The 70,712-nt window shown below is 38.7% G+C and overlaps 4 protein-coding genes across 5 annotated transcripts in view; 1 reads left to right on the top strand and 3 right to left on the bottom strand.

Annotated features, from left to right (window-relative positions):
* Positions 1-5,207, bottom strand: part of LOC108166745 (bile salt-activated lipase-like) — a 7,286-nt gene extending 2,079 nt beyond the window's left edge. The window contains exons 1-8 of the mRNA XM_081613575.1: positions 5,103-5,207; positions 4,793-4,940; positions 2,186-2,305; positions 1,920-2,117; positions 1,713-1,843; positions 898-1,005; positions 690-804; positions 1-88 (exon numbers count right to left, since the gene is read on the bottom strand). The exon at positions 1-88 is cut by the window's left edge and continues 99 nt beyond it. Coding sequence (XP_081469701.1) covers positions 1-88; positions 690-804; positions 898-1,005; positions 1,713-1,843; positions 1,920-2,117; positions 2,186-2,305; positions 4,793-4,940; positions 5,103-5,165 — 971 coding nt within the window. The 5' untranslated portion in view covers positions 5,166-5,207. The remainder of the gene's footprint in view (positions 89-689; positions 805-897; positions 1,006-1,712; positions 1,844-1,919; positions 2,118-2,185; positions 2,306-4,792; positions 4,941-5,102) is intronic.
* Positions 5,208-6,405: 1,198 nt separating this feature from the next.
* On the bottom strand, positions 6,406-15,328 carry gtf3c5 (general transcription factor IIIC, polypeptide 5). 2 transcript variants are annotated; one of them, XM_081613576.1, is made up of 12 exons: positions 15,227-15,328; positions 12,275-12,492; positions 11,110-11,308; positions 10,824-11,034; positions 10,263-10,443; positions 10,041-10,145; positions 9,192-9,306; positions 8,248-8,328; positions 7,887-7,975; positions 7,728-7,810; positions 7,518-7,660; positions 6,406-6,696 (listed from the first exon to the last, which is right to left on the bottom strand). In XM_081613576.1, exons 1-12 carry the CDS (start codon positions 15,258-15,260, stop codon positions 6,488-6,490), a joined length of 1,668 nt encoding a protein of 555 aa, XP_081469702.1. In that variant the 5' UTR covers positions 15,261-15,328; the 3' UTR covers positions 6,406-6,487. The 2 variants fall into 2 exon arrangements, with proteins under 2 accessions (XP_081469702.1, XP_081469703.1); XM_081613577.1 differs by having other exon boundaries at positions 15,236-15,275.
* Positions 15,329-25,667: 10,339 nt separating this feature from the next.
* On the bottom strand, positions 25,668-32,138 carry gfi1b (growth factor independent 1B transcription repressor). Its single transcript, XM_008424660.3, has 7 exons — positions 31,967-32,138; positions 31,596-31,699; positions 30,922-31,098; positions 29,156-29,385; positions 28,794-28,931; positions 27,672-27,837; positions 25,668-26,636 (listed from the first exon to the last, which is right to left on the bottom strand). Exons 2-7 carry the CDS (start codon positions 31,690-31,692, stop codon positions 26,458-26,460), a joined length of 987 nt encoding a protein of 328 aa, XP_008422882.1. The 5' UTR covers positions 31,693-31,699; positions 31,967-32,138; the 3' UTR covers positions 25,668-26,457.
* A 4,277-nt stretch (positions 32,139-36,415) lies between these two features.
* On the top strand, positions 36,416-57,454 carry tsc1b (TSC complex subunit 1b). Its single transcript, XM_008424661.2, has 22 exons — positions 36,416-36,744; positions 40,522-40,734; positions 40,810-40,913; positions 41,059-41,211; positions 41,805-41,949; positions 42,020-42,174; positions 42,647-42,720; positions 42,808-42,986; positions 43,491-43,615; positions 44,518-44,683; positions 44,765-44,886; positions 45,278-45,371; positions 46,310-46,417; positions 46,984-47,599; positions 48,464-48,507; positions 51,025-51,191; positions 52,224-52,406; positions 52,484-52,594; positions 53,162-53,284; positions 54,254-54,441; positions 54,524-54,694; positions 55,428-57,454. The coding sequence occupies exons 2-22, from the start codon at positions 40,626-40,628 to the stop codon at positions 56,020-56,022; spliced, it is 3,732 nt and encodes a 1,243-aa protein (XP_008422883.2). The 5' UTR covers positions 36,416-36,744; positions 40,522-40,625; the 3' UTR covers positions 56,023-57,454.
* The last annotated feature ends 13,258 nt before the right edge of the window (positions 57,455-70,712 follow it).

Raw genomic sequence — 70,712 nt, 5'->3', positions numbered from 1 at the left:
GCGGCGTTGTGGAACAGGTTGGACGGGTCGTCGGGCAGGAAGTCGCCGTCAACCACAGGCATAAGAGCCAGGTTGTAGATAAAAGGATCTGACCGGCAGACACTGACTCACATTAATCTGATTTAACAGCAAAACATATTTGCTTCAAATATAAGAGACACTGATTTTCACCTCAAGTTTCCTTTTTATACTTCACTAAGAAAGTTTTTTTATATTGGAAAAAAAGATGCTTAAAATCATTAATCAAAGTTATTTATCTTCAATTGACAAAAGATTTTTCAACAAATGGGTCAAATTTGCTACAGTGTTAGAAGTTCTGCTAACATTAGAAGCTACTCTGACATTGTATTAGTGGAAATTAGCCAGTGCTAAAGCTAATGCTAAAGCGCTAAATTGAACCATTTTGACACCAACCTCAAGTCAATGAATTGTGTTACCACTTAGATTTATTTGTGTTCAGAAAATGATTCTTTTGAACAAACCATTCACTCGTGGTTCCAGTCAGTAAAACTTCAACAAACATGTTGAACTTTATTCAAATGAAAGCTTATAAAGCAGCCAAGTAAATTAGCGCTTTCGAATTTATTTATAAAATGAATTTAGGCGAAGCTAAGTGTTTTCAAAGTTAGCTAGAATGCTAAAGTGCCACTGTTAGTGCATTAGCAGATTAGAAGCAGAGTGGAGCTTACCATCAGCAGAGCTGGTCAAAGAGACGCTTCCTGCGTTAGTGAGAATCTTTGGATCGGTCATCTTCAGACAGTCGGCCATTCTGCTATCAGTGGGGCAGTTGACTTTCAGAGCAACCTGGAGAAAAAGCTCTGCAAATGTCACATTGCTGATGTTTTACAGTACGCATTTTAACTGACCCCTAAAACATGGATAATAGGAGCCATGTACCTCTTCGGCATACTTGCGAGGGTTTCTGTTGATAGCCCAAGGACAAAGGGCGACGCCGCTTTGGGAGATGGCTCTCCTAATAAGTCCCTTGTTGTGAGGGGTGAGTGTCTGTCACAGAAACAGGAAGCACATTTATTAACATCCTTTCAAAGTAATTCAGAAAAGCTTTTAGTAGTGATGGACATCGCTAACTAAAAAGTTAGTTGTTAGTGGAACTCATTAGTATTAGTTCCACTAACGCTAAAGTGTTACACTCGGACGGTATTCAGCAGAAGCTAACTCTAAAGTGCTAAATTCAACCATGTTGAGTTTTACTAGCTCTGTTGCTGATTTAGCCTGGCTAACCATGGCAGGGTTGCAAATATGAGTTTTTAAATGTGTTTGTATTTTTCTATATACTTGCCAGTTGCTCAATAACATTTGTTAAAAAAAAAAAACGAGACAGCATGAGAGGAAATGGAACTGCTGTGTAAACAGTCTTCACCCCCTTCAAAATAAGAGCATGAATATAAACATGAACTACTTGAAGAAGTCCTAACAGTCAATAACCAAAACTTCTAAACACACATCGAACTTTATTCAACTGAACGTTTATGAAACAACCAAGTTAATTAGCGCTTTAGAATTTATCTGGAAATATTAACTTAGGGGAAGCTAAGTGCACTAAACAAAAAATTAGCTCTGCTATAAGCACGTTAGCATATTGACAGTGGTAGTGTGCCCACCAGTGGCTTTTATCCATTTAATATAACATCTGTTATACAAGTGTTTATGTTCTTAAAAATCTGCTGAATGGTACAGCTTGAACCTCTGACCTGGAAGCTAACACCGGCTCCTCCGGCGGACTCTCCAAAGACGGTGATGTTGCTGGGGTCTCCTCCAAATGAGCGGATGTTTCTGTGCACCCATGCAATGGCGGCCTGCTGGTCCCACAGCCCATAATTTCCTAAATGAGATCCGACAAGGTGAAGATTGCACAAAGTAATCAAGGTACCAACTGGATCTTTTTAAAGGGTTCCTACCAGGAAGAGTAGAGTCTCCAGCACTCAGGAAGCCAAGGGTTCCCACACGGTATCCCAATGTCACAACGATAACATCTCCTCTCTCTGCCAGTTCCTGTCCGCTGTAGAGATAGTTTCCCATGAAGTTCATTCCAAATGACTCACCAAACATGAAAGCTCCACCGTAGATCCAGACCATGACGGGCATGTTGGAGGCCACTGGAAAAAAACTAGACTCAGTTGTGGTCTAAATTTTATCACCTCCAGAGGTAAATGTAGATATTTACATGAGCCAAGGTGAGGAACCCAGACGTTCAGGTAAAGACAGTCCTCGTTGCCAGAGACGGTGGTCATGTAAGGGTCCAGTTGAAGGCATTTGTCCTTGAACTGGGTGGCCTTAAGTGTACCTGATTATTCACATCACAACACAAGGTGGCATTTTAACTGTTTAACTAGTAGAAAATAATTCAATCAAATGGCAGCAACTCAATGCATTCATGCATCAAAATGTGAAGACCTGATGAAATTCAAAGGGCTCGTTATCATTTCTCAGTTATATTTACTTGAGTAAACTTTTTTGGGAAAAAAATACTTTTAGGAGTAGTATTACTACACTGTTCATTTTACTTTTACTTGAGTAATATTTGTATAAAGTTTCACTACTTTTTAATCAATTATTTTCTAATTATGGCATAATTTTGTATTTTATTTTCAGAATTTTAGTCTTTAAAATACCAGAATTTGGACATAATTCTACATATTTGTCTGATGACTATTTTTAAAACATTAAATCAGATGTTCTGGCGCTCAGTACAGTTGCCTTTTTAACCAGATACTTTTTTACTCTCACTTGAGTCATTTTTTGAACGGCTAAGTTTTACTCCTACTTGAGTAAAAATATGTTTAAGTAGTGCTACTCTTACTTTTTTAATTTTCTGCAACACACCTCGTCAGTGATATTTTTGGTGAACGTAAAGAAAGATCGAAAGTGCATCTTGGGAAGCTGAGATATCTAGCTAAAATGCTACTTGACACGCTATTGGCTGCCGTTTACAAAGCAGCCAATCCAGTAGCGCCATTCATTTTCCTTCGCACTGATTGGCTGAATATAAGGAAGACAATGGACCTTACCACAGGGGCCGCGTTTCATTGGCTAATGCCCATTTTACGTCACAGCGCAGCTACCACATGCATGACCGTCTCACAAACACAAGCTACAGTAGTAAATACATGCATTAGCATGTATTTACATTGTGGACTAGCAGACCGACAGAAAGTTTTTGCGTCAGGACTCGAAAAAGAATGGTTCTCCACCGTCAGTGGGGTATCTGTACAGGCGATGTCAGGTATCCTGATCGTATTTGTGGAACTAAAATTCACAGATTTCCAAAATCTGAAACGGAAAGCCTTGCTTGGATCAAAGCTTGTGCACGACAGCATTTACAGCTCAACCGTCATAGGATCAATAAGAACAAAGTGTCTGCTGGTGTAATTATTATTGATTTGCTTTCTTTGTGTTTAGTGAATGAAAAAAATAAAGTCAATAATAAACACATCCATTATGAAAACCTTTTAGCCAAGTACAGCATAATGGCAGTACCGATACAACTTCTACACCCTGAAGCCTGTCTTTTACAGCCTTACGTTAGCTGAACAGATCAATATGCAATGTGTACCGTATCTGACATACATTAAAGATTTCATTTCACCTGAAAAGGCTTTTTACTAAACTGTAATCGTGTTAGCCACGCCACGTTAGCATCAGGCCTAGGCACACTCAAACATTTGCCAACAGAAATCACTGATTCAAAAGTAACCCTGAAAACCACGAATGCCCGACTTACCCAGCCTTGCAAGAACAACAGGCATCAGTGATCTTGTCCACAGCTATATTTATGCTGAAGGTGTGAGAATCTGCTGTTTTTCTCATCAACCGGTAGCATCTAGCTGTGACGCGCACAATGTTGGAGGCATTGCAGGGCTAAAACACCTTGATGTCGTCCAAAAAAGATGACATGAACTTGTTGGTTCCCTTGTCGTGGCTGATATTTGATGAAAATCTGGCAGAAATGCTAAACTAATCAACTCAGAAATACTCTGCAGAGAATCAGTCGAAATGAAAGACGCCATGTTTACACATAGAAACTAAGCACCGCGAGGCTTTGTTTGTGAGACATGCAGCCACTGGGGATTTTAGAGGGCGTTTCTGGGCGGAGCTTGGTAAGGTCCATTGACGTTAGCTTCAGCGGTAGTGCTAACCATAGAACTGCTAAGACGTCCTTATTAATTAATCCATATCAAGTTATATTTGGTGTGTAAGCTACTAAAAATAGGCAGTTAAAAGTTTTTTTAGAAGGATTCTCAAATATTAACGGATTTTAGCTTTTCATGGGCGAATGTAGTCCTTAATTTCCATGAACATCGAGCGATCTTATTACCTTTAATTTTGTAGTGGCTAGTATCACATCTATCCAGTGATTTTAAGATAAAACCACATTTTGTTTTTCCCAAATACAGCAGCCATTTTCCAAAAACAAGTGACCACAATCCTGTTTCTATTGCTGGGAATGGGCTAAATTGTTTTCAATTGTGCCCAAAAAGAACTTGCAAATGGGAAAAAAAAAATCTATTTGGTTAAATAAATAAAATTTTGCATGTTTACTTTATTGCTAAGGAGGTAAAAATAAAATTATTCTAATTATATATAATATATATATGTCAAAATAAGTGTATAATTGCATAATTTAAATAAATTACACCTCTCCCACTACATATCCAATTTAAAATAATCAAAAGTGAATACATTTATGTAGCGTCCTGGAAGTAAACAGACTTATCCGGCTGTTTTGAACCTCTGTCCTGGTTGTTATGGATGCTGTGTTAGGGTCACCCACCGCTCCAGCCTGGGTGTTGCTTTGGCTTCTCAAACCTTCCAGGGATGTCAGCGAAGGGAATGCCTTTAAAAACGTCCATGTAGCGAAAGAAGCCCAGGAGAAGGTTTTGACCCGACACCAACCCTCCCTCGGTGGACACAACCCCGAGCTGCAAGGGTTACAAACGGAAACTAAGACTGATTAATTTTAGGCTTAAATAAGTCCTTTTTGATAGAAAAACAAGAAATATTAGAAGCAATAGAAGAATCTCTTTATCTCTAGACAATTCTGAATCTGTTGGTGTAAGTTTTGCTTTCTGAGAAGGACTTACAGAGGTGGCAGAGCTGACCTCCAGCAGAACAGAAAGAGCAACCAAAACCCCGAGAACCGCCATCAGGAATAAAACCCTGAAAACCAGGATGATTGTCAGAGTCGCTCTTTTAAATAGCATCTGTCACGTGCAGAAATGGCAGATAATCATTAACCAGCTCGTGTGTGCATGAGTTTTCTTCAGATAAATATTACACTTCACATAAAGAAAAAACAGTCGTCATGTAAAGTTTAATGTCAGTTTTTCAACTTGATTGAAAATTGACTTTAGCATAACTATAAATTTGCTACTTTCTTCAACTTCCACATCAGGAAAAGATCCAGAGTATGACATCAGTTTCTCAAAGCGAGCCAATTTTTTTTTCCAAGTGACCAATTCATGGAAATTTACTTATGCAATGAAATAAACTAAAAACAGGCAGGCGAAGGCTACGTTTTAGACGCGCTGCACCTTTAAATGAACTCATGAACACAAATCCTCAAGGATAAATAAAAAATAATTCAGACATGAAGATTCAGAGACACATAAAAACAATTACAAAATCAGTCTTCCATCACCTGAAGAACATTCTAGGTTTAAACAAACAAGATATATAGGAAAAAATGTTTATCTTTAGTTGAACTAACGACATCAGTGTCATTTTTAATCAAAAACAGAAAAAATACTGAGAATGTGTTTTTGTGTGAGATTAGATTATTGCCTATGATAAACTGATTCAGAAAAACAAAGGAATTTAATGTAATCACATTGGTGTCTTCACAGATCTGCCTAAAAACCAGGCAGCTTGATCCAGATCGCTGCTGCTGCTGTTCTCTCTAAAACCGGGAAGATCGAGAACATCACGCAATTTTAAAGTCCCTGGAGCTCAAATACACTTTAAAATACTTCTGTTAGCTTATAAACCACTGAATGGCTTACACCAAAGTACATTTAAGATCGGTTAACCGTTGTAATTTTTCTGTGTTTCGCCTCGCAGCGCATCAGTAGTTTTTGGTTGAGCGTTTATTTTCACCACAGAACCGCATGAAGCGCATTTTGCATCCTGCATCAGGCTTTGTTTGGACCAAGGTCCGACGGACGTTCGATCAATAGATTGGAACTAATTTTAATCTAGTGAACCATTAATCGACAATTATTAGTCGATTGTTTGGGATCACAGATTCAGGATGCCTCCTCTGGAAGTTTTCCAGGTTGGAGAATAATCTGGAAAGAGATTCCTAGATTTTCCTTTTGGACCACCGAACTGCAACCTGATCTCCAATGAGAGGAAGATCTTACAAGTGAAGACTCAGCAGCTCAAAGCTTTAGAAGAAATTGATTTATTTATTTACATTCAGCACAACAAAAAACGAACTTTTTACAGAAATGGACGCCAGATTGTTTCGTCACATATAATCCAGGATTTCTGTCTCCATCTCATTTTCACTTCCTTCCGAAGGCTGAAACTCATCATCCTCGTTTTCCTCTTCGTCTTCTTTGTTGTCACCCTCCTCCTCTTCTTCATCGTCCTCTTCCTCATCCCCTCCTTTTGGATCTTTCACCGTGTATTTTAAATGTCCTCTCCGTCGTCTTTTGGGGAACCTGTCTCGCTTTTCTGAAGAGGAAAAGGATTGAAAATGAACTGAAGGAAAAAAAAAAATCATCTTTAAAGGTGACCTATTATGCTTCCATGAACATGTTAGGGCAGATCTACGGGTGAAAAAAAAACATGCTCATTACATTTTTTCTTTTTTACACAAAATCATTCTTAGTAAGATTTCAGTCTGCTCAGTTCTGCTTGTTTTAGGGCGTCTTGTCACTTTAAATCCAAAGTGACAAGCTGCTTCTGGCCACGCCCCCCCCGACTCAACATTTACATTCACACGTGAAAATGACTGCAAACAGATGCAAAATTGTACAACTGTACATCTTTGAAAAGCAGAAGTGGAGCCTCCTGCACAACCAGGAAGAGTGAAGCAGGCCGTTCCTGGTTTCTGGCAACCATTGTTCAGCACATACAGCAGTAAAATCAGCTGACCAAATGTTCTAGAGCTCAGCCCGGGTTGCTAGGTGATGGGCGAAACTCTGCTGGGGTTGCTAGGCAACAGCGCAGCGCTCATGGAATTTACTGAACAACTGGAAGGTTTTTCAAACGGCTGATTTTCCAGAAACCAAAAAACATGTTTGTTTGTTTTTAAGCACATGGGCTGGTTTTAGAAGCAATAGAAAGTAGTAGAAGTAGAATGGAAGAATAAAAGTATCTCAGATGTTGATTTAAAAATGCAACCATGTATAAATCACTGTACACAACAGAAAAATCTACATGAGGATCACATAAACTCAACTGTAGGTGGGATTTCTCACTATGATCAAAGCTGTAACGTTTGATCCAGTGGATTATGAAAGAAGGAAACACACTGAAGGTGTTTTTCATACCTGGTTTCTTCTCCTTGACCACCTTCTTGATCATAGTGGAGATGATGTCTCTCAGCTTGTCCGTGGTGCCGACGACACACCAGCCGTCGCGCTCGTCACACTCCTGCTCCTCGCCGTCGTTCTGGCTTATCGCCTCTCTGATGCTGGGGAAGCAGAACCGTTAGCAAACGTCGGTGACAGCGGGACAGAGTTCTAGAGACGCCCAGTTACCCGTCCACGTCCAAATCACAAAGCTGGTAGAACATCTGTCTGTGTGGAGGCAGCAAACCGTCTCTGAAGATGTACGCAGACTCCTGCACAAGCAGAGGAGGTCGATTCAGAGCAAAATGCTGGAAATTTTTAATTTTCTTGGTGTTGTTGTTCACCGACCTTCAGCTGGAAGGAGACGGGAGGCGGGTCGCGACTGGTACTGGGACCTTCTGGGGCGGGAATATCCAACAGGCTGGCAGCCGGAGGAGCTTAGGAAAAGATTAGTGGCAGCTTTAGTTTCAAGAAGATATCACTGTGAAGATCATTCTGTTCCTTAGCATGAAATAGGGCTGCAGAGTAAATCAAATCAATATATGCTGCGATAGACGTGATCGATATCAATAGATAACACAACTGAGAGAATATTCACGCCAAATATTTCAATGTAACCCCTTAATAATGACATGTAATGCTTGTATCACAAGTTTTTCAGCTCTACAACCAAAACGCTGAAACAAATTTGCATGAATCCCATTGAAACCTGTTTTGTTCAGCGTGGTCGGCAGGCTGTAGCTCAGGGTGCTCCTCTTGGCTTTCACCGGTATGTTGGGCGGAGTGTAGCCTTAAAAACAAGAACAACATGGTGAAAACGTGACCCGCCACAAACAGTTGGCCAGCATTCAGCATCTGGCAGGCGAGACAAAAAAACATGGAGGTAGTCCAGGTAACGGGAACAAACCGAAGAAAACAAGCCAATACCAGCAGAAACTGGTTTTAGGATGAATCAATAAACCTGTAAATCTATGATGTCATTTTTAAGCACTCAACCCCATAGAAAACCTGCCAAAAGTAAAAAAAAAAGATCAAATATCCAGCCAGGATGTTTGACTAGATTTGAGCCTGTGAGATTTAGAGAAAACGATTACAATTCATTGAGACAATTTGTTGTTTATAGGGCTGAAATGATTAATTGGATTAATTGAGATTGTTTGGTTATTGAAATAATCAATTTAGTAATCGATTAATCGTTAACATGAGTATTCAAACTCAATAAAGATTATTTGCTGAAAACAAAAGCACATTCAGAGCAGAACTTAAGCCAAAATACTGTGTATTACATATATGTATATATTTAGCATATAAGGTAACAAAACCTTAAACGTAAATATGCTTCAGCCAAAACTTCACCTGCTTCAGTTTTAGACATTAAAATTTTTTTCTTCATTCAAAAATGAATTTATTTATTTGCATCTTTTAAGAAAAAAAAACTATTAAGTGATGAATTAAAAAATATGTAGTGTCATTTTTTATATCTGATTAATCATCAGAATAATTGATACATTAATCGATTAATCATTACTTGCAGCCCAAATATTCTTCCAGATTAGGAAAAGATGGGTTCCAATAAACCCTGAACATCACCAGATTATTAATGATGTTGTTACTTCATCAGGAACCTGGTGGCTGATGTTTGGTTCCTCTCACCGTATTTGGAGCTGACCCGGATCCTAAAGTCCAGCATCTGGTATTTCTTGGACTCGGTGGTCTTTCTGGGGTCGTAGCCGAGCCGAACCCACAGGCTCCTCCAGGGTCCGGTCACCTGGAGAAAAAACACCTGGAGGTTAGAAACTGACACAATCCTGTTAAGGCCTGTAATTCCTGTCCATATGTGCCATATTTTTTCCTTCCACTAAACCTTCCATTTATTTGATTTGATTCTGTCTGGATAGCAAAGAGCTTTTGAGCGTGTTTATGAGTCTGCTGGAGTTTGACACAAATTAAATTTTTAAATTGATCTTTATTTGTAGTAATAACTTTCTGAGATTCAGAAATAATGTTGGAAGATTAACTTCCTAGATTTAATCATGGAAATAAATTTACCTTTAAATTATTGTGTTGTTTATCGATATGCAGGAGTGGTTGAAGTATTTTGTTCAGACTCTTAACAGCAGAAAGTATTTCATGAAATTAAAACAGACAAAAGAAAGAAAAGGGAGGAGGAAGAAAAGACAAAAGATAGAAAAGATAAAAGATAAAAAAGAGGACAAAAGAAATAAGGAAGAACGAGGAAAAGGAAAGAAGAAAATGGAAGGAAGGGAAAAAGAGAACAGAAAGAAGAAAAAACATGAAAAATGAAACAAAAACACGGACAAGAAAACGAAGGAAGAAAAAGACAGACGGAGGAAGAAGAAAATAAAAAACAACAAGAAGAAAGAGGAAAAAAGAAACAACTGGAGGCCCAGCAGTTATTTGGCTTCTAGTTGTGAAGCAACGCTGCTCTGCGGTCTCCAGGTTGCCGCCCCGGTTGCGTTGCCTGCAGGACGTGCTGCTCACCATGTAGTAGGCGTAGACGGGCAGCAGCAGCTTGAGCTTGTCCGGGTGGAGGTCCAGGTTGGCCTTGAGGGCGTTGCGGGACCAGATGGGCCGACTCTCAAACATCTGAGCAGCAAAATGTTTCCCAGAGATTAGATAAAACCAAACCGTTCAACACTGCAAACAGAATCAGACGCTCCAACTTTCCAGTCGGGCCGGCCGTGTTTTCAGCTGAACAAATACCTTCTTGACCTTCTCCTCGCTCTTCAGGTCCTGCTCCTTCACGCACAGCCGGCCCCAGTTGACCCGCGCCGCCTCCAGGCACTCGGTGGGAACGGCGGGGTCCGTGAAGCTGACGAAGATGGCGTTGTGAGGGCGCCGGGCGCGGTTCAGACCGATGAAGTTCTTACTGACGGGCAGAGGGCTGCAAACGCAACACAGGAAAACATTCACAAAACAAATCAAACTCCCTCGCTAACCTACGGAAGAGGGTCAGGGCCACTGACTGATAATATCAGGAAAGTCAGAATTTGGAGGAAAAACAATCTGAGATTAACGTTGGAATTACAAGAAAAAAAAGTACAAAAAATAAAATAAAACTGAATTCTGGTGGGGAATCAGAATTGTGAGAAAATAAGTTGGAATTCTAAGAAAATTAAACCAAAATTCTGAAAAAAAAATAAAAATAATAATAATTCTGAGAAAAAAAGAATCTGAATTCTTTGGTTGAAGTCAAAATTCTGTTAGTTTTTTTTAGTGGCACTAATCCTCTTGCGTATTCTCCCAGGCTTCAGGTCGACCTACAGCGACGACGACAGCTTCTGAACGGCGTCGGGTCGGTAGAAGTAATCCACCGGACTGTCGAGGCGTGAGAAAATGGCCGGGGGCAGGAAGTAAGGAACGTCCTGCGCGAAGAACGCCTGATTCTCCGCTTTACGGAGGATGATTTTGTCGTACAGAGACACGTTTTTTCCATTCTGGGAATCCACAGCAAGGCACTGGAAGTCTACCATCCCTGCAGAGCAAAAACACGGTTTCATTTTCTGTTCATTTAACAAATGAGACGCAGTGAAGCGGGTTCAGGCTTCACCCTGGAACTTGTACGTGGTTCCTATGATTCCCATGATGTCCATCTGGATCTGAGCGTCTGTGGGGTCTTTCTTTCGGACCCGCCGTCGCACCCTGAGGAGGAGGTTGCTCGACGGGAGCCGGTTCCCACACATAGAGTGGCAGAAGGGGTCACGGGGTCGGAAACGCATCTCCAGTCGCCTGCTGGGGTCACTGAACGTCTGTGGGAAAACCAGGAATACGAGCTCAATAATCAATAATCATATTTGGGAACCACAATGACAAAATAAACTTTTCGACGTAAGAAAAGAAGAGAAAAGAAAAAAACATGAGGACATAGTTTTAAAGGAGTGTATTAGCGCTGTCAATCATCCTCATGTACTCGATACTAAATGGTCCAATGGTGGAGAAACAACTTAGTCATTGGTGGCCATGCTAGCTAGGATTAGCTTTAGCTTTAATATATTAAAGCTGAAGTGACATGCTTCAGCTTTAATATATTCTGAGGTGGGTAGAAAACCCAAATACTATTCTCAAGTAAGAGGAGAACTACTTCAACATAAGTTTACTCAAGTATAAGTACAAAGTAGCCATCCAAGAAATTACTCGAGTAAAAAACTATCTGATATAAAGTCTACCGAATAACTGATCAAGTTAAAAATTACATCATCAGATGGACCAAAATATAAAGTGGATTTTTTTTATTTCAAGGGCGAAAATGACAATAATTCATAACAGTAACAAAATATAACAAAAATATGCAAGAGAAATTTTTCCAAATGAGTTTCTTTCAGGAAAAAAGAAAAACTTCTGAAAACTGCAGGTGTGCGTTTGTATCTGGTGCATTTTGTTTAAAACATGTTTGTTCTTCAATCAGTGGGTAAAAAAAATCCAGAAATTTTACTCAGGTAAGAGCAGAAATTAAAAAAAAATACTCAGCAGTATAGTAAAAATACTCCTACAGTACATCTTTTCAGACCAGTTACGCAAGTAAATGTAACCGAGTAAAAGTAACTGGTTACTAACTTACTACCCAATTCTGCTGAAATACTGACCCGCTTTTCTATATTTTCTGTTCCCCCCATGACAAAACATATCGTCCCCGTTTCAATATTTCCTCTCTTTTAGAAAGATAAAAAGTAGATTGTCTTTCTGAACTCCAAAGGAGAACAGTTGGTTCCGCTTACTTTCGTCACCGTGTGTTCTCCTCCCAGAGTCTCCAGCATCCTCTCCACGCTGGTCACCATCGCGGGATACTCCACGCACACCAGCATCTTGTTCCGCAGCTCCACGGCGGACGAGCCGCCCGGCGTGGCCCCTCCGCTCCGGCCGGACAGGCTCAGCTCTTTCAGGGTAAAGTTTAGCATCACGTCCCTCTGATCTACAGCTCCCGCAGTCGCCATTGCTACCGTTAGAAGCGAGCGAAAACGAGTGAGAAATGTTCACACTCACACCGTACGCGGACGGTGAACAAAATAAGCTCGGGCGGAAACAAGTTCCGGGTGTAAAAGGTTCCGCTTCCATTTCCGGAGCCAAATTCTCTGATTCACTAAAAGGTATGAAATTAAAATAAACAAATAAATCGAAATAGCTGGCTAGCAGCTTTCGAAGACGCGTATGTTGGTTTGAAATTTTTATACAAAGAAGTACAAGATTAAATCAAAAAGCAAAAGAAATTAGTCAATTAACTTCTGGTTAACTAATTTTGTATTGTTTTCATTTTTCCACAACCTTTTAGAGTTGACGTTGCATAAATATTGCAAAATATTGCATTCTCTATTTTACTGTATTTTCTTTTGTATATTTCTATTTTCCTGTCATTCTACAAAAAAAACCCCATACCCATCTTTTTTTTATTTCTAGCAGTATTTTAGTTATTGATATTTTAATTTAAGAAACAGTAATGTATTTTTTGTGGGTTTAACATACACTTTCAAAACTAAAAATTAAACATGTATAATTCAATTTCAAAATAAGATTAATTGTTTAGTATTTTTAAAATATTCAGACTATAATTAGTAAATAATAAATTAATCAAAAATTATTTAGTTTCGATGCCAGCTAATAACAATGACAAACAACTGATTCTTTATTTTGTAAAATAGCTGAACATAATAATAATAAAAAACATAAAGGAAAACGTTTATGGATTCATTAAGGAATTTCTTTTTTGTATTATTAAATACAAGATTTTTTCTTTTAAAACACTTTCTGTATAATGACCTAAGTCTACAGCACAACCACCTGAAGCAACCAGAGGCTTATTTAAATATAATTTTAGAAATTATTTCATTAATAATTGCTCTGGCTTTATTTATAGATTTTTGAAGGTTTTAATATTTTTGCTGCATTTTCACTCGCTTAAAGTTCAATTCTTGTACCAGAGGGGAAAAAAAAGGGGGAATAAAATCAAGCTTTTAAATCTGTTACTATAAGAATGATGTTGTTGCTTTGCCGTTTCTGGCCACATGGGGGCAGCATTCTCAAAACTATCGCGAGACAACACCTGTCTGTATGAGATTTTTTTTGTTTTGTTTTTTTAAAAGCTTACACTTTGCCAACCTGTTCTTTAAAAATTCTTTATGCAAATACTTTAGATTTGTAGCTGGGCGCTTCAGCTGCGCTCAAGTAATCTGAGAAATCCTGTGTTTTAAAAAGGATCTGAATAAACAAGATTTTTCCACAGTCGCGCCCTGGAACTGTCAACAGATTATCATCCCATGAGGAAGAAACAGAGACGCTTCGCTCGTCTGAGTGTTTACAGAGTGATCTAAGATGCTGCTGGATATTCATCGTCACTTTATTTATTTTAGTTCAAGTTTGTGTTCTTCTACAGACATCATACATCAATGCTGTGCTATTATTTTTAACTCTGAAATGAAGAAAAATCCAGCATTGATTTGATTTAGTTGTAGCAATTAGTAAAAACAGATCAAATGTTACTGACCTGCTACAGTCATTTTTAAAAGTGTGGTTTCTGTTTGAGGAAATGAACCTGATTTTCATTACAAAGACAAACCCAGCTGTAAAAAAAAAAAAGCAACATTTGGAAAGTTAATTTGTGCTGCTTGCATTGAATTTAAGAGCTAAAAAAGTAGTGGAGTGCTGCTTATTATTATTTTTTGACTTGCGCGACTAAGCCAGTAAAAAACTGAATGGATGGACTGAAGCTTAAAAGTTGCATCTAAATGAAATGAATGGAACTGGTCCTTATTATGCATAAAGTAGAATAAGTACTACTATACTATTCTATTTTACATCAAGATTTATTATTTATTGATGTAGAATAAGTCATCTTGCTGAAAAAGTCAAATTAAATTTAAATTATTTTTCTCTTAATTCAAGTGTATTCAATATTTGCACTAGAAACTTGACAAAAATTAATGTGAAACATTTTCGTTTTAGAAATTTAGAGGCAAATTACTGGTGCTAAAATCATGAGGTGTACTTAATTATTTACAAATGCTTTGAAATTTTCTATCTGAGAAGAAATAAAAACACTTTTTTGGGGATTATTGAGCCACTATTAGTGCTGATTATTAACTCAAATGCTTTTTATATTGTGACCAATAAATAACACTAGAAACGGCAATGCTAATTGCTACATCAAGTAAAAGTAAAACGTACAGCATAATAAAAATACTCCTGAAACTATTTTTTCCCCCAAAAAAGTTACTGTTAACTGATAGGGATGCAAGTTATCGATTTATGAGTTAATCCAAAGTTGATTGCTCTTATAAATCGACTAACGATGAATTCATAAGCGGCCATTTTCTCAACAATACGTGAGCAGACCGTCTTTCCAAAACATGAAGGGCAACATCTTTAATAGGCTGAATTAAAAAGAAGAGTCTTTAAAACAAATGTGTGTCTGTTATTAAATGCTAACTAAATAAACAAACATTTTGTGGTTTTCTCACATTATTAAACTTAAACAGCCCTCAAAATCAACTTGTCCTTATTGGTTTCATGTTTTTTCTATCATATTACGCTTTCCTGTCATCACATCCTCGCCTTTGTAGCTAAAAACAATTTTTTATTTGAGACGTTGACGCAGCTCGGCTGACTGAGCGCTTTAAGGTGATAAATTAAGAGGTCGAGTGTTTATATGTCAAAATAAGTTGTGAAATGAATCTTACATCCCTCACCAGACTCGGTTCTCTTCCCCGCCATCTTTGTTCTACGTATCAAAGTATCAGCCACATCAACGGCTTTGCTTAGGGATGACCAGCGGCGCCCTCTGCTGGATGGCGGTCAAATTACAACACTGAAGGGCGATCCAAGCCAGGACAAAATCAACTCAAGGGTACTTGTTGACAAAAAAAAAATCATTGTTTTTCATTTAACTAAAACTAAAAGTTTTATCGAGAAATTTCTTTCTGCTTAACAATAAACTAAGCATGAAATATTTTAGCTAAACAAAAAAATTGTCTGATTTTTTTGTAAAAAAAGAACAAGAATCATTGTAGATCCAAAACTTCAAATACTTTACGCATTATTTCTTTATGAAAGAAAGGCAACCACTTTTCTCATTTATTTTGGGCTCGACTGAAGAAAAGATTTAGTCTATTTTCAGCAATTAAAAAAACTTTATTTGAAAAATAATTGTAGTAGTTTTGTCCTAACTGAATTAAAAAAGGTCTTTGTCTTTCTGCATCAACCACATGAGATGGTAAGACACATTTATTTCAGTCCGGCGCTAATGCACTTATGGTTAGGACCAGATTCTGAGCCAGGGGTGTCCAAAGTGTGGCCCGGGGGCCATTTGTTGCCCTTGGAATGAGTTTATGTGGCCCCTCTCTGCAGTTGAAAAATGGTGCAAATTTGTCTCTCATGCATTTGGAGCTGATGCACATGAGATGGATGCTTTTTGTAATTGTTTCAGGTTGAGTTTATATCTTAAATGGAAAATATGTAACACAAAATAATTTTTCTTTCATTAGCATGAAGTCATACCACGAACATCCAGCAACGTTTTACTCTGAAACACACTTGGTCAGCACACAACAAACGTTTTGAAATAAAATTCTTATTTTTATTGCTCGAAATTAACCAAAAACATTGTACAGACCAACAAAATAGAAAATAATTATCTCAAAACGCAAAATAAAGATAAACGTTAAGGCATATTTCATGCTAATGTTGGTTTTGGAAAATAAATTAAAAAAATAAAATGAACTTGTTAATTTTATTGTTGTGTAGGTAAAGAAAATGAATTCACAATGATATTATTTTTGTGTTTTTAGACTTGGCCTCTGAGAACTTTCAACTTGGAGGTTTTGGCCCTCAGTGCAGAAAGTTTGGACATCATTAGTTAATCATTTGGAACTAATTTCAGTCCACTAAACCAGCGGTGTCAAACTCATTTTTATTCAAAAATCTGAATGTTCTTAGTTTGACACATACAATAAGCCATTAATCAGCATAACTAAGTAAATGTAACTAGTTACTACCCAGTTCCAGTAAAGCGCTGACAGAAAGCCCAGCTGATTGTCACTGGCAATCTGTTTGCGCAGTGGTGAAGATTTGCTCGATCTTTTTCGTCTTCCCTCTTTGTCTCGGTTGTCATCCGACATTCACAGACGTCCTCGTCCCGCGGCGTTTGGTCGCTATCTGCCTGCTCCTCCCCGTCTCGCTGCTGCTGCAGCCGTTGCAGCGTGGAGAGGCCATGATAAGGTTATCAGGCAGCCTGGACCGGCAGCTGCCGCCCGATGATTTCAACCCTCTGCTTTCACTCATTTCTTTGACTTCCCTCGTCACGCTCCGCTCTTTCTTCTCAGCAGCTGGGGTTTTTTTTTTTATCAGTTGAGGAGGAAATCTGCATTTGGATGCATGACTTCGAAGTTTGAGACTCAACATTTGAAGGCAAATGGATTACTGTGTTGACCTGCAGGGCCGGAGTTAGAAGGAACTGGGGGCCTTGGGCTGGAAACTGTTTGGTGCCTCATCCTCTAAAGCAGAGGTGCCAAACTTATTTTAATTTTGGGCAACATCAAGATCATGTGATGGGATATTCGGGACACATTAAGGAAATTAAAAATACTAATAAAATTACAAGAGCAAAGTCATGAAATTACAAGAAAAAAGTAATGTTACAAGAACAAACTTGTACAATGATACGTTTATTTTATTTTTGCAATACTGCAAGAATGAAGTCATAGTATTACAAGAATTAAGTCTTTCTCATAATATTATGACTTTATTCTCGTATGAATTCTTCAATTTTTTTGACTTTGTAACATTTTTATGGTTTTATGAGTTAACTGCATCTTCTACGGTCCAAAGAAACACTTTGGCTGCCAGTCAAGCTAAATAAAATATGTTTAGAGCCACAAATGTAAAAAAAATAAATAAATTTAAAAAAAAACAACTTTTTGCACAATTCTATTTTTATAGGTTATTCCCTCCAAAAGTTACAATAACTTTCAAATACTTGAGCATTTTTTATGATGGAAAAATCCCAAAATGTTAATAATAATTCACCTGAAATGGTTCTAGACTCTTATATGAAGTATAATGTCTAAATTAGTTTTTTTTTTAATTAATTAGCTCTGCACATTAATCAATATTACCATAATTCACGGCAGTGTAAATATGTAGGAATTAGCACACTATCTAACCATAAGTAAGCACAAAAAACACAACACCTCATTATAAAATTCACAGGTCAGAACATAATACACATAGTTTTATTTAAATATGTCTGGAAAAAAATATCTGTGGGCCGCCCCCAAAATTTGGAGCCCTGGGTTACTGCCCTTGTCAGCATTTTCTAAAGTTATCTGTTCCCATAGTTTACTGGTGAAAAACACTGGCTTTGAAATCACTTTATAACTGGAAAATTTTGAAAAAAAAAACCATTTATGCTATAGATCAGTGTTTCTCAACCTTTTTTGGGCCAGCGCCCCCCTAGCCCTTATCCAGGTCCCTCACCGCCCCCCACCAAAAAATTTGTAGACTACTTTGCACTGACAATTATTTTATTATTAATGTTACTATCATTATTGTAGATGTTTTGAATCGGCGCACCGATTATGTTTCCCGTACACTTCAGCGCGCCTTACGCTGCTTCACCTCGCGCACATAACGGGGTAAATGTAGCGCGCGGGAGGGGGGCATATGTTTCTACGTTTCTTCGTGGGGGGGTGCCGATTTATGTTTTCGCATCCACCTGAATGATGTGTATTGCGCCCCATGACACTTCAACATTATTATTTTACCTTTTATCTGGAAATAGTGTCTGTTTATTCTTGCCATAAAGTCCTCTGTATTAATTATTGCTCTTGCCATAAAGGTCTTGCCATACCAGTTTATTCCTCCGAATTTACTTTAGTTTCTTAATTTATTCTTGCATTTTGTTCTTCATTCATTTCCATTTAGTTTCATTTGATTAATATTATCCTCTCTCGGTTTACTGCTATGTCCACTTTAGTTTCTTTCCTGTTGCTAGATTTATTTTATCGTTTATTGACCATCAGTAATTTTCACTCATCACCTGCTGCGCCGCCTAATTGTCATGTTTTTCACATCATGTGTTGATTTTTTCGCTGTTCTGCGTCGGATTCTCTGTTTTTATGCCATAATTCACATCTAGTTCGTCGCTCCGTTTTGCCCGCTTCTCGTGTTTCAGAGTTTTGCGCAATGTGCTCAGCGGGTTTTTTTTGTTGTTGTTTTTTTTTTAACTCCCTAAGGTGCAGGGCGGTCGGGAAACATATCGATGGGGAAAAGGCAGACTTTTAAAACAACGGAAACAATTTCGGTATTCTGATTATTGAAATTTAAAAGTGCTGTGGTACCGTTGTTCTATCAAACCCGTTTCATGTCGGACCACTTACAGCTCCGGTGTTAACGCTATAAAATGAACGCTCTCTATCAAGGTATCACTCATGGAGGGATTTCTTTATTTAAATGGGTTCATTTTTCAGAGGGATACAAAGTCGTGATTTTAGTAATTACATGTTTATAAGAGCGATTTTCTGTTGTCCTTCCATGGTAGCAGGCAGCTTTCAAACGAAAATAAAACACTTTTTAATATAAGTTGCTGCTTTGACATGATCACAGAACTGCCAAAACATATGTAGCTACATAATTACCAGACAAAGTGAATCACAGCAGCGTCATCAGCAGGTGTAACGCTGAACTGATGCGGAGCGGAGCCATGAAGCTACAAACACTGAATAGAAGAAGAGCTGCCATCGATACCGTTGCAGCCAAGCATGATTTAATGTTACACAAGACAGTTTTACCAAGTTGCTCAAAGTCTAAACTGGTATTGTTGTGCATTTAAGGTGTAAAGTTTACCTTCGACCAAACGCCCCCCAAAGGCATCCCAGCGCCCCCCTTTTTGTAAAAATGTCCGCCAGCGCCCCCTGCCGTCCTCTGAACGCCCCCTGGGGGGCCGCCCACGTTGAGAACCGCTACAGATGAAAATTAAAAAACATTTTATTTTGTTTTTGAAACAGAAGAATAAGAGAGATCGATTGGCTGCTATTCCTGAGATACTCGTAGTGAAATCATCATCTGTATTTGTACTGATTTGGTCGAAATGTAGCATGCAATATGCAAAGCAGAACACAAAATGCAAAATATTCAAAGGCCTGGAAAAAACCCTGCGCCTTCATGTCTTAGATTTAGCAACTCTCCCAGATGAATCATAACAGGTTAGCTAATTTGGATGCAAAGCAATGGAGGCGCCAAAACAACCACAAATGAATGCGATGAAGTGTGGAGGAACTCTGGTTTGTCTGGTTTCCTCAGGTAGTTTGATGTTAACCACATCAGTCTGCAGAAAGATTAACACAGAGTGTCGACTTACAACCACAGGCTTCGCTTTTTGATTGGATTTTATGTGGTAAACCACATAATACATTACTGAAAAATGGAATGAAAACTGTAACAGACATCTATAGTCAGCCCCCTTCCCTCTGACACCCCTAAAAGAAAATCTATACGCTGTTAAAAAAGACCCCAAAACAAAACATAACTATTTTTCCTGTGTTTTCATGTCAATGCTAGTGAGATATACTGTAAAAATACATAATATTTTAGTTTTCAAATACCAGAAATGTTTGTGAATGTACCAGGAGATAAACTGCTAAAACACAGAACATTTCAGATTTGGGTTAACAGAAATGTGAATAAGTTAAACAAACTCTTAAATAACAGTTAGTATGCATTTTAGAGTTGTTCCTATAGAGCAGCCATATTGGATTTTGAGGTCACGGTTGGTTAGGAAACTGACTTTCCAAGTTCAGACATGTTCTGTTCTTGTTCTTATTTTTTGACTTGGAATTTCAACTTCCAAGAACTCAGAGAAAACAGCTGGTTGAAGCAACACAACTTAAAAAAAAAAGTTTACCAACAAAATGTAAGTCTAGTTTTTAAGATTTTGGATATATTTAATGCCACTTTTATATAATTGTTTTTAAGTACATCTAATTGCCCCAATTTGTTTAAAAAACACGACTAATTAGAGTTTTATTCAATTTTATCTTAATGCCATGACGCAGCTTTAAAGACAGGTGTAAACGTTGAAAGAAAACACGTTAAGAGAGGTTGATGGTTTTTGTTTTTGTTGACTCCTAATGCTCAGTCAGGCGTGGACATTAGCTAGCGTCACTTAGCCGTCACCACAGGACTTATCTGCAGCAAGGCAGGACTGCAGGCCTGCATCACGCCCCGTACTGACAGCAGTGATCGCGCTGCGTCTTCCTGGCGTCACTCACACAGAGGAAATCTGCAGACACTTACTTTTTCTGTTCAGGAGTGATGCTGGCATTTCATTAAACATTGAAAAAAACAAAGCCGTTTTGTTGTTTGTCTCAATTTATCTGTAAAATTTCAATTATTTGTGTCTTTATGTGTAGATAATTTGACCGTATTTTGAATAGTGTAAAGTATTATTGGTTTGGTTTCAAGTGCAGATATCTTGGTACACTTGAAATGAGACAAAAGTAACTTTTCAGTCTTGTTCGACTGGCAAATTATTTAACTTAAAATATGGTAAAAATGTTATAAGTGAAATAATCTGCCAGAACATTTTCATCAATTATTAAGGAATTATTTACATAAACTCTGACATCTTGCTGAAAGTTACTTGTAAGTTAGTTTTGTCTTATTTCAAGTGCAGAGTTCCGTTTGGGTTGCTAGGTAACGGGCTGGCCTTCCCTGGGGATGCTAGGTAACGGGCTGGCCTTCCCTGGGGTTGCTAGGTAACGGCGCAGTTCCTGCTGGTTTGTTGCATTACAATCCAGAGGTTTTCGAAACATTTCATTCAAAATCGACTTTGTGTTTTCTGTTTTTAGAGGCAGTTGACACAAAAATGTAAGTATAAAAACGTGAATTTTGTAAATATAGATGAAAAATCACTTAAACTTATAACATGGGTAAAATGTCTTGTTATAAGTGAAATAATCTGCCAGTGGAACTAGAACATTTTCATCAATATTAAGGAATAATTTACTTGAAACTCAAGTAAAAGTAAAAAGTAGCCATCCAAGAAAATAAGGGTAAAAAAGTACCTGATCAAATTATCGTTTAATATTTAGAAATTACATCATCAGATTGACCAAAATATCAAGTATAAAGTGGAAATTTTGGCATTTTAAGGACCAAAAATTATAATAATTTATGTAAGTAACAAAAATTAACAATAACATTTTTCCAAATCAATTTCTTTCAATATAAAACTTCAGAAACTTTAACAGAAACTGCAGGTGTGTGTCTGTGTCTGGTGGAGTTTGGGCTAAAACATGTTTTGTTTTTCATTACGTGGGTAGAAAATCCAGAAATTTCACTCAAGTAAGAGTAGAAATATTTCATAATAAAATAAAAATACTCTTAAAAGTTAATTTTTTTCAATAAAGTTACACAAGTAAATGTAAGTAGTTACTTCCCAACTCTGCTTGTGAGGCAGTTTTCTCTTATTTCTAGCGTATTTATATATTTGCAGTTGAATCTCTAAAACTCCTTGGTGAGATTTTGTCTGGTTTGACGACAGGAGCTTTAAAACGGTAAACAGTGATTCGGATTCCCAGCCATGAATCTCTCCGGCAGGGAGAACGGCTCCCAGCCTGGACTCCATGAATGCATCACTGATGCCTGGGGCGTTTGCTCAGACACCCTTCACATCCTGCACGGCTTCCAGAGTACTGGCTGCGGCTCATTTGCATGGAGATTTGCAAAACAAATCCAGAACATCCTGCTCTATCTCTTTACTTGTTTCTGCCAGATAGTTTGCACACTTTGCAAAACTTTGGCTGTGTGTTTTATATTTCTGCTCCAGCTGGTCTGTAAGGAGAATAATATAGCTCCATCCATTGCATACATTTTCTGGAAAAACAACACAGAAAGCAAGACTTTAAACTGTATAACCTAAAAAAAGAAATGTTTTTAACCCACTGCGTACTCAGCAGGAATGGCTCGGGGAACAGTTTCCTTCGGTTTTTCCCGTTTTTCCCCAGGCAACCCCCGGCAGCCGCGGCCCGCCCCTTCCAGGACTCACGTCCTGTTTGCTCAGTCCCACCCTGGAGGATCTTAGGCTTTTGTTCTGCTGCTCACCTGTGCACCGTTTTGATTTGCTCCGTCTCCTCACACTGGGGTTCTGCAGCCGCAGTATGTCTAACTGTTCCCAAGGATTAAACCCTGACCCTGTCGCCTCTATTTGCCAACAAATTTTGCATACAGAGACCTCAGATTTGTTTGTCAGACGGTCCGTTCTCAGGAATACTCTGATTTCTGCAGCTATGGTTTGCAGTCCGTGTAAACTCTTTCAGATTAGATTTGCAGAAGACTGGACTTTCTTCTTCAGTGTTGGACAAAACTCAAATATTTTACATTTACAACACACACGCATCCATTTTGAATTTGTAAGCTTGCAAGACACAGCCTAACAATTAAATAAAGGTTGATTTCATTCAAAATTTGGAAAAATATACAGAATTATTGGCTGTTTGTGGGATAAATGCAGCTTCTGCATGCGAGAATCAGTGAATTGTTTAAAAGTAATATTTTCCAAAGACAGATTGTGAATTTGCATAATTTCTCTGTGTTCTTTTATTTATCTGGAGGAAATCAGTTTTGTGTTGTGCTGTGCGAAGGCCTCAGAGGTTTGCAGTTACCTGAAGTGGCAAGAAGAAAGTCATGGAAGAAAAGAAAAACGAGTTGTTTGGTCAAATAAGGTCAGTTTGGACCACAAATATGTGGAAGAACACTTCAAAAACACAAAATCTTGCTAAGTATTTTTTTTGGGTCTAGTTTCTTTAAATATGATAAAACTAAATTACAAGTCAATTTCCACTTAGATATAAGAGCTTGTTTTTAAGTCAATAATTCCTTAATATTGATGAAAAGTTCCACCGGCAGATAATTTCACTTATAGCAAGAAATTTTACCCACATTATAAGTTATAAGCACTTTTACATCCATATTAAGGAATGTTTACTTATAGGGTACTGATTATGCAAAATTGACATTTTGCATGTTTTTGTACTTCCATTTTGGTTCCTCCTGCTTCTAAAAACAAGCCAAGTGTTTGTATATATATATATTTTTAAAAACTCTCCGCCATTTTTGGGTAGGACCTTTATGTTTTTTGGTGTCTGGAGAATGAGTTGTTTCAAAAACCTGAGTGATGTAACGTCACAAATCATCAGGCACTGACCCTTCACCTAGTGACTCCAGAGAAGCTCAACCCGTTACCTAGCAACCCCAGCAGAATTCCACCTGTTACCTAGCAACACAAACTGAACTCCAGGACGTTTGGTCAGCTGGTTTTACTGCTGTATCAATTCAGTTCAAATTCAGAAATATTTTATTGATTGTTGTAATCCACATTAATATAATAAGAGTTATTGTAGATGGTGATTGCCGATGAGGAAAGATCTCCTGTAGCAGTTTGTATGACAGTGAGTCTGAAGAAGCCTCTGACTGAACACACCCCGTTTTTCTAATACAGATTCATGAAGAGGATGGTTACTGCTGTATGCGCTGTACAACGGCTGCTGGAAAACACAAGTGTATTGTTGTTGACTAACAATCAGAAACAACTTGCTGCATTCTGGTTGGTTGTGCAGGAGGTTCCACTTCTGCTCTTCAAAGATGTACAGCTGTATGATATATATCTGTTTGCAGCCATTTTAACGTGTGAGTGTGAATGTTGAGTTTGTGGGTGTGGCCAGTGGCAGCTTATTAAAGTGACAGAAGGCCTTAAAATAGCTCAAATCTCATTATGTTCTCATTATTTTGTGCAAAAACAGTAACAAACAGCAAGAAAAATGAGCTTAGTTAGTTTTGTCTTATTTCCACTTGACTAAGACATTCGCACTAGAAACTAGACTAAGAGTACCTGTTAACATGTTTTTTCAGTGCGAGGCGTTCTGTGGATTTACTGACTCGTCCCTGTTGAAAGGTGAGCGTCGTTTCTGCGCCGTCCTCCTCGTCAGATTTAAAGGCCGTTCCTGATGATCTGATTTGCCTCCAGCAGCTTTGGTGTTTGAGGAAGGCGGCATTTGTCGCCGTTTGTTTGTTGTAAGTAAATCCAACAGACTGGAAGGGTGGGGCGGCAGTTAACTCAAGTAATCAATCCCTTTTCCACATTCACACGCACACGCACACACACACACACACACACACACACACACACACACACACACACACACACACACACACACACACACACACTCAATAATCCTTGTTTCCCAATTAAACCAAACGCAGAATTCATGAGCTTTCCTCCGATTTGACTTCTGCTTTTTCATGTTTTTGAAGCCATTCCTGAACGCTTCCCCAACTTTCCCTTCCTGCTGCTTTCTAGTCCACTATCAGGCGCTGCGCGTGGATTTGCATGACGCTCCAGGTGTGTTATTTGACTGCAGGATCTCTCTGGTCACGCAACTGATTTTCACACGACTTAACAGTCCTGTAGGAACCCCACATCCTGCTTTAGACGAGACCGTGGCGCAAAAACAAACAAAAAAAACAAGTGTGTGGTTATGAAACACGGATTATTATCAAAAAAGAAAAGCAAAGATTTCACAGGATTGCAATTTATATCAAATCGTTTATTATCCCCAACAACCTGAATCATTCAAACACTGCAAAAATACAAAATACTACCAAGTATGTTTGTGTAATTTCTAGTTCAAGTACACGTAAAATAAGACAAGATTAACTTAACATTTTCAGTAAGATGATAACTTATTCAAGTAAATAATTCTGTAATATTGATTATAAAAATGATTAGCTCCACTAGCAGATTGCTACATTGTTCCAATATTATATGTGAAATAATCTGAAAGTGGAACTTGTAATTTTTTATCAACATTGCAGAATTATTTACTTAAATAAGCTCTTGTATCTTGCTAAAAAAATTTACTTTTAAGTTACTTGCAACCAGAATTGAGTAAAGTAGAACTACTTCAACATATTTAACCCAACTACTCAAGTTAAAGTAAAAAAGTATTTAGTAAAAAGTTACTCAAGTACTGAGTAACTGATCAGATTATGAGTCACTTAATATTTAGAAATTACATCATCAGACGGGTCAAAACACAAAGTTAAGTGGAAATTTTAACTTTTTGGTATTTTAAGAACCAAAATGACAATAATTCATATAGGTAACAAAAAAATAACAAAATCAGACAAAATATTTGTATCCAAATCAGTTTTCTTTCAATAAAAAAACTTATGAAACTTTAACAGAAACTGCAGGTGTGTGTCTGTTTATGGTGAATCTTTGGTTAAAACATGTTTGTTTTTCATTCAGTGGGTAGAAAATCCAGAAGGTTTACTCAAATAAGAGTAGAAATACTTCATAATACAATTATTCAAGTAAAAGTGAAAAGTACAGCATAATAAAAAGTTTTTTTTTCAAAAAAGTTACTCGAGTAAATGTAACTAATTACTCCCTAACTCTGTTCAAAGTGAAATAATCTAAATAATCTTTTTCTATAAGTTAAAATGTTTTATTTCACATGTTAAGGAATAATTGACTCAAAACCAGCTCCTATTCCCTGTAAATTTTGTCTTATTTCAAGTGCAGATTTTCAAAGAGTTCCGTTGGGGTTGCTAGGTAACAGGGCCAGTCTTCCCTGGGGTTGCTAGGTAACGGCTGATTTGTAACATTAGGTATTTGAATTGAAACTAGACTACAAAACTTGGTAATATTTTGTTGTTGTTTTTTTTTTGTTGCAGTGACCAGAAAATAAATACAAAATTATACAAATTTTTCACATTTATACAGACATTTGATTTTAAAGATGGATTCCTATATATTACGTTTCAGTTTGCCTGAAGGAGTCCTGCCATCCCAGACACACCTGACGCTCGTTGTTTTAATAGAAATCTAATATGTACAAACATTCGGGCGCCTTCACTTCATGCCGTGCTGACTCTCGTGGTGCCGCCGCAGATCCACCTTTCTCTGGAAGCCCTTTGAGCAAACGTCGCACCCAAACGGTTTGAATCCCGTGTGCTTCCTGCTGTGGGTGATCAGGTTGGAGCTCTGGCTGAACGCTTTGCCGCAAACCTGGCACTTGTGCGGCTTTTCGCCTGCGAAAATAAAAAAAATATTTCACTTTTTGTTTTGTTTTTTTCACCCTTGACTGATTTGATTTTTCCTTTAGCTGCGAAAAAATCAGAGTTGCTTAAAAACAGCATCAGATGTTTTCACCTCACAGGTAAAGTTTCTATTAGCGACCAATCGAGAAGAATCGCGCCATTGTTCAGATTTGTAGAAGCCATGCTGTCAACAAATGTCAACTGAACAGACTTCCTTTTATAGAGCGCGGCGCGAAGCAGGAAAACCAGACATGCAAATTGACGGGATATTTGTTTAAACTTCTTTTTCTGATTTATCAGCAGCTTTATAACCTCTGGAAACAAATCCTCCATGCTGCACCTGGAAAGTAACTGATATCATCAAGCAGATCTCTGGACAGAAACGAAACCCCAAACTGGAAATTTAATTAAAGCTGCAAATCCAGTGTGGATGAACGACGGAGTGTTAAGGCTAGACTAACAAAAAATTACAAATACAATAACAAAAATATTTTATCATAATTTTATGACTTTATTCTATTATTTCAACTTTTTTCTCATCCAACTTTATTCTTGTAATCTTTTTAAATAACTTTATGTATTGTGTTCTGTCCTGTGAATTGTACAGTCCTAAATATTACATATGATCTGAATAAATACAAAAAAACTATTTTCAAATGATAAATTAACTTATTGTAAAATCACAAAACCTGTTGTTTTAGCTACAGATGAATCTACAAATAATCAAAAGTTCACTAAAAGATTTGTGTCTTATTGAATTTTAGGCAATAAATTGTTTATTTTCTCATTTTAAAAAAGGATTTAAAAAATATATTTCTAATATTAAACTAAAAATCAGCGGTGTGATCTTTTTTTTTATCTGATTCATCGTCGGAATAATCGATTAGTAAAGTAATCGTTAACTGCAGCCCTGAAAAGTCTAATATTTTTAAAATGTTACACTTTTTCAAACAGCTGATAACTGAATGGTTGATGCTGTAGCAGGTTAAGTCCAGAACGGAGTGGGAGGATCTCTGCTGTAAGTACCTGTGTGGATGTACGTGTGCTTCTTCATGTCCGACTTCTGATGGAAGCGTTTCCCGCAGTACTGACAGGGGTACGGTCTGGTGTCGGAGTGGATGAGCAGGTGTGTGGACAGCGTGGAGGAGCGCTTGAAGGATTTACCGCACATCTTGCACTCAAAGCTTTTTTCCTGAACGTACAATAAAATTAAACAATTCAGCCCCATTTGATAGTTTTTATAAGTAATAAACTGCGATCTTTTAAAAGTAGAACTGCCGTCCTTTAAGGATTTATCCTGACTCCTAATGACACAAGGTTTTTTCCATAAATCATCTGAAATTCCTCATGCAAATGTCTCTGTATTAGATTCAAAACATTACGTTTTCATGCTAACTACTATTAGCAATACAAGCTAATAATACATTTCTAATCATTTTATGAATAAAAACACAAAAGAAACATGTTAACAAGTGGAGATTTCAGCACAAATACTGTACTGTACTGTACTTTATTACAGTAAAATTCTGGCAACCACAACTGCTGGTATTTGACAATAAATTACAGATTTCTTTTCTTTTTTTACAGCGTATAGCTGGATAAAACTCAGATTAGCTGGGTGAGCTTTGACTTTCCCAGTCTGTTCTTGTTTTTCACTGAAAAATCAGATTTTCTTGTACAAAGAAAATGCACTATTACTATTCAAGGCCAGGCTTATAGGTATTAGTAGCACTTTTAAAACCCGTATCCCACTGTACAACCTCTACTTGTGATTTTTATAGTGCTATGCATAATTGAATATTTTAATTAATGTTTAAATATGCCATTGTTGTTTATGCTAACTTTTGTTAGCAGCACAAAACAATATTATGGTATTTATCTGATTTTAACACAAACAAACATTGTACAACTATGTTGATGACAGTATGGTAAATGATATGAAAACAATCAGAAGTGTAAATAAACGGCCTTTCACCATTATTTGGCAGCCATATTGAATTTTCACTTTCGATGGGGTTTAAAATATATTTTTCAGACTTAAATCAATAATTTCTCAAATGAATGAACTATGGCAACAAACTACTGTTTTCTCGGTTTTACAAGTTTACAATTTTTACGAAATCTGAAGTAATGTGTGTTTTTGTTTACCTGGGAGTGAACGTTCATGTGCTGCTCCAGGCTCACGGCGTGCCCAAAGGTTTTCCTACAGATGCTGCAACCAAAAGGTCTCATTCCGCTGTGCGACCGCCTGACATGAACCTCCAGTCCATGGGAGGTTGAGAACACCTGAACAACAAAAAACAGCAAAAACAACCTGTAAATTAAAGGCAAATGTTGATTTCATTTGTTAACAGAAAACATTTACTCAAACCCCCGAGCCGCACTTTGGACACCACTGGGTGGAATAATTTGTACAAAGCGAGGTTGGTTTTGATTGGCCCTAATTTTAATAAATGAAATCATCATTTTAAATATTGACATTCCACGCAGTGATGAGAAAAGCTGCCTACTTTGTCACAGGTGATGCAGTGGTAGGTGTTGGAGGTGGGGGAGTAGTGCGTGCTGCAGTCCAGCGGCTGCTGCAGCGGCGGACTGCGGCTGATGTGGCCGCCGTACAGGCTGCTGGCGTGCTGCAGCACCGTGGGGCTGAAGCTCAGCTGCTGCAGCTCGTAGGACGACGACACCGGCTCCCAGGCGTACGAAGGCTTGTAGTAAGGTGGGAACTCGGCCATGTGGGGCTCTAACACAGGGAGAACAAGTTGAGTGGTGAAATGTTCTGCTTCCCTTAACAGGTTAGGACACAAAACATGTTCATTACAGTTTGTGCGCAAAGTCATTCTTTGATAATGAGATTTCAGCGTTCCAGCAGCCATTGTACAGCACAGAGCAGTAAAACCAACTGACCAACCATACCGGAGTTCCGCTTGGGTTGCTAGGTAGCAGGCTGGGGTTGCTAGGTAACGGCGCAGTGCCTGTGGATTTTTGACGTTGCATTCTGGAGGTTTTTTGAAATGGCTCATTTCCTGACACCAAAAACAATTAACTTATTGCCAAAAAAACTGCTGAGTGTTTTCCTTAGAAAGCAGTTGAGAACTAGATGGAAGTACAAAACGTGTACATAGTTTCAAATTTATTCTTTAAAAAATGGGACATTGGGTGTCATATAGCATTTACATGCAAATATATGAGATTATAGCCAAGTGACTAATTTTCATATCTAGTTCCACTGGCAGGATGATGATAATGTGAAGTTTAATGGGAAGAAAAGAAGAACAAGCAGAATCAGACCACTGCACAAAAACACCTTTTCACTGAACTCTGATCCAGAACCGCACAGCATTCTGGGAGATGTAGGCGTACATACTTATAGCCGCTCAACCTCTCAGCCAGCTAAGCTAGTTTGGTGCAATCAACTAACTCACTCACTCTTTGGTTACCTAGCAACAACCGGCTGGATAACAAGTAGCAGTTTCAGGTTTCGCCATAACTGCTTAAAACTAAACAATAACTGCCGATAAAACAGGAAAGGTCTCGCAATCAGTTTGGCAGCATTTCACATATTTAAAACACAAAAACTACTCAATACATAGTTTTCATGGGACGTCACACTTCCGTGAACTTTGTAACTGACAGCCATCTTGCCAGTCGGTTGCTATGGAGTTGCCATGACAACGATAAACAAGCCTCAAGCTTAGAGCTAGCTCTTGACTCGTTCCTATCTAACTTACAAACAATACAATACATTACAACTACTTGAGTACTCTACAGATATCTGTGTAATACTAAGATAAATATCAGAGATAATTACTGTTGTACTGGCGAACTAGCAAAATCAGCTTAGCTGATGTAGCTTTTATCTGCTAGCTAACACCGAAATGTAGCCAACGTGTTTGTTACTTCATGTACTTTGCCAATCACCAGAACCTTGTAAATCTGAAGAGTTCGTACATCCTTTACAAATCCGTTTAAACGTTGATTGTATGATTGTATTTTGTACTCAAGCTTTGTGTTAAATAGGCTGCTAACTGTATCATAGTGTGAAAACATTTCCGTTTTATACGGGTCAAATCTCTCCCAAAGTGGTCAAGAATGTCCACATATTTTCTTTTTGTTGATCTCAAGCCGCTATGCTTTACGCTGTGTTTGCCTACTAAGATGGCGCGGACCACTTCCAGTTAATACTTATTTGGAACTATGCATATGATTATCGATATCAACATATATGAAACGCTTAAAAAGTCCGGACACAGGCCCTGTGTCTGGTTGAGGTACCGACCTGTCAGGTAGTAGGGGTGAGCGGGGGCCAGCGGCGGGCTGGCCGGCTCTGGGTGAGCAGGTAACGGACACTGCGGCTCTGAATCCTCCGGAGGGGAGCACCGGTCTGCGGACAGGGAGGGCCCCTCAGACAGGGGCTCCTCTGATGAGTCTGTGCTCTGCAGCTGCGACGGGACTTCTGATAAATGCACAAGAAATAAACAAAACAATTGAGCACATTGCAAACAGCTTCAATTTTTAATGCGTGCATCCATCCATTTTCTTGACACCCTTGTCCCTTAGTGGGGTCTGGAGGTGCTGGTGCTAATGTTCCGGGCGAGAGGCGGGGTCACCTGGACAGGTCGCCAGTCTGTCACAGGGCAACACAGAGACACACAGGACACACAACCATGCACACACACACTCATACCTAGGGGCAATTTGGAGAGACCAATTAACCTGACAGTCATGTTTTTGGACTGTGGGAGGAAACCGGAGAACCTGGAGAAAACCCACCATGCACAGGGAGAACATGCAAACTCCATGCAGAAGAACCTTCTTGCTGCAAGACAACAGCTCTACCAACTGCGCCACTCTGCAGCCCCTTTAACGCGTGCAACATTTAAGCAAATATCATTTATTTAGCGAAGAAAAAAATGACGCATTTTCCATTTAAATTTACAGATAAAGTCTTACCCTGGCCTTCAGACTCCGCCGGCTGCTCCTCTTCATAAGTGCGATGGATGTTATAAGAGGCGCATCGTTTGTTCTTCACCAGAAATGACCGCGGCATGTTGATTCTGCGTCGCAAAATTAGCACACAGAACGTTTTCTATTTGTTTTTTTTTTAATGTAGCTTTCTAAAATGTCATTATAATGTTAAATAAATATTTAAGTTACACATTAGAATATGTTTTTTAAGATTTTATAATTGGTTTGAGGTAAAATGCAACTTTGAAGAAGTTTTTATTCTTGTTCACCAAAAACAATTAAAGATATTGTTGTTAACTGCCTGCTTGCGTTATTATACAATTTATGAAAATGTGCAACAGTTGGCACCGACTCACCGTTAATTGAGCCCGAATTAAAACAACGATAATAAACTTTATAGATCCAAAATGCGTCGCAAGGGGAAAAAAAGAAAGAAGGAAACACAGAGAAAGAAATCCGTTTCCTAAAAGTTGCAGAAGCGTTAAAGCAGAGTAAGAAACATCATCAGCGCTCGCAGCTCGCTCTTTTTTTCCCCTCCCTGATTTTCAATCAGATAACTTCGCAGGGGAATCTGACTGTGGTTTCAGCCAATGAAAAGGCCAAGCTGCAGGTGGAAATTTGCTTAGAAAAACAGCGGCCTTCGGAACAGTTATACAAAACAGCCGCGACTGCATGAGGGGGAGATACTTTTTTTTTTTAATTACACAACAGCACGTTAAATATGCGAAATATGCAACAAAATTTTTTTTTTAAATTAATCCTGCGTAATTAATTAAAATGCAGAAACAAGGACAACAAAAACTTTACTTCAACTTTTTAAAGAAATCCCTAACGCTTTCTGTTTGGCTTACTGGATTTACACAAAGTAAAGTAAAATAAAGTAAAGTAACGTTGTGTGTAAGATTTACGAGTCTTAAGCTTCCACATATGTAACTTTAGCGCCTCCAAAGATACACACACCAAACCAGTCTGCTTATCCAAGCACGGCTAACTGGTGGTTGCTATGGCGACACAGAAACACAATTTATTCAGTCAATTAAGTGAAAAGTAAATTTTAATAATAATAACAAGCACAACCATCATCATCTTCCTCTTCTTAGTCATCATTATTATTTGTGAGAGTTTCGGTGTAAGAAAGACAAAATGAAGTTTGAGTGCAAGAGCGACATCTAGTGGAGAAAAACATCAAAGTGTCATATAATATAATATAATATAATATAATATAATATAATATAATATAATATAATATAATATAATATAATATAATATAATATAATATAATAAATTAGAATGTTACTGCAAATATCGCAATGTTTATTTCAGTAACTCTATTATTCAGTGAAGCAGATTATTTACACACATTTGATGTCTTTAACCATTTATTTCTGTTAATTAATTATGATGAGTTTATGCTGCGGTTAATGAAAATACAGCATTAGACAAATGTGGCGATGTAATGCTGCCATCATGTGAACCTGATGTGATGCACATTGTTTTAGTCTCAGTCTAGATCAGTGTTTCTCAACCTTTTTTGGGCCAGCGCCCCCCCAGCCTTTATCCAGGTCCCTCACCGCCCCCCACCAAAGAATTTGCAGGCTACTTTGCACTGACTATTATTATACCATTAATATTACTATCACTATTGTAGATGTTTTGATTTTTATACTTGTTTCTGTATTTATCATCAAAAATTATTTCCCAGAGAACAAAAAAGTCATGGGAATAGAAATTATTTTCACAGGCATCTATGAAAAATGCAATGAACATTCAAGTTAAAATCTGTAGGCCTAACAGCAGCCAATCAGAGTGGAAAATTATTCTTATTTTGTGCCATTTTCTAGTTGTTAAATATTCCACAAAATGACCAGATAAAAGATGAACAACATGCCGGTTTAAACTTTGAACTATTTGCAAACGACTGAGCTCTGCATCATTAAAACATGGATAGAACTGTAACTACATTAATCATAGCTCTTCTTCTCTTCAGTGTTTGTCAGTTTCTGGTGGTGCAGCTCTGTGCTGCCTTCAGGAGAATGGGACATCAGAGTATCATCCATAAAACTTCACCCACATGGCATTTATTGTGCAAACCAGAGCTTTCAGTGGAAAAACAAAAGTTCCAGTTCCTTTTAATGCCATACAAATATGAGCCAGAAACATGGATTATATCTTTATATAGACCTGTCTATTGATTTATAGATTCATAGTTTTACTGGACAGAAATTACAAAGAACAAATCTGGTTCTTAATCAAATCCTAATGAGTCAAATTGAAAGTGTCATGGAGTCATCAGCCTCATGACATTAAAAGTGACCTGAAAAATAACATTGAAGAAATAAATATATCAAATCTAATTAAAAACATAAGTGATAAGTTATTTACTGTTATGGGCTGTAAGATATATTTATTCTCAGTACTAGATGTGGTCTCAACAAACCTATGACATTTCAACAATATTATTTTGCCTTTTATCTGGAAATAGTGTCTGTTTATTCTTGCCATACAGTCTTCTGTATTATTTATTGCTCGAAAGGTCTTGCCATACCAGTTTATTCCTCTGTGTTTACTTTAGTTTCTTAGTTCATTCTTGCATTTTGTTCTTTATTCATTTCCATTTAGTTTCCTTTGATTCGTATTATCCTCTCTTGGTTTATTGCTATGTCCACTTTAGTTTCTTTCCTGTTGCTAGATATATTTTATCCATCAGTAATCTTCACTCATCACCTGCCGCGCCTCCTAATCATCATGTGTTTCACATCATGTGTTGATTTTTCACTGTTCAGCGTCGGATTCTCTATTTTTATGTCATAATTCACATCTAGTTCGTCGCTCCGTTTAATGTCCCGCTTCTCCTGTTCGGAGTTTTGCGCAATGTGTGTGTCATTTTTTATTCCTAGCCATACAGTCTCTATATTAATTATTGCTCTAAAGGTCTTGCCATACAAGTTTATTCCTCTGCATTTACTTTAGTTTCTTAGTTTATTTTTGAATTTTGTTCTTCATTCATTTCCATTTAGTTTTATTTGACTAGTTTTATCCTCTCTTGGTTTATTGCTATGTCCACTTTAGTTTTTTTTTCCTGTTGATAGATTTATTTTATCGTTTATTGACGGTCATCATCAGTAATCTCATCACCTGCTGCGCCTTCTAATCATCATGTGTTTCACATCATGTGTTGATTTTTCACTGTTCAGCATCGGATTCTCTGTTTTTATGCCATAATTCACATCTAGTTCGTCGCTCCGTTTTATGTCCCGCTTCTCCTGTTTCAGAGTTTTGCTCAATGTGCGCGTCTTTCTTTTTTTTTTAACCCCCTAAGGTGCAGGGCGGTCGGGAAACATATCGATGGGGAAAAGGCAGACTGACATAAACCTTTTAAAACAACGGAAACAATTTCTGCATTCTAATTATTGAAATTTAAAAGTGCTGTGTTGTTCTTTCACCCCCGTTTTATACCGGACCACTTACAGCACCGGTGTTAATGCTATAAAATGAACGCTCTCTATCGTGGTATCACCCATGGAGGGATTTCTTTATTTCTTTATTTAAATGGGTTCATTTTTCAGAGGGATACTCAGTGAGGGTATCGTGATTTTAGCTACCAGTAGCAGGAGAACGGAGCTGCGCCAAGAAGCTAACAGAAGCTACAAACACTGAATAGAAGAAGAGCTGCCATCGATACAGTTGCAGCCAAGCATGTTTTAATGTTACACAATACAGTTTTACCAAGTTGCTCAAAGTCTAAACTGGCATTGTTGTGCATTTAAGGTGTAAAGTTTACCTTCGACCAAACGCCCCCCAAAGGCATCCCAGCGCCCCCCTTTTGTAAAAATGTCCGCCAGCGCCCCCTGCCGTCCTCTGAACGCCCCTTGGGGGGCGGTAGCGCCCACGTTGAGAACCGCTAGTCTAAAGTTTAATTAAGAGTTCATGGTGAGATTAGTCAAATCTGGCTTAATTTCAGCGAATAAGAAGAACTGAAAAATATTTCAGTCTCTGTGTGCAAAAATGATGGAGACAAAAACTGGCAGCTGTAAAATAAACATAAGGTGTTTTTATTTAAGGTCCATTATATATAAGCATTAGGATTGGTATTCTGACTTTAAAATCAGAACTGTAGTTTTGTTATGAAATTTAAAATTTTATTATCAGAATTCTGACTTTATTATAAGATTTAAATCAAAAAGATTTTGAACTTGAATCTCAAAATTTTGACTTTAATCTCACAGAATTCTAACTTTATTATCAAATTTCAAACTTTAATATCAGACTTTTTTTGCTTTAATCTCCGAATTATGACTTTAATCTATGAGAAATCAGACTTTAATCTCAAAATTCTCAGAATTCTAACATTATTATTATTAAAATTTCAAACATTATTATCAAAATTCTGAGTTTAATCCATGAGAAATCGGACTTTAATCTCAGAATTCCGATTTTAATCTCATAATTCTACATTTGTTATTAAAATTTCAAACATTATTAACAGAATTCTGACTTTAGTCTATGAGAATTCAGACCGTTAATCTCAAAATTAAGACTTATCTCAGAGTTATGATATTTTGTTCTCGGAATTAAAACTTTAATATCAAATTTCAAACTTTATTATTATAATTCTGACTTTAATCTCACAATCCCGACTTTAATTTTAGAATTTTGACATCAAAATTTCAGAATTTTTTTTCTACAGTGGAAATAATGATCTTCTGTCACACAAACAAAACCCACACAGACGTGTTTCTGTAAAATCTTATTTAATTTGTTTAAAAAAAAAAAAAAAAAAAAAACTAAATCGCGCGTGCGCTCTTCGCATGTGGGTCACGCGAAACCGCATTACACACAGTTCAGCCCTTCACCAGCAGCGATGGGAAAACAAACTTTAACTGCGCGTCAGAGATAAGAATCAGCCGCTATCCGTGTGGAAGCTCGAGCGGAGTGTCGGCTGTCGGGATTAGGATGATGTTCAGAAGCTGTCCCGGTTCGGTGCTGGTGGAAAAGCGGCAGCATTGAGGCGCAGAGGCGCTCGGAGTTGCGGGATTAGTTCGCTCGCAGCCTGACAGCGGAGGCTGACTGCGGTGGGATGGGCTGTGAGGTGTTCAAGATGGCGGCGCCCTGTGGAGTGAATCTACTCTAACAGGTAAACAGCTCCACTTATTTATGAATAATCCGGTTTGTTATCAGCGGGCTCCAGCTCGGATGTTGCGTTGGGTTCAAACCGAACCGATCTGGCCGCTGTAGGTCGAACCGAGCCGGACTGACATGGGGAATAAATGTTGTTCGGAGTGTGGGTCGCTGCTCCCAGCTAACGTTAGCTGTCGGCGCTGGGTTGACTTGTGTTTTTTTCCCCCAACGGGACAGACCTGGTGATGGATAGAGTTGATGTTTCAGAGATTACATCTTGATTTTATCTCTGTGATGTATTTTTTGTGAAATCGCTGCTCGGCGTGTCACGGAAAAGAAGTGTTCGTGTTTTAGAAGCGGGTAAAGTAAAGCCAAGCCTGCCCATTGTTCTCTGCGAGTTGTTTACGACAAGCAGCAGCAGCAGCAGCAGTCAGTGGTCAGTCTTCATGCAGCAGCTGCTCCTCTCCCTTTCTGACTGAACCATGTTGCATTTAATGCATCCCAATGCTTGGCTTTACCTTAATCATGCAACCAGCTAGCAGTAAATATTCACGGATTTTTGTTGCTGTTGGTTTCTTCGAGTTAAACCCATCAGGATGTTTTTGCTAGAGCCTGCAAAAGAATTCAAAATCCAGTGCGTTTTCAATTCGTTTCAACAATTATTAATTTATTTTTAAGGGAGGGGGAAAATGCTGTAAACTCGTATGATTTAAGTGTCTTTGGTAGCAGTCAGTGTTGCAACAAATCCAAAGACACTTCTGACTGAAGATTTTCTGTATGACAGTCTCATGACATGCTAACAACTCAGTATCCCAACAGAGACAGTATTTAACGGTATCATGGCCTGAATGACATCATCAGCTGTTGGGAAGCTCTGCTTATCCACCTCATTTGCTTTTGCTTCTCCCCTTTAAACGTCTGTTTGGTTTTATGCTTGTTGGTTTGAACTTCCTCTCTTTCTGCTCTGCATCCATAATGTCTCCTTTTCAACTCCTCTGGGATTTTTGGGTCGTAGTTCAGGCATGATTTGAGCTTCTGAGATGCTAATCAGCAGCTTCCAGTGGCAAAAACGATGCCTTGTTGCCACAGTTACGCATCATAACCAAAAATACTTCCAGCTGCACAGCATTCAGTAATTATCCAAACATACAGCGACTTGACCAAAAATACAACCAATCAGAGCTAATGTAGCACTGCTATTCTAAAATATGGGTATTTTATTGAACATTTACAATAAACTAATAGAAAATAGAGACAAATGTCACACTTTGAAAGCTTTAAAGTCACAAAAATGGAGAGAGACAACTTTCCAGTAATGCTAAATCTGGATTACGTTTATTATATATAAACAAAACTACACAAGTGCACATTTGTTGCTGTCCAGTCATACCTAATATCCTGTGTGGAATACAGTTTTCAATAGTTTTGAAATGAAAAGGGAAAGTTTTCCTCCTTGTGGTAGAGATTTCTCTGGACATTGGATGTTTTGAAGTGGATCTGCTGCAGTTCTGCAGGTTCCCAACATAACGAGGCCCTAAAAACACCCAGAGAAAGCTACAATGACCACAGCATGTTCATGTTTTAGAAAGGCCTAGTCAAAGTCCAGATTTAAATCCAAAAAGGAAGCTTATTAGATGCATCCCTGCTCCAACAAGCTAAACGTTTTTCAGCTGCTCTGATCATAGTAATATCATATTAATCCACGTACACCCTCTCCTAGATGAAAATAAAACTTTAATTTCTGAAAAATATTTAACACTGGAGCTGGAAAACACTTTAAATACCCAAATAAATAAACCAACAAACCAAAACATGGATTATGGATTCTCTGTCACCAAAATTGTTTCAAAAATGATTGTTTAAAACTGAAATGTTTGACACAATGGACGGTGAAATATTCGGTCCTCATTCATGAAGAAAGCCTCAAGATATTTTAACTCTTCTGGAAAAGACTCGGTGCTTCGGTTTAGGATTCTATTTAACCTCCTTCAGTTGAATAAATAGTTGAGAGAGCAAACGGGACAAATAACACAAGCAGAAATGTTCATTCGAATTCCCAAACAAAGTTTTTCATCTTCTTTCTGAGTATCCATTGAGCAGTATGACGGCTTGATAGGGCACTAAAGTAAGAAAGAAAAAAACTCGGAAATTTTTAGATTCATCTCGAAAAAAACAAGGAAATATTTGAGCTCCAAAAGGGAAAAAAAATTGCTAGAAAAATCTCCAGAATTTTGAGATTAATCTCAGAAAATTTCAAGAAAAAAAAAAAGAAAAATCAAATTTCTGAGTTTGTAAAGACACAAATGTGCGAGGGAATTTTTTTTTTGAGAATTTCTGAGTCCAAACGTTGTTGAAAAATAGTCAGGATAGCCAGAAACTTTGTAGAATTTTTTTCAAATCTTTCTGAAATTCAAAAGTTGAATATTTGTGTGAGAGAACTCAATAATGTTGAGATTAATCCTAGAAATGTTGAAGAAAAAAAAACAACAAAATTTCTGAGTCTAAAAGTTGGAGATTTTAGAAAACATTTTGAGTTTCCAGATGAACATTTTCTGAGTTTCAAGAGTTAAAATTTTTTTACCCTTTGAAGCTCAGAAACTTCCTTGTTCATTCTAGTAATTCTCTGAGATCAATCTCAGAATCTCAGCGTTATTTGGCCGACATTTACTCCTTTTTATTGGTTTTCCATCTACAATAGCCCCAGTTCGCCGCCGTCTTCAGCGACTGGCCTCTCCCACTCAGATAGTTATCGTTTCCAGCGCCTCCCTGGCCGCGCCGGCGCTGCATAAAGCGTCTTTGTGCGACGCGGAGCATTCCCCGGCTGCCTGAGATCACATTGAGCGTTGCTCATGTTTGTGTCTGCTCTCCTCGCCCGGACGTCCAGCCACATGAGTCAGCAGTCGATTGAAACAGAGGGACGATTGAGCTGCGGACGCTCCGCCGCATCAGAAACAAGCGCTGAGCTGATTGGTCATGGAAGAAGCGCAGCTGCGTTTGAAGAAACTTCCAGTTTCTTCAAACCTGTGCAGCAGACGTGCAGCAGAAAAAGCTGCTGCTCGGACGTGTGGAGTGAGATCTGAAGAGCCGATGAGATCGGCTTGTGCTGAATCATTGTTCCAGGTTGGTGATAAGCTGCCTGGCATTAATGAGCTGCCCGTCAGGATCACACTGCAAATCTGCTGCCGACGGAATATCTAATCTTTGTAGATATTAGAAAACATCCAGGTTGTTAATTTTGATCTACAGTTTAATTTTTCTAAATGAGGCCGAGGAAAGTTGGTGCCTCAGGAAAAGAAACCAAAGTAAAGGCCTGGATTTATTTTATTAATCAAAGCACTTTTTATCTGCCAAATTATCAATCAATACCTCCTGGGTTTTTTTTTTTGCAATTTTTAACGCACAACTCTGAATTTATTGCAAATTTTCTACAAAAATGCTCAAGCATTAATCTGGATTAGGGCAAAAATGACTAATAGGGTTAATCATAATTAATCAAGATTTTATTGCATCTTTAAAAGTTGTTTTTATTTTAAAAAATGAATTTAATTATTTACTTGCGTCTTTTAATGTATTTATTATATTTTATAACAAAAAGGCTGAAATGGATGAATAAGAAATCTGTAGAATGTGCCAATTTAAAAAAAAACGATTTTTAGAATAATCGATTACTTAATTAATCGTTAGTTGCAGCTCCTGTCTGACTGTGTGCAGAATCCTCTCAGATTTTAATGAGAATGACCCAGAGACGTTCTGGACCCGTTTCTGACTCTGGGTTTTGGTTCTGACCCGCCAGCGGTGCCTGGAGACTGTATTGGTGGGCGGGCCCCAGGAGTCCTCCAGGCAAGCCGGGACTGACACTGTGAGAGAAACGCGGCCTCCACCTCCAGCACTGCCACCATGGCCAGGGAGCAGCCCAACGTCGGGGACCTCCTCCCGCTCCTGGAGACCTCCGACCTCCAGCAGCTCGAAGAGATCCGGAGCCTCATCAACGAGCAGCTCAGCACCGGTGGGTCCCTCCGGCTCCGTCGACCTGAGCAGAAGTAAACAAACGAGCCGGTTAAAAATGCTGCTTCCCTTCCAGAGCGAGGCTCCATGCTGCTGAACGGGTTGGTGGACTACTTCCTGGAAACCAACTCCGCCCAGGCCCTGCATATCCTGTCCTCAGTCAGAGAGCCGCACGACAAGGTGAGAGTCTGCTTTAACCCGACTCCGGTTCGTTTGTGATTAGCTCTGGCTGTTGCTCTCCTTTATTCCTTTAAGTATAAAAATCATCCGTTTTTTGCTAACTTTGCTTGTTGTAAACACATCCAACCGTTTGTCCGCCGCCCAGCACCTTCTGGACAAGATGAACGACTGTATGGCCAAACCAGCTTGCCGGCTGCCCACCCTCATGCTGCTCGGCCACGTGGTCCGAAAGCAGCCGTCCTGGATCCACAAGATGGCCCGCTACCCTCTGCTGCTCTCTCTGCTGAAATGCCTCAAGGTGAGCCGCCATGTTGGCAGCAGGGAGAGATGGGTTGGTTTGTTATGATGATCGAGATTCTCATGGAGTTGTTGGTTTTTGGTGGCAGTGAGAACCAGACCCCGACTCCCTGTCACTCTGATTTAAATACCAAGGTTGGTCCTTCAGACCGGAGAGTTCTGATTCTAGAAGACACATTTAGGAAAGTCAGGTTATTAGCCAAGCAGGGAGATGGATGGATGGATGGATGGATGGATGGATGGTTGATGGATGGATGAATGGATAGTTAGATGATTGGATGGATGGACGGAATGATTGGAATGGATGGATGGCTGATGGATGGATGACTGGATGGATGGTGGATGGATAATTAGATGGTTGGATGGTTGGTTGAATGAAATGATTCGTGTCCATCTTTCCTCCTTTAAAACATTTTATCTCGTTTCATTAATTATCCAGGTTTACTGCTTGTATTGATTTCCTCTAGTTCGGCTCATAGAAACAGAAAATGGCCTCATCCTCTCCGTCCAGAATCAGACCAAAGTGCTGATCAGAACCCAGATCGTCCTTCTGCCCTGAACGTTTCCTCCATGACCTCCATGTTTTCCCTGCAGACGGACACAGACGTAGTGGTGCTGATAACCGGAGTTCTGGTGCTCATCACTCTGCTTCCCATGATCCCTCAAGCCGGGAAGCAGCACCTCTGGGAGTATTTCGACATCTTCGGCCGCCTGGCGTCGTGGAACCTCAAGAACCCAGGTAGGACAGGATGCTGCTGAATCTTCTGGTAGCTCCGTGTTCGTCCCGCTGACCATCTCCTCCCATCCAGGCCACGTTTCCGAGGTCTACTTGATCCACCTCCACGCCTCCGTCTACTCCCTCTTCCACAGGCTCTATGGAATGTATCCATGCAACTTTGTTTCATACCTGCGCTCCCACTACAGCATGAAGGAGAACATGGAGACCTTTGAGGAGGTGGTGAAGGTGAGGTATAATGTCACAAGTGAGCAGGCACTGCCCCTCACCCAGCTAAGCCCAGCTTGTTACCTAGCAATGCCAGTGGAACTCTGCACATCACCTAGCAACCAAAGCTTAGGTCCAGCACGTTTGGTCTGCTAATTTTACCGCTGTACAATGGCTCCTGGAAAAGACAAGTGTTTTGTTTTGGATCTACCATCTATAAACCACTTTCTGGATTCTAGTTGGTTGTGCAGGAGGTTCTACTAATGCTTTTTAAATATGTGAGGTTGTATAGTTGCGCATCTGTTTGCAGCCATTTTCAGGTGTGAGTGTAAATGTTGAATTGGGGGCGTCGCCAGCAGCAGATTATTTGGATTTAAAGTGACAGGAGGCCCTAAAACAGATAAAATCTCATTATCTAAGACTTATGATTTCATGAACAAAGTGTAATAAAGGATAGCAGGTCAGCGTTAACAACTGTGTGAAACCCTTTCAGCCAATGCTTGAACACGTTCGTATACATCCCGAGTTGGTGACAGGAACCAAGGACCACGAGCTGGACCCCACCAGGTAAACCCGTCCTGCTCCTCCCATATAAAATCCTCCTTTAGTTTTATTCGTTTCTGACTTCCTGATGGCGCTCTGCTTTCCTACCAGGTGGAAAAAGTATGAAATCCATGATATCGTCATTGAATGTGCCAAAGTGTCCCTAGACCCAAAGGAGGCGTCCTGTGAGGAGGGCTACGCCACCATGCCTGAGAACTTTTACCCACAAGCCCACCTGCGGGCGCAGGACTCCACATCGAGCCCCTACACAGACCTGCACAGCAGCTACGGTGAGAAAACACTTAATGCTGAATTTATCTCATATTTCTGTTTATTTCTTTGCCAAAAATCAAAATTCGTTCTCTCTCAAAGTATTCACACCTCTGTTTATAAATGTTTGATGTATGAAGCCTAGGATTGAAACGATTAATCACGATTAATCATTTATTGAAATAATCGTCAGCTAATTTAGGGATTGATTAATCGTTAACTGGAGTACACAGACTGAAAACAGTGTAATTTACTGAAAAAACAACATTCAGAGCAGTAATGAAGCCAAAAGTGGACAAAAAAAAAATCCACATTTTCTATGCAAGATAAAAACACCTTTATATGTAAACATGTTTTAGCCAAAACTTGGCTTTAAAGTTTCAACTCTACTAACGGTATGCTATGACTTTTTGGAGTAAGATTAGTTTAAGATTTTAGAAAGTATTGATTCCTCATCTTCTCAGCAGTAACTTTGCAGTCGCTACGTTTATGTTTACATTGGCCGCCATGTTTGTTCTCGACAGGAAGTTCCTCTTCGACGCCGTTCTCGACTCCGCGGCAGCCGCTGCCCCCTCCCCTGTCCCTGCCGCCCCTCTCAGGCACTCAGTCCTCCTCGTCCTACCGAAGCCCGCAGACCTCCAGACGGCAGGTGAGGTCATCCATCCGCTGATTTAGGACTGGATTCATCGAGTTTCAAAAATGTAATCTTTGGAAAATCTCCTATTTATTTTGGGCTTTCAACTCTGCGATAAAATGTTAGGGCCAGGCTAAGATTTACATTTTTTAATTCAGAGAATAAAGTTAATAGCATTGCAAGAAAACAGTCAAAATAATACGAAAATAAAGTATTACCAGAATAAAGTTTAAATATTTTGAGGATGAAGAAATAATTTTATGAGAACTCTTACATGAAAAACATTAAAAAAAATTAAATATGTGGTAATAGTGATACCACATTGGTGATGGTATCGCACCAGAAGTTGGAAACAATCTCGATAACTTACATTAAAATAACTTTTTTTTCTCATTTGATAAAATTGGAGATTTTTTTTTTTTTTCAAATTACCCAGCAATAGTTTGTTTTTTTGTTGTTTTCTTTTTAACCTTTTAAATAAATTTGAAGAGAATTTGAGCCACTGAAAAAAGAAAAATTCTGATTTTAATCTCAGAATTCTGACCTTTTTTTCCCCTCAAAATTCTGACTATTTTCTTCGTAAATGATTTTAAGAAGATTTTGGCTGCTGGAAAAAAAAAATTAAGATTTTTTTTTTTTTCTCAGAAATCTGACTTTTCTCAAAATAAAAAAAAAAACAAATTTTTTTGGTTTTCAAAAATCTGACTTTTTTCTAAAAATGTTGATTTTAAAGGATTCTAACTTTGCTCAAAATTAGAACTTTTCCCCCTAAAAATTCTGGTTTTAATTTCAAAATTCTGACTTTTTTTCTCAGAAAATTGAAGTCAGAATTTTGAGGAAAAAGTCCAAATTCCTTTCTTTATGTTTTATTTTTCCCTGCGGTCCTCATCGTCCTCCATTCGTTTGTGTTTGTGCAGAACTCCAACAGTGAGCTGAATTCTTCCTGTGGGGGGAAGGACCCCCTGTGGAGCCCCTCCTCTCTGTGCGGCATGGCCACGCCCCCTTCCTCCCGGGGCATGTCGCCCAACCTGGAGCTCTCCCACAGTGCCTCACACCTTCCCAGCCGCTTCCACAGCACGTCAGGTACAGAACGAGCGTAGCGCCGCTGCATCGCTCCACGACGTTCAACGCCGCTGCTGAATTCGTTTGTTTCGCTCTGAGCAGGGGGAAAAGGAACGCCGGCCTCCAGCACTCCAGCCACCTCATCCCCACCTCCCACTCTGTCAGATGACTTCCCTGTAATCTCCTTACCAGCCAACACGGTCCAGTCCAGTCCGCCGAGAAAAGTATGAAAACTCTCCGTCTGTTTTATTAACGGCTCGGTGGAACAGGAATGCAGTCATGGCCAAAAGTTTGACAGACATAAAAATGTTTTTGTAGCTTGAAAATGTGGCCATAACTTATGCACATCAGTTGTTCAAAACTTTGTACTTTACAGTTTTGTTGCCCAGATGGAAACAAATTGTACATATATTTGTGCAAAAATACACATTTAAAGAACAAAATTTAGTGCATCTCTTTAGTGGAAACATATTTAAGTTGCATTTTAAGGCTATAAAGCATTAATCTGCATCTGAGCCACCATGTTCACCAAAACATTTCGTCCATCGCTCTTAGGTTACCATATAGGAATTAACTCAATGAAGTTCGAATAATCCAACTTTTTTTTGTGTTTAGGATCGTCGACACGGCGAAAGCAGCAAGCCTGGGCTGGTGAGACAGGAGCACGTCAGAGACTTGGAGAAGAGTGGAGAGGGAGCTGCAAACAGAGGTTAGACACGTTAAAGCTGGACCAGATCCCATAAATCAATAAACAAGGTTGACACTTCCAATCAGGTCAGGAGACGGAGAACACACTGGTAACCAGTCTGTTCCAATACATTACTGAGGCTTTAATTTAACTATTAGTTCATTTTTACCTTAGTGTGTCGTATCTTAGCTTATTTAATTTGGCTTATTTGTACCTTAGCTTACATTGTTTGTGGATTATCTTAGCTTGTTTCTCTTTAGCTTATCTTCTTTTTACATTATCACATCTTATCTCATCTTGGCATAGCTTAGCTTATTTTAGCTTAGCTTGTTTTTATCTTATTGTGTTGTACTATCTAAGCTTATGTTGGTTTAGCTTATCTTTGTATTAGTTTACACTGTGTGTTATCTTTGCTTATTTCACCTTAGCTTAGCTTGTTTTTACCATATTGTGTAATGTCTTAGCTTTTCTTGGTGTAGTTTGGTTTAACTTATTTTAGCTTAGTTTATACAACCTTATTGTGTTGTATTATCTAATCTAATCCTGGTTAAGCAGCTTAACTTTTGCTAACTTAGCCAAGCTAACCAAAGTTAACTAAACTAACTTAGGTTAGTTAAGATAAGCTAAGTTAGCTTAGTTAACTTAGCTTTTCTTAGTCTTACCTTAGCTTACCTTATTTATAGCTTATTATAACTTATTTCACATTAGCTTATTTTTACCTTATTGTGTTGTATCATAGCTTATTTTAGCTTAGCTTGTTTCACCTCGGCTCATTTGTAATGTATCATATCTTAACTTAGCTTGACTTAGCTTAGCTTATTTTTTAGCTTAGTTTAGCTTTGTTTTTACCTTACTTTATCAAAAATGAACCACTGAATCTGTGAAACCTTGTCTGTTTTCTGAAAGCGTTTTCTTCAAACATATCCACCGTCTTTAAACATTTGTTTTTTCCTTATCAGACGCAGGAAGTTCAGCGAATGTCACCATGACGCTGACGGAGCTGTCGGTTTTCGTGACGAAGCAGGAGCTGGACCTTCAGCTGAGAACGGAGAAGGAGAGAGAAGAAGGTCAGTCTGTGGTGCAAAAACAATGCGGCCATGAAAAATCATGCAAAGTCACATTAAAAGTGTCTTTATTTACCGAATGGCCCTTCATGACAACAGCCAAAAACATTCACAGAGACTCCTTCATGGTCATGTCAGTGTTATGCAAAACCTTTCAAATAAAGTTTTAACGGCAAAACTAACTTAGAAGAAACTTTTGAGCAAGAAATATTAGCTTGTTTTAAGTCGATATTGATGAAAAAGTACAACTTCGACTTACAGATTAAAAGTAACATGTTTTAAGTGAAATAATCCGCCAATGGAACTAGAACTGGGTTGCTAGGTAACGGGCTGGGCGTGGCTGTGGTTGCTAGGTAACGGCAGTGGAATATTCTACAAATGGAACTAGAACTTTTTCATCATTATTGACTTAAAAAAAAGCTTGCATATCTTGCTGTTACTTATAAGTTAGTCTTATTTCAAGTGTACTAAGATATTTACAGTAGAAACTACTGTAAATATACAAGCAAAACACAGTGTGTCATTGATTAATCAGATTAATCATGAATTTCTTTGTGTTTCTGCTGCAGCTGCCATCACAGAGGAGCTGATGAAACTCACTGAAGACAAGCAGGAGCTGCCTGGGCTGAGAGGCTACGACTCTCCTTTCTTCCACACCACTGAGACTCTGACGGGCCGCCAGACGCAGAACCCGTCCTCCTCCTCCAACACGCACCCAGGCGGTTCCGTCAGAGAGCTTCGCTACGCCGCGTCCACTCCGGACAGAGCCGAGAGCGCCTTAGGCGGCGGCGCTGGCGACAGAGCAGCGGCGTCGGATCGGTCCGCCGTGGATCGGTCCTGGTCCTTCCAGTCCGGCTTCACCCCCATCGACCACCACCTGCTCCGGAGCCCCTCCGCCCCCGACGACGACTCCTCCAAGTTTGAGATGTTCTCCCCGAGCCCGTGCAGCAAAGCGCCGGTTCCGTACGAGTCGCTGTTCGCTCTGGCCCTGCCCAGGGCCGCCTCGCTGTTCGTGGGTCAGAAGACATCGGAGGCGGTCCACAAGGCGGCGATGGAGCGACTGCTGCAGCGCGAGGAGGGCCTGGAGGACGGGGAGGAGGAGGGCGTGGCGTCGGCGTCGCCACTGGAGGTGCTGGATCGCCTTGTTCAGCAGGGGAGTGACGCCCACGACAAAGTCCTCAAGAGGTGATGCTCAGATTTTATCTTTAGTTTGTGGTGGGCAGCTGGGCCTCGTTGGTCATAAATCAGTTAACCTCATGATAATTTACAACAAACTCCTTTATCGTTTTTCTCTCTGTTTCTACCAAAAACTGGATGATAAAAATCTTCCGTCTTTGTTCTCAAAGTAATTTATTTGTTCTTTTTGTTTTTGTTTTTTTATTCTGGACATTTAAAATGTCAGTATGACGTTCTGGTTTTCAATGTTCATTAGTATTACTTGAAAATGTTCTCAAAACAACAATATCACCGTTTATCACGATAACTTCTGGGATCATTTATCATCCAGCAAAATTTATCGTGACAGATCGACTGGCAGGATCCACATTTAATCATAAATACATCACTTTATTACATCACTAAAACAACTTTTAGAAATAAAAACAAAAAACAAAGACTTTGAAGACAACATGGCAGAAAACATGTAATATACAAACATAAGTAACTTTAGTATAACAGAACTTAAATTGCTTGCAGTTCATGAAAATATTGTCTTATCTGTTCTTTAATATTTTTACTGTCATTAAATATAACATCAGTTGCATATTATGGAACAACACATGTTTTCTTAACTTTTAAATAAAATTAAAATGTGAATTTTGACTAAATGATATATATTGAAATAAAATCGCAGGTTTTATGGTATAACCAATCATTCTGAAAAACAAATGGTGACATATTTGCTTCACAAAAAATAGAAAATTAGATTTTTTTCTCCTGTTGGCAGAAAACTGCAAAAACAGAAAATTTTACCAATTATTTCTGGTCCAGTTTCTGTGTTTATTTATTTTGTCAATGAACTTGTTTTGGTTTTGTCTTTTCGTTTCACAGATTACCTTTGCCAAGTAAGTCAGCTGACTGGACTCACTTTGGAGGTGAGGAGCTGAACTTTTCTCTCCGATTTTCAACAGATTGTTGTTAAAAATGAACAAAAAGAAACAAATATAAAGCGAATAAGCCAGCAAGTAGTTTAGCAGATTCAAAATGTTTGTGGAATTAAATTATTGATCAATCTGGTCATGTTGTGAACACAGAGAGGCGCTGAAATGTTCTGGTTTGCACATCTTTTTCTCCCTTCCACTCAACTTTTGATTCATATTTCTGTCTTTAACAGTCACCTTTTGTGCAAATTAGAATTGCTAAAATAAATGTGTTAAATGGAAACACGGCAATTTAGAAACAAATCATGTTTTTTGATAAATTTTTGATCCAAAATTTGTGTTTTTTATTTTTGGAAAAATGCAAAAGAAAAAACACTTTTGCCTCACATGAGTCACATGATCAGCAACCGGATGTTACTACTGGAGGAAATGACAAAAAGGAAGACAGGAAATAGTTGAAGGGCATGTTTTATTAATAACTTTTTGCGCATGTGTTAAACTCGAGGCTTGAGGGCCAAATCTGGCCCGCCATAGCTGTTTGTGTGGCCCTCTAGATTCCAGACCCTGGAAATTCACATAAAATCAACAGATCCCAGTTTTTTTTTATGCTAATGCATAACTAAGTTTATTGCAAATGTTCTGCAAACATGTAGAAAAACGTTGGGTTTAAGTGACGCTAACTGTAGGAGTCAGTTATTTCTTACTTTTATGACAAAAAGTCACATGGAACGTCATATGTAAGCGCAAATATTGCAAAATTACTTGCAAATATTTCAAAATTAGTTCCATAAAATCAGTAGGGACTGAACAGTTTGGACAGATGCTCAATATTACTTATAAAACACAGAGATTGCTATTTATTGATAGTTTATCAATACATTCTGGATCAACCGGCTCTTTAAGATCTTTCATGATCTTGATTTGGCCCAAGACGAAAGTGAGTTTGACATCTCTGACTTATTGCGTGAACAAACTTATTCACATATGATTTTAATTGCATTTCTTGCAATTGTATTTTTCTACTTTAGTGCAAAATTGACAAGTTTTGCGCACATTTTTAATGGAAACGCCGGTATTGGCTGCAAGCTTACATCACTCAAAATGTTTTTCTTCTTGAAATAAATCACTGAAAGTATTTCTGTTTGAAACCAACAAAAATAAAGATGTTTTTTATGAGACATTGAGTTAAACTTACAGTAAAAGTGGAGTTTTTCTCAGCTCTGCAGTCAGTGAGAAGCTATCAGAGGAGCGCCAGCGATGCGTCACATGCTCTGAGACATGAGTGGTGTGTTAAAGTGTTACCAAGCTGAACAGGGAGTTTTCTCTTTTCAGCTCAGGCTGATCAAAACAACGTTCCCACAGTTCCCATAAATCCCTCCACCTCCAAAATGAAAAAGCCGACCAGTTAGAGATGACTCGGCTTCTGTTGTTTGGATGCCAGGCCACAAGAATCTCATTTTCTCCAGCTGCAGCCCACAACAACATAAAACTCTAATTAATCTTCTGGAATTTAATAAACTTCCCTAGTTTTCCTGATGGAAGTCATGTCATTTCTATTGAGCCGAGTCTGCTGCCTTCAGGTGAGAGGATGTTTCAGGACTCACCAAGCTTTGAGAAAGTTTTCCTACTGGGGCTGAAACAATTAATCGATCATTGAAGTAATCGTCAACTAATTTAGCAATTATTAATCATTAACTGGAGTAGTTAATGAGAAGCAGGCCTGCAGATGAGAAACAGGATCAAGATTTACCAAGCAGAAGTATTCAGCCTGAAACGATTAATCATATTAATCGTGATTAATTGTTTAAATAATTGTCAACTAATTTAGTAAACGATTATTTAACTGGAGGATACAGAGTCAAAAAAGGCCATTTGCTGTAATAAAGCCCTGTTTATATTTACTTTTTATGTTTGGCCAGATTTGATTTCTTTAAGTTGTGTAGAACTCGGATAAACTAAAGAACTAAGACGATTGTGATTAATCAATTATTGCAATAATTGCAATAATTTGGTGACCAATAAAATGTTAACTGGAGCATACAGACTCCTAAAATGGCCATTTGGTAAAAAAAACAAAAACCTTCATATTTAGTTTTTATGTTTGGGTCAGGCTAAGATTTTATTATTTTTCTAGAATAAAGTTGTACAACAAAAAAGTTTGAATAATACGAAAATAAAATGTTAATTTTACCAGAAAAAAGTCGTAATATTAAGAGAATTGAGTAACTTTTGAGAAGTCCAACACAAAAAAATAACAAAAAAATCTCGATAACACTGGAGGTTTTTTCTTCATAATTTTAAGATGTTATTCTGGTAAAAATGTATCTTTATTCTACAAATATCATCCCTTTCTTTTTGCATTTAAGCAAAACTTCTCGTAGGGAGACGAACGACTGAGAGAAAAGTCATTTGTTCAAAACTATTTCCTATCATTTTTAATCTTTTTTTTTTTTTTTTTTTAGAAAAGAAGGTGATTAAAAGTGAAATCTGAGACGTAATTGTTGTTGTCAGGCTCGGCTCCTCTGGACGAGCTCCACACGCTGCGCAGCCAGCTGCTGCTGCTGCACAACCAGCTGCTGTACGAGCGCTACAAGAGGGAGCAGCACGCCGTCCGCAACCGCCGGCTCCTCCGACGCATCATCAACGCCACGGCGCTGGAGGAGCAGAACAACGCAATGGCAAGTTTCAACTCTTTACTGCTTCTTACCCGCGTTCCAAGAAACGGGCTGTTGCTAAGCTAAAGTAAGTAAAACAGAGCTAGCAAGTGTTTATCTGTCTTCCATATAAGCCACTGAAAACAAACAAAACAGGATTCTGACTTTTTAAAATCTGAATTCTGACTTTAACTCTGTATTAATCTATTTACCAAAATCCAAATAAATGGCAAAACTTTCTAATGTGTCAGTCTGTTATGATGACAGTTCATGAAATGAATCATGTGACTGTTTGTTCTTTGTAGATCTGCATTTTATCCAGACTGAAAGTTTGTCCCAAATTCGTCTGGTAGAGTTCAGTTTTAAGACTAGACTTTCCCAAAGGTGCGTGTAATATTTAAATAATTGATAATGGGAGAAAAGTAGGAATTGTGAGAAAAAAATATCTTAATTCTGAGAAAAACGTCCAAATTCTGAGAAGAAAGTAAAAAATTATATTTGAAAATGTCAAAATTCTCAGGAAAAGTTGGAATTCCGAGGAAAAAAAAGTTAGAATTCTGAGTTAGTTGGAATTTTGAAACGGTTGGATTTTTTTTTTAAACTGTCAGAATTCTCACAAAAAAGATGGAATTCTGGAAAAAGTCAGAATTCACAGAAAAAACGTTCTGTAATTCTGTAACAGAATAAAAAAAACTGTCGGAATTCTGACAAAAAAGATGAAATTCTTAGAAGTCAGAATTCTGAGGAAAAAATGTTGGAATTCCTATTTTAGAAAAAACAGAATTCTGAGAGAAAAGCCAGAATTTTCATAAAAAAGAAGAGATTAAGAATTTTTTTTCAGTTGCACTAATCTTTATCGTTTTATTTAGCCAAGTTTACTAAATTAAATAAAATCTGACTTGGCTGCAGCAAAAATCAGCCTCTGTTTAGATGCAGTCCTTTTTATTCGAAACATTTTGTTGTACAAAGACAAATAAGTGTTTTAATTAATATTTTCCATCGTATGAAAATTGTGTGTGTGTGTGTGTGTGTGTGTGTGTGTGTGAGCGCGCGCAGAAGGACCAGCTGAACCTGCAGAGCGTGGACATCGTGTCTCTGAGGGACAGCCTGCAGGTGGAGCAGCAGCGCTACCGGCAGCTGTGGGACGACCGTGAGACCGTGGTGACCCGCCTGCACAGCCAGATCCGGCAGCTGCAGCAGAGCCGCGACGATTACTACACCAAGAACCAGGAGCTGCAGGTCCGAAACGCCGAGTTGGCTCCAAACAAACGCCGTTCTCCCGTCGGGGTTTCTAACCGTTTTCACGGCTTCCACAGAGCAAGTTACAGGAGTGTCAGAAGAGGATGGACAACCTGGAGGCGGAGCTTCAGACGGCCAACAACAAAGTGGGCCACACCGGGCATCTGCTCAACCAGATGACTGTCAAGGTGGAGTCACAGTTTGGTCCATTTATTAAACCGAATCTCTGATGAATACCAAGAAAATCTCAGTTTAACAGACAGAAGACGAGGCGAAGTCTGTCTGTTCTTATAGAGGCTTTAATGATCCCAGCATAGAAATGTGTTGAGTTTATACTGAACTCGCATGCTGGAGTTTATTTAAACCATTACTGGACCAGTTCAGACTGGGGAAGCGGACTGGTTTCTGCTTTAAAGCAACACAAACGGGATTCAGTTTCACTGCTGGTGAAACCTTTTCTGGTCTCAATAAAGTTGGAAAACAAATGATTAAAGAATGATTAATTTCTATAAATCTCCACTTTTTAGTTACCCAAATGTTTCCATCCATTCATTCATTTCCTCTTTTTGTGGTCCAAATGTTGAAGCAGAGCATTGTGGGTAACGTAGTGCTTCTTCACCAATGTGTAGAAATATTGATGAATGGAGCAAACATCTTGAGTTCTGTCCTCCTCCTTAAAGCCGACATCGTCCTTATTTGTGTCCTAATTGGCTGTTTGTCCTTCCTTGTCCCTGTTTGTCTCCTTCGTCCTTCAGCTGAGCAACAGTGAGAGCAGCCAGCAGCAGATGAGCTTCCTGAACAAGCAGCTGCTGCTGCTGGGGGAGGCGCATAAGCTGTCCATGCAGGACGCCCAGCACCCAGGCAAGAGCAACACAAAGGTACGACGGCCACAACAGGTCTGTGTGTGTGTGTGTGTGTGTGTGTGGGTGTGTGTGTGTGTGTGTGTGTCACACGCAGAGAACTGGAGTGAAAACACATTGTCTACCAATCACAATGAAGTAGTTTGATATATTTACCCAGATATCCTTTATTATTGTTCTTCATTACTTTTATAGATATGTTTTTAATGAATAGAGAGAATTAAACCTTGATACAGGGACATTTTAGACATATTTCACCATCATTTATACTGTTTGGGTGGAATTCTGAGGAAATATTGCAATTTTGAGAAAAAGTTAGAATTCTTAGAAAAAGTTGGAATTCTGAGATAAAAGTCAGAATTCTACAAAGATTAATAAGAAATTCTGAGAAAAAAATTGGAATTCCAAAGAAAACTTGGACTTGAGAAAAATGTCAGAACTCAGAAAATTAATAAGAACTTTTGAGAAAATTCTGAAGTTGGAATTCTGACAGAAAAAGTTGGAATTCTGATAGTAAAGTTGGAATTCAAAGGAAAAAATAAATATATTATTTTATAAATATATTATAAAAATATTAATGAGAAATTCTGAGAATTCTGAGAAAAAAGTCTGAATTCTTCGATTTTTTTAATTTAATTTTATTTATTTTACAGTGGCCCTAATCTTCTACCATAATATTTGGTCAAGTTTAATAAATTAAATCAAAGCAAAGTCGGCTTTTCAGTGAATGCCTCTGTTCTGATGCAGTTCTATTTATTAGAAAAGTTTTCCTGTAAAAAGACAAATATCATGTCCTGTAATTAACATTTTCCATTGTGAGAAAATGAAATAAAATTCTTCTCTTAAGAAAAATAAAAAGTCCAACAAACAAATTTGTGTCATTTTAAAAATCCACTTGGGACAATAAAAAACATCAGTGTAAGGTCCACAAATGGCCCACGCGCCGCATGTTGTTCCACTGAAGCAGCTGTTCCTGGTTGTTGCTAGGAGACGGAGATGCTGCGGATGTCCCACATGAAGGAGGTGGACTCCCAAAGGCAGAGCCTGCTGGCCCAGAGCCAGAAGCTGGAGGCGGCGCAGCAGCGAGCGGCCGAGCTGGAGACGCTCCTCTCCAAGAAGGAGCACCTCATCGCCGAGCAGAAGAAGTTTCTGGAGGACGTGAAATGCCAAGCCAAGTGAGCGTCCGCCTCTGATCCGACGTCCTCTGTGACCCGGTTCCTTTCTGACCTCGTCTCTTTTGTTTTGTTTCGTGTGCAGGGCGGAGCTGCAGGTGTCAGACTGCAGGTTCCAGGCTCAGAGGAGAGTCACCCAGCTGCTGCAGACCGAGCTGCTGCAGCTCTACAGCCGGGTGGAGATGGAGGCTCCGGCCGCCGGCAGCAGTTCACCACCAGGGGGCAGAGCGGAGACACGCAGGCATCCAGACTGCAGGTCAGGGAGGCTAAAAACAGATTCATCACTTAATACCTTCATTAGTGTTTTAATCGGGTTTGAAAACTTCTCACCAACAACCTGGATGAGTCTTTCTTTTGTTTTTCTTTTCTCTCTTTGATTTTCTGTCTTTTTTTGTCTTTCTTTTTCTTATTCCTGTCAGTTTCTTCTTCTTTGTAGTTCTTTTCTTTCATTTGCTTCCTATTTTTGTCTTTTTTTGGATTTTTTTCTGTCTTGTTCTTTTTTCCTCTTATTTTTCTCTTTCTATTCTCTCTGTGTGTTTCTCTCTTTTTACCTCCCTTTATTCTTCGTTTTCTGTCTTGTCTTTCGTTCATTCTTTTGTTTTCTTTTTTCTTTCAATTTCTTTTGGCCTTTTTCATTCTTTTTTTCTTTCATTAATTTCTTTCTTCCCTTCTTTCATATATTTTTATTTTTTTGTCTTTTTTCTGCTTCTTTTAATATCTTTTTATATCACTTTTTTCCCCTTTTTCTTTGTACATTTCTTTGTTTCATTCACTTTTTCTTTCTTTCACTTAATTATTTTTTAAGCTTGTCCTGATGTGAATATCTTGTGTTTTAATTGTATTCTGTGCACTTTATTATTGTAAATAAATGTTTTGTTTAAAAAAATCTTTTTCTTTTTCGTATCTTTTCATATATTCTTCTTTCTGTCTTGTCCGTCCGCCTTTCTTTCTGTTGGTAAACTCCTCCCTCTCTTTGTTTTGCCCTCCAGCGCCGCCGCTCCAGGCGGTCTTCACGCCGTCGAGCAGCCAAACAGCCCGTCACCTCACGATTCCCCTCGGGGGACGAATGGCAGCACTTTATCGCCGGGGCAACCGAAGGCGAGCGGCTCCTCCTCGCCCCCGGCCAGCTCCATGAACGGAGGCCAGGACCTGACGCCGCCCCTGCTGATGGAGCCGTCGGCGCCGTGCCCCCATGCCGCCCTGCCAGCCGCGGACGCCCCACTCACCGTGGGCTCCTACCCCAGCGCCAAGAGCTTCCTGGGCATGAAGGCGCGCGAGCTTTTCCGCAACAAGAGTGAGAGCCAGTGCGACGACGAGCAGCCGCCTCCGCCGCGCCTCGCCGGCCTCGCTCACGGTCTGAAGACCGAGCTGTGCGTGGAGCCGGGTCCGGCCGGCCCAGCTGCCGTCATTGTGCACGCCAAGGAGCCGCCGCCCGAGCCCAGACTGCGACCGCTCGGCCAGGGCAGCCCTCGCAGAAAAGCCGGGCCCGGGCAGGGCGGCGTCAGGGGCCCCTCGGGGTCCGGTCGCCCTCGGCAACAGCTAAAGATCATGGACTACAACGAAACGCATCACGAGCACAGTTAAAGACGCAGAACTGAGAAACTAACGGAGTAAAGCTACAAATCAGCAGAAGAGTCACACGTCCGCAACTCTTTGGCATTCAGTGTTATTTGTCCTCTTAAGTGGACAACAGGATTTCCTGCTTCTCTTTTCCTCTTTTTGTTTTTTAAATCATTCCCATAAAAAATTTAAAAATGAAACATGCAGAACATTTGAGTCATAAAATGTAAAAACTTCTGGGAATGACTAACGGCTACAGTATGCAACTTTTATTAAAAAATTTTTTGTACATATTTGTTAAAACTATCATGTCATGGCGGTGTGTTATCAGACAGATAATCTGTGAAAAGATTCGTTTCCTCCCTGGCCAAAAACAACCAATCAGAGCCAGGAGGAGGGGCTTAGCGCTGTCAATCAGTACTGCTAAATGTGCTAATGGTGAAGAAAACTTTCATCTGTGGCTATACTAACCAGCCTGAGCATTCACAATATGTTAAACTAGCTGCAGTGTCTTAGAGATCAAAGTGGATCTGAGCAGCACCACGCAAGATTGATTGGCAGCGCCAAGACCTGCTTCTTGGCTCTGATTGGTTGTTTCTAGTTAACATTGTAAGGAGCAAAATTTTTTCACAGATTATCTGCTTAATACCAAACTGTCGCGACATAGTGACAGTTTCAGCAAATATGTAAAAAAATCTTTACTTTTATAAAGTTACAATTGTAACTTTTAAGGAATTCCCAAATTTCCTTGAAGACAGCTCAGGTTGGTTCTAGATTTTTAAAAAATTTGGATTATGAAGTAAAACAAAACAAAAAGAAAATCCAAAATGAAATCTTTCAGTAGTTTTTAAAATGATTTCAGACTCCAGAAGAGTCCTGGCTGAAGGTTTTCCAGATGTTGACTCTTCCGGCTTTGTTGGAAAATGTAGGAGTATTAATAATCTGAAACATTTCCGTTCTAGCTTTAATGGTCAGGAAGAAAATGTTGCCAAAACATCCGGAGGAAAGCAGGCTGAATGTACAAACTCAATACTCTCCTGGATTCAGTGGTTTTGTTTTGATACACAGTGTACTAACTGGTTCATAGCATTTCTATCTTCCATGTAAACAATGGCGATTCCAAACATCTGGTCTAATGGGTTTCCTGCATTTCTTAGTTTTTATTTAATTTTCTGGAACTGATCATGAAAAGCCTGTTGTCCACTGGGAACTCCTGCTGTCATTTTCTTCTGCCTCGCTATCTGAAGCATGTTCAACAATCCTCTTTAAATGCCAACCGTAGAAACGACAGGAAACCACCAACAGGAGGTACAATCAGCACAAACACACGACAACCAGGACTCCGAGCGGAGCCGGAGCATCTGGGACAAAACGGCAAAAAAAAGGAAGTTCATAAAGCAGTGGCTTGTGTTTAACTGTGAACAATAAAGATCGTCTTCAATGTTTTGCACTACAATTTATTGTTTGTTTGTTTTGTTCATCAGGTCTAACTTTAGCTATTAAACTCGTCGGGCATGTCGCCATTAAAAGGCAGTCTTGAAACCACAAACTGCGGATTGTTCCGTTGACAATTCGAGTCGACATTTTCTTTTTTTCAATGATCTAAAAGTATTTGTCACTGATTGGCTGGCTGCTGAGACGCATCTCTTTCGAGAATTCTGATTGGTCAAGACACCGGAAGTGATAAAAACGCTGTTTTTGGCTAGCTCAAATGCTAGGTGAGGTAAATTTCGGAATATTTTCGAATGTTTTCTTGTGTTTTTGATGTTTGCCGGTGTCTTATGATAATTCATAGGACTTATATGATGATTCCTAATGCTTTTCTGATAATTTCTGTCGTTTTATTGTGTTTTTCTGAGCGGAGAAACTAACGTGGTAAAAATGTCCACCATAAAAAAAAGTCGATATTGTAGCAAAATTTACAATAAAGATACAAGCACTTTTATTGCCAATGAATACATATATCATTTAATTTAATTCAAAATTTAGTTAAATTAATTTGTGTTACACTTTAGAGCTGAAGTAACAATAATTTGCTGATATTTGAAGATGAAACATGTTTGCGTCACTAATTTGCTGTGCGGCAATTTAGGCCGATTTGAATGGAAACACGGGCAGCTGGGTTTGAGTATTAGCTCATTTTTCTCCACTAGCAGTGATATTTATATTCATCTTAATCTCAGTTTCAGTTGAGTATTTGTCGCTGTAGCTGAATAAGGAAGCTTAATATTCCTTAAATGTTGGAGCTTAGTCATATCTGGGAGTTGTTTAGGTGTTATGTAGCGACTTTCTGCATAAGTTAAGCTTTAAAACAATTCAGATTTTTTTTGGTACACCTCTAGTTATTCTAAAATACAGAAGAAAAAGGCCTATTTAAAGTAATTATGTTTAATTGCTTGTGTGTCAGTGACAACGGCCACTAGATGGTGTAAGTGTAACTGTAAAAACAAAATCTTCACCCCAAAGGTGAAACATGGTGTTGGAAGCATCATGCTTAGCAACATCCCATAGTAAAAAAATTATTCAGCTTCTTTTTTTTCCAAAGGTTTTCTTTATTTTGAAGCATAAGACTAGAAATACAGTGGTGTTTTTTCAGAAAGTGTGACAAATTTATATATATAAAAAATGATAAATTGTCTTTTATTCAAAAGGTCAGGCAGCTTGAGAATCTACATTACAAATGTAGCTGTAATAATTTAATTTATTTGTCTGGCGAACGAAACGTTTGACTCCACAGTAACGAGTTGGTGTCACCGGAAGACCCAAACTCTGATGGTTTGTTTCAGCCCTCCATCCTCATCCTCATCCTGTGTGTTTTTCTTTTTCTCCTGAATTCTGTCTTTGTCCCACCAGAGGACACTGTTGCTCCAGAATCCGACTCCAGAACCTCCTCCGTTCATGTTGGGATCAACAGGTAGAGCCACCCGGCAACCTGGAGCCATTCAGCAATCACAGGTGATCCAGGTGCTTCGTTCTGGGTTTCTAGAAGTATTTTATTAACAAGGGAACTGAAAATTATTAAAAATAGTTTTATTTCACAATCATAAACGATGTTCCTGCTGCATTTTCTCCTTATTTTGGTCGGTTAAAAAGCCTCCCAGTTTGACACAAACGGCCTCATGGTGTCATATTTGCTCTCCATACGATTAGTTTTTAAATGAATTGACCTTTATTCTCAGTTCATTCATGGGAGGAGATGTGCTACCTGTAGTTTTTAATAACTTTATAATGCAGCTCATGTAGCGTTTTAATTTTTTTAAATATATGAGCTTAGAAAGTGTTTATTAGCCAGTTACAGAACGATTTCAAAACATGGGAAATTTACAAATTTTGCTTAAATTGTTCTAAATTTATCCTGTATATTAAAATATTGTCAGACAAAATATCTTATGATATATATAAATATATTTTAATATATATGTATGTATAGATTTTTCTGAGTTACATGCCTATTGATGAGCTGTACAAGTTTAAAATGGGGGAAAATAGCAAATGTCTATATTTATCTATTATTTTGTGATTTTGTTTTCTTTTTTTGCTTTTATTTTTAGTCACACGCCAACGGTTTGGGGTTCAAAACATGGGAAATTTGCAGAATTTCTCTTACGTTTTCCAAAATAGTTTATGTATTTTTATATTTTATATGAAAACTAGCAGACAATTCTTTATATTCTGGATGTTGGAAGCTTATTCTGAGGTACACATCACTTTAAAAAAAAAAATTGCTTTAATTTCTTTTAATGAATATGAGGAAGAGTTTTTATCGGCTATTTTGTGGTTTTACACATCAATTTGTGGACAGTGGAGGTTCAAAATAGAGAAAAACAATGCAAATAGTTTTGGATTGAAATTAATTTAAATATTTTTGAGAGCGTTGGATTTCAGTTTTTACTAATAAAAAAAGGAAAACAGTTGTTTTTGCTATATTATATCAAAAGCGTTTTTCATAGTTTTAAGTGACTGTATGCAACTGAACTGTGTTCAACTTCTCAGCTTTTCTGCGATTCTTTTTCTAAACGTAATTCTTTTAGTTAAACCGACCAAATATGATTAGTTTATCAAATGTGTGCATGTACTGCATGAGAAAAGAGAGTCCAAACAGAAAAAAGTCGTATGATTAATTTACCAGCAATCCACAGGGTCAAGGAAATTGATGCCGGATAATTGGGCACACAGGGAATCCTGGGCAATTTGTGCTTTCAGACTCTACTTGAGAAATTAGATGTCAGTGCAAATGTGAAATTGCTCCTCAATGTTCTCAAAGATTCCATGAAAATTTAAATATAAATCTTAAGTATTTCCAGCCAAAGGGATTCTTCCACTTTTCCCCCCCCCCAGTTTTTTTTTCTCCTCCAGACTTGAAATGAAGTCCTGTGAAAACGATCCGAATGAAACGAAAAGTGCGTGAGGAGGGGAGCAAAAAGACGTGGCGGCTCGTGTAAAAGTTCGAGGCTGTTGCTCTCAGTAAAAATCCTCATGCAAGAATTTATTACACTCCTTCTGACAGGAAGTACAGCTTGAATCTATCTAAAGACGAGTGATTATAATATTCAACATACCTATAATGTAAATCATAACTCGGCTGTTGCCGCGTTCGCCTCTTTTATCAGTGCGGGAGACGGCGGAGAATAAATTAAAAAGCAGTGAAAGTAGCTCGAATTCCAGGCTGCAGAATGAAAAAGTTATTTCGGTTTGTATCAAATTTGAAAACTTTTAGCTGATCCATTATTTTTAATCCACATTTGATCAGTTTGGCTGATTATCAACACCAGGAGGAAAATGGTCAGCTTCATACGTCTGCTGATAGTGTTTTAGGAACATAAATTCAAAAGAGGAAAATGTTTCTTCTGTTTTAGCTTAAAAGATTCAGGTTATCGCATTTTAAAGTAAAAGATAAAGATAACTTGGCTCTACGTGAGGAATGTAAACGCATTTAAATCATGCATTAATTGTAAATAAACACCATTTTCTGTTTTTTAAGACCCATAAGATCAAGAACTTGCTTAAATTGGTACCTGCTAAAACATCCCAGATGTAAAGAAATTCAACAACAAATGAGAAATAAAGTAATTTCTGAACCAGAAACTCATTCAAGAGTTCATAAAGAATCCAGAACAACAAATACAGGCCTCACCTGTCTCAGTTCAAGGTCAAAGTTCAATAAGTACGAGATAAAACATAGCTTATTACATCAAACTAACTCATCATGTAGAGAAATAAAACTTTCCAGCAATCAAACACGGTGGTGGCAGTGTGATGATGTGGTGGCTGAACGCTTTGGACGCAGAGTAAAATCGATTAAAAGAAATTTTCTGAGTGAAATTCCTCCTGAGTGATTTATAAACTCACTTCCAGTTATCATAAACGCATGTTGTCAGCTGCTGCCACCAGCAGGGGGCGTGATTACTTGAAATTTAATTTTGGTTAAATTCAGGTTATCGTTTCCTGACATCAGGATGTTTGATGATCTGAAACAGAAAGAATCTGTAATTCTTTCCATTATGACAAAAAGTTTGATGCCAAACCAAATAATCTTATTTGAAATATCAACTTACAAATAATTACATCAGATTTGACCTGGTTGAGAAAAAGGGTTACCTCAGCATGATGCTACCTCTCCCATACATCACCATGATCCTTTGAGTTTGTCTAAAGATGAGTGATTATAGTATTTAGCACAAAGCATTTTAAAAGAAAGAAAGAGTGAAGAAAGTTTGGGATGGAAGAGGATCAGGGCCACGGGTGGAAACAACTTGATCTCAGAAGATTAGTCAGAATTTTCAGAAAAGTCACAATCCTGCAGCTAATGTCAGAATTTTGAAAAAGAAATTGGGTTTCTGAGAGCAAAAATCAGAACTCTGATTAAAAAAAAGTCTGAATTTTGAGAAAATTATTGTAATTCTGAGGAAAAACATCAGAATTACGAGAAAACGGAATTAAGGAAAAAGGAATTCTGAGGAAAAAAGAAGTAATACCTTTGAGAAAAACGTCAGAATTATGAAAAAAAAAATTGGCATTCTGATGAAAAAAGGATTCTGGGAAAATTTTGAGAAAAAAAAAGAATTCAGAGAAAAATGTCAGAATTGTTAGAAAAAAGTGATTTTTGTGATTGTCCCTTATCCTCTTCCGTAGTTTGGCTCCATTGTTTTCCCGATGATCAGTCTCCATTTTAACAATTCATCGTGAAGTGAATAAATCATAACCGTCGCCATCCGGAGTCTGATCAAAATTTAGGGAAGATCAAAACAAACTGATTGCAACTCTCCAAACTCCGAGTTGCACTTATTAAATATAAGTGTTTATTCCTCACGGATCCCTCAGTGTGCAGGAAGGGGAGAAAATGCTAAACAAGAATATTTTTGGTAAGCATACTCCATACTGACACTGTGGAAAACGGCTTCATTTGTCCTCATTAAAAGCTTAAAAGTTCATGAATAAATAATCCTTAAAAAGGATACTTTTCCCTCCTTTTTTTAGTCTTAAGGCCTTATGCTAAATAAACTCCCTGACTAAATAAATATGCTGCATAAAGGCTGTTTAGAGCGGCGTCCACCCCCTCCCTCTGCCTCCAGATTTAGATGGCTGACGTTCACCTGAAGATCAGATCCGATCCGATGCCGGCTGTCAGTTTTGGAGGGAAAAAATTGGACCTCCGAGAGTCGACTTAATGCAATTAAAGCGAAGATGATGAGTCCTTTTCTCTCTCTTCCTCTCTCTGTGTGCCGCTTGAATCCGTAAGCAAGGCGGGATGAAAACTTAAAGGCGAGAAGAGAAGAAAAGAGCCGGCGCATGGACCGGTCCCAGCGGTTTAATTATTTTAATTATCTCCCTTCTTTCAGCTTTCCTAAAAAAGAGGCCATTAAAGGATGCCCGTTTGGGTTAATCTGATTAAAAAAACAAGATAGAGGACGAGATGAAAGGCTGCAGATGTCAGTGCTAATCAGGGGAGTTAAAACTGCTATTTGTGAACTGGGACGGTTGTTAAAGCGGGTGGAAAGTAGAAAGTAGAGACCCGCCATCTTATTTTTTTTATTTATTTCTTTTCTTTCGTTTCAAATCGCCTCATCCTGCCGCCGCCGCTTGTTGGTAAACTGCTCAAGCTGACGCCATGTTGGATCCTCCGCCGGCTACAGCGGGTCAGGACGAGGGAGAAATGAAAGTTAAAGTTCGGTTCCCTGGCGGTTCCGCTTTCTAATTCATGAAAGACGGCGGCGTTAGCAATTAGCAAAAGCCGGAGTGAGAATAAACCTGCGCCGTTTTCTTTTTAATCCCGACGAATAAAGTTTTACCAATTATCTGAAGTCTAAATTCTTCAACTTTAAGTCTTTTTTCTGCACATATGGGTTCATATCTTCAAAAGGTGTTTATTTCACTAATCAAATTTAAAGAGTGAAACTCATACATATTCATTTCGCTCAGAGGGATTGATTTCAAGCCTGTACTGCTGTTAATTCTGATGGTTTGGTTTATAGCTAATAAAAAAATTCCAAATTAATTTTCTCACAAGTCGAGAATATTACAGCAGATCAAGATAAAATAGACTGAAATGTTCTGTTAGCATCCACAATCATCAATACACAGTTATTTACCACTGGCTGCTGTATCCAAGCTTTTATGGGAAAGTTGAGTGGAAGGAAAAAAGTGGTTTCAGGAAAAGATAAAAAATAAATCGATTTTATTGATTAATCAAATTTTTTTTTGAAGATCTATTTTTCCTTTTTTCATGATGCACTCTTGTTTTATTGTTCAGTGACGTCAGCACATCTGGGGCGGCCATCTTGTTTTACAGCTTTGAATTTTATTCATGTTACTCTGAAATATTATCAGGCTAACATTTTTTCGTATAAGAAAGTAAAGTATTCATTACCAGAATAAGGTTGAAATATTATGAGAATAATCTACTCAGTCTAATTCTGTTTATCATGCAATGCCTTGCTTTCTTATTTATTTTACTTTATATAATTTAACTTTCTGAACCATTTGAAATAGTTTATTTTTATATGTTTGACCAAGTTAGTCAATCTACTGTTTCTGTCATTTTCAGGATTTTTTTAGTATTTATTTTGCATTTGCTGTTATACTCCGAGTTGCATAAACTGAACAAATTAAAGTTGGTATCAACCGATACTAAAACTCGGATATCGATATCGGAAGTTAAAAAAGTCGCTCATGATGATCCTGGTATGCATCTGTCCTTTCATTGCTCTTGATTCTTCCACTTGCGAATCTCCCTCAGACTTTTGAGATTTCTGGTTTTGTTTCACAATTTTTTTTGCTGGATACTGCCACATTACATCTTTGTACAAATATGTTCTATGTTATTTAATCTTAAAGTTGCAGTAGATAACTTTTATAATAACATGTTTTAAACATTTTTGTTAATAACATATCTTCAGAGTAAAATATAAGAAAGATAATCTTTGAAAAGTCCAAGCTCCTCCGCATTGACTTCAGAAATACACCACTCAGTCAAAATCAACCAATCAGACTCAGTGGGTGGAGCTTAGCGCTGTCAATCAACGTCATGTACGATCCTAAATGTTCCTAAATGGCAGAGAAACAACTTGAAAAACAGGAAAACAGGTAAACCGTGGTCATGCTAACTAGCCTTAGCATTCATAACATGCTATGCTAGCTGCAGCACAACAGAGAGCGCACAGGGTCAAAATTCTGAGGAAAAAGTCAGAATTCCGAGGAAAAAAGATTTCTGAGGAAAAAACACCTGGGATACAAAAAAATCTGAGAAAAATGCCAATTCTAAGAAAAAAAAAGAAGAATTCTGAGAAAAAAAGTCAGAATAATTTTTCTTACTTGGCCCTAACCCTCTTCCGTAGTTTGGCTCCTTGTAGCAGATCCATTATTTCTCTGGTGATCAATCTTAATTTTAGATCTTGAGGTGAATAAATCTTAACCATCGCCATCTGGAAGTCTGATCAAAATTTATGGGATTTCTCGGGGTCATGACTTCTTATTCTTATGTTTTTACGACGTAAAGCACTTTGACCTGCCTTGTTGCTGAAACATTCTATACAAACTAACCTGATTGATAAAATTGCAAAATGCAAAACCGTTTGGTGGCCCCCAGGTCTAACCAGCCCTTTAAACTCCTGCTGGATCCGGCCCTGTTTCACTGCTTCCAGATTGTTTACCACCCTCCACTCTGCAGGCCCCAACATGTCAGCGTCCATAACGCAGCGGCTTGTTTAAAACTTCCTCCGACTGCAAAAGGCTTGACATTTGTTCGAAACTGAACACAGGTGATGAAAAAAAACCCCAACAAAGATCTTCTTTCAAACCAAATCAAGCAGAAGGAATGTCCTGAGTGTGTACAGAGATGGACGGGAGCCCATGCAATATTAAAGCGGCATGTCTGCCGATGCCAACAGTGCCACTCCTCTCCGCTGCTCCCGCCTCCCGGCTTCCCGGCCATCGGCTCTTCCCTCAAGGTGACACTTCAAAGCGGGCACGCAGACGTGGCAGGCCTGGCTGTCGGCATGAAGCCAGCCTCCCCCCGCCCCAACTCTACCTCAAAGACACAACTCCTTCCCCCTGCTGGGCCAGGTCAGCGCCAAGATCCACACTGCTCGCCGCCTCGGGAGCCCCTGTCATGAAAAAAAGAGGAGACTCTTCTCCTCTCCACCAGCTTAATTAATAACGTTCCGAATGCGAGGCTTTCTGAATCTGCAGCCTGTTTCCCTCGCAGGCTATTGGTGAGCGGCAAGGCCTCGACAGAAGGCTGGGGACGGGTCCAAGTCATTTGAATTCCGATGATTGGAAGACGCCTGCATTATTGGACACAGTGGGCGCGATGCAAGTTATCGATTCATGAGTCATTTCCTTGGTAGGGACAATGCACATAAATATTTTGGTAAATGCAGCAGAATTAGCCAAAAAGCTATTGTCCATCTGTGATCCATAGGTAATGACTTGTCTTTATAGCTGAAAACAGAGTTAAATGACTTTGAGCTGCAATATAAAATATAAAATATCTGTAAAAAGATCTTTTTTTACATATTTCTCAAAATTGTCAAAATGTCGTGAGACAGATAATCTGTGAAAATATAAATCTTCTCCACCTTCTCCTTGAGCTATTGTTTCCATCTGAAGAAATGCACCAAAAACAACCAATCAGAGACAAGAGGCGAGGCTTAGCGCTGTCAATCACCTCATGTATGCTCCTACATGTGTTAATAGCAGAGAAACAACTTACTGTTACAAGACATCTGTTTATAGCCGTCATCAGTTGCTATGCTTATTAGCCTTAGCATTAATGACATGCTATGCTAGCTGCAGCATACCAAAGAGCACACAGAAGTGTGATTGACAGCGCTAAGACCCGCCTCCTGGCTCTGATTGGTTGTTTCTGGTTAGAACTGGGAGAACTCAGAGGAGCTTGATTTTTGTTCACTGATCTAATTTATTGTCATGACAGAGTGACAGTTTCATCAAATATGTGAAACAATATATTTTATAAAAGTTACATGCTGCAGCTTTAACTTGATTTAATTTATCTGGTAGGGACAATGCACATTAATAAAGATTTTTGTAAGTGCAGAATTAGCTAAAAATCTATTCTGATCTGTTATCCATGTATAATAAGTGATTTGTCTACATAAAACAAAGGCTATACAATGAAGAAGAAAGTTGTGCTTCAGAGGCTTTTGTATTGTTTACCTCCGTTTTTTTTGGTTCAGCGACCCCACAGGAGAAGGAGAAATAACCACAAGTTAGAAAAAAACTACAAAAAAAATTTAATTTGTAGTTTTCCAATAATTATGGTTATAAATGGCTGTAATTCAACTTGGAAGCGGTTAAAAACTGCTTGTGTCTGTAGACTAATTTGTAGTTTTTCAATTATGGACATAAACTGTTTTAAAAGTTTAACAGAATTAATTTTAATTATTTCTATAATTTTTTTGGTTCTGATCTTGCTCTTGCAATGTGACTCTGAGAGACTTCGAGTAACATAACATTTACTTTGTAGATCAGACACACATCAGACTTTGTAGATTCAGTCGTCCTGTGGCGATTTTCTCCATTTTGTTCACAAAAATTGTAAATAATATTTTAACAAAAATGTAAAAAAAATATTTATGAGCCCAGAAAACCTGTAGAGCCCAGTGAGTCTCCTCCTTTGTTTCATCCCTTCATTTCTGGGTTGCACTGTGTGCCTCCTTCGTCTGGATGTTTTTTTTTAAACATGTCTCTCTTCTGTGGATGATTTGAGACAAACCAAAGAAATTCAGCTTGCTCTCCTCAGCCCGTCTCAGAGGTTGGAGGGGTTAGAAAAACCTAAATGTGCGCACACATTCCCAGCCTCTGTAATCACCTGTCAAAAACCTGCAGGGAGAATTTTACCGAGCTCGCCGTGATCGATATTTGCTGATGTGCCTGCCCGCATCAGGCTCAAATAAAAGCAGAGCAGGAGACAAGGCAGTACAGGCGGGTCGCGGGGAGGTCTGCGGCGCTGCCCCGTTTGATGTCTGTGGAAGAAGAGCTCATCAGCGTGGAGCGCAGGCCTCATCTCAGCATGCCGGGTCACCGCCGCCTCACCCCCACTCCCACCCTGAGCAGCACAAGGCTGATTGTCTCGCTGTCAGGCCGAGTGGGTCCTGGTTTTTTCCCCAACCTGAGAGGACGGATGAGTTCCAGGAAGCCGGTCCGTCTTTTTTATTCTTCATAATAGGATCCATGTTAGTGGTGGATGCTCCTACTACGTAGTGTTAGTATTTATTATTGTTAATTTACGTTATTAGATACAGCTTACATAATGTTTGATGCATTAAAACGGACTGAATAAACAGAAAATTGTGGCTTTCTCACATTATTATAGAGGGAATATTTGGGCTGCATCCTTTGAAGGCCGGATTTGAAGGCTGGTTACATCATAGCGCTGCGACAAGGCCTGTCCGATTCGAAGACTCCTTCAAACGCGTCCTTCTTTTCTCCAGATTTGAAGGATGAGTCCGGTGTGTCCTTCATGGTCACCATATCCCATAATTCAGAGCGGCAAATTATTCTGCTGTATTACACTTTTAAGTGACACAGCATGATTTTTTACAACGTTTTTAGGCGAGAATGCAGCTGTGACTCCTGGCACATTGTTTTACGAACTCCAGCTTTCCCCAATTTAAAAACACTTTATTAATCCCAAAGAAAAATAAAATGAGTGGAGTATTATTCACACAGGTCTAGCTGTCAAGTGTTTTGGTTACTCAAATATTTCATTTATTCCTGAGCAAATCAGGTTGATTGATTAAAATTAAGCCTTCAAGCATGATAGTTTTATTTAACTGTAATGTTTTATCTGAGATCTGGAGAGTATTCAATTTGTAAATGATTAATGTGCTTATATTCATTTCTTGTAGACGTTTTATACATGTTTAAACATTTTAGAATCAAATAACAGATTTCTTTACTACAAAAGGTTTAGAATAACACAGGAATCTGGAGTAATACGTGGCTAAAAAAACAAACTTCGGCTCCGTTTCGCCTCTCTGTGCTTCACGGTTGCTAGGCAACATGAGTTACGCTGTGGCGCAGGCTAGCAGCTAGCTGAAGGCTACACCAGCTTTTCTCTTCCGGTCGTCGTTTATTCGCCGTGCTGTATGAGGGGCCGTTTAGGACAAAATCTATGTTTTGTGTCTCACACACTACAAGAAACTCACGCACACTCAAAAAAACATCACGCACTCTCTAAAAAACATCACGCACACTCCAAAAAAACATCACGCACACTCCAAAAAAACATCACGCACACTCAAAAAAACATCACGCACACTCCAAAAAATACTCAAATTGCGTATACATACTACTAAAATGTCTCACGCACACACATTTTATCTTTCTCGCACACATACACTGTACTAACAACTCGCACACGCACACAAATGCTATCTTTCTCGCTCACATACACACTACTAACATGTCGCGCACACACACAAATGCTATCTTTCTCGCACACACACAAACGCTTTCTTTCTCGCACACATATATGGTACTGACTCGCACACACACACAAACGCTATCTTTCTCGCACACACACACAAACGCTTTCTTTCTCGCACACATACACGGTACTGACTCGCACACACACACAAACGCTATCTTTCTCGCACACACACACAAACGCTTTCTTTCTCGCACACATACACGGTACTAAGTCGCACACACACACAAACGCTATCTTTCTCGCACACACACACAAATGCTTTCTTTCTCGCACACATACACGGTACTAAGTCGCACACACACACAAACGCTATCTTTCTCGCACACACACACAAACGCTTTCTTTCTCGCACACATACACGGTACTAAGTCGCACACACACACAAACGCTATCTTTCTCGCACACACACACAAACGCTTTCTTTCTCGCACACATACACGGTACTAAGTCGCACACACACACAAACGCTATCTTTCTCGCACACATACACTGTACTAACAACTCGCACACAAATGTTTCTCTCACATACACAAGACTAAAGTTGCGCGCACACACACTCGTTTTATGTATGTGTGAGAGCGAGACTCTTTTTTGAATGTGTGAGAATTGTCACGGAAGAGGCGGAGCATAATTTTTTGATAAACTGCGCATGCGTTGATCCTAAACTATAAGCTTAAATTGTTGACTCACTGTATGTTCTATTACTTAGTATATTTGTGCTTTTAAATATATATAGAACTTTAAACTTTCTTGTAACTTAAATGTACTATAGAAATAAATAAATCTGATTGATTGATTAGAAATAGCAAAATTGCTGTAGTACAATCTGTCCACTGGGTGCCAGCATTACAGGAATTATTAACCGGCGCCAACTAGTGCCGAAGAAGAAAGAGTGAACCTTGGTGCGCTGCGGCCGGGAGTTGTGGAGAACCCCCGGCCGACATTAGCGTTCATAAATCGGATCAACCTTGTGCTAAACGCCCCTACTCCCCGGAGCTCGAATATCGAATATCAACTTGAAACTAACTTCACTGCGGTCCGATACCGCCTCGTTTTGAACTAGAGTTAGCCATGTTCGGTATAGCAGACTCTTTCTTCAAGAAAGTTTAAAATTCTATATATATTTAAAAGCACAAATATACTAAGTAATAGAACATACAGTGAGTCAACAATCGAAGCTTATAGTTTAGGATCAACGCATGCGCAGTTGATCAAAAAATTATGCCCCGCCTCTTCCGTGACAATTCTCACACATTCAAAGAGTCTCGCTCTCACATTCAAAAAACGAGTCTCGCTCTCACATTCAAAAAAAGAGTCTCGCTCTCACATTCAAAAAACGAGTCTCGCTCTCACACATTCAAAAAAAGAGTCTCGCTCTCACATTCAAAAAACGAGTCTCGCTCTCACACATTCAAAAAAAGAGTCTCGCTCTCACATTCAAAAAAAGAGTCTCGCTCTCACATTCAAAAAAAGAGTCTCGCTCTCACATTCAAAAAGAGTCTCGCTCTCACACATACATAAAACGAGTGTGTGTGAGTGTGCGCGCGCAACTTTAGTCTCGTGTATGTGAGAGAAACATTTGTGTGCGAGTTGTTAGTACAGTGTATGTGTGCGAGAAAGGTAGCATTTATGTACGTGTGCGAGAAAGATAGCATTTGTGTGCGTGTGCAAGTTACTAGTGTATGTGTGCGAGAAAGATAGCGTTTGTGTGTGTGTGCGAGTCAGTACCGTGTATGTGTGCGAGAAAGAAAGCGTTTGTGTG

Source organism: Poecilia reticulata, chromosome 12 (assembly GCF_904066995.2).
Source record: "Poecilia reticulata chromosome 12, P_reticulata-male-v2, whole genome shotgun sequence".
Classification (NCBI taxonomy): Eukaryota; Metazoa; Chordata; class Actinopteri; order Cyprinodontiformes; family Poeciliidae; genus Poecilia; species Poecilia reticulata.
Note: the sequence above shows the minus strand (reverse complement) of the source record. Positions and strands in the feature narration are given on the sequence as shown.

Excerpts from the sequence above, each read along its gene's own strand:
- gtf3c5 (XM_081613576.1), bottom strand. The coding sequence starts at position 15,260 with ATGGCGGGGAAGAGAACCGAGTCTGGTGAGGGAT. Across the intron at positions 9,307-10,040 it reads CCGTCTACGCCTACTACATG|GTGACCGGACCCTGGAGGAG; the intron begins GTGAGCAGCACG and ends TTTTTTCTCCAG. Across the intron at positions 7,976-8,247 it reads GACCACGCTGAACAAAACAG|CTCCTCCGGCTGCCAGCCTG; the intron begins GTTTCAATGGGA and ends TCTTTTCCTAAG.
- gfi1b (XM_008424660.3), bottom strand. The coding sequence starts at position 31,692 with ATGCCGCGGTCATTTCTGGTGAAGAACAAACGATGCGCCTCTTATAAC. Across the intron at positions 27,838-28,793 it reads ACATGAACGTTCACTCCCAG|GAAAAAAGCTTTGAGTGCAA; the intron begins GTAAACAAAAAC and ends TTGTACGTTCAG. Across the intron at positions 26,637-27,671 it reads GCACACGTACATCCACACAG|GCGAAAAGCCGCACAAGTGC; the intron begins GTACTTACAGCA and ends TTATTTTCGCAG.
- tsc1b (XM_008424661.2), top strand. The coding sequence starts at position 40,626 with ATGGCCAGGGAGCAGCCCAACGTCGGGGACCTCCTCCCGCTCCTGGAG. Across the intron at positions 45,372-46,309 it reads AGAGGGAGCTGCAAACAGAG|ACGCAGGAAGTTCAGCGAAT; the intron begins GTTAGACACGTT and ends TTTCCTTATCAG. Across the intron at positions 54,695-55,427 it reads CGCAGGCATCCAGACTGCAG|CGCCGCCGCTCCAGGCGGTC; the intron begins GTCAGGGAGGCT and ends TTTGCCCTCCAG.